At 41.1% G+C, this 72,089-nt stretch overlaps 2 protein-coding genes across 2 annotated transcripts; one reads left to right on the top strand and one right to left on the bottom strand.

Annotated features, from left to right (window-relative positions):
- Positions 1-58,561: 58,561 nt before the first annotated feature.
- LOC118716960 (heat shock transcription factor, X-linked member 3-like) lies at positions 58,562-59,948 on the top strand. Its single transcript, XM_036434471.2, has 2 exons — positions 58,562-59,029; positions 59,305-59,948. The coding sequence occupies exons 1-2, from the start codon at positions 58,562-58,564 to the stop codon at positions 59,872-59,874; spliced, it is 1,038 nt and encodes a 345-aa protein (XP_036290364.1). The 3' UTR covers positions 59,875-59,948.
- A 4,309-nt stretch (positions 59,949-64,257) lies between these two features.
- Positions 64,258-65,350, bottom strand: LOC118716958 (melanoma-associated antigen 10-like). Its single transcript, XM_036434470.2, has one exon. The coding sequence runs from the start codon at positions 65,299-65,301 to the stop codon at positions 64,258-64,260; it is 1,044 nt and encodes a 347-aa protein (XP_036290363.1). The 5' UTR covers positions 65,302-65,350.
- Positions 65,351-72,089: the final 6,739 nt, after the last annotated feature.

The following is a 72,089-nucleotide window of genomic DNA, read 5'->3' as shown; positions in this document are numbered from 1 at the left end:
TCCTTCTCTCCATGTTTTTACTTTAATGTCACTTTCTAAGAGATGCTTTCCCTGGCCAGCTTGTTTAAAATTGTAATCCCATCCTTTCCCAAATTTACTATTTTTCTTCTCTGGATTATTCTTCCAAGTAGCACTTTTCACTAACATACTATGTAATGACTTATTTACTACATTCATTGTCTGCTCAAGCCCTCGCTGGAAAATAAATTTCCACGAGGCAAGGATCTTTATTTTGATTATTACTCTATTCTCAGTATCTATCACAATGCCAGATATTTAGTAGATGTTTGAAAAAATAAATGTTGAATCATCAATATACGGATTATTTTATTACTCCTTGATGCCTCAGAAAAATAATAGTTATCACTAATAAAAACAATTATTTATTGAGGATATTCCATTCAGATACTATATGTTCTTTATCTCATTTAAACAACCATGCAAGACAAGCTGTGTTATCTATATTTTACAGAGGAAGAAGACTGCTAATAGATTAGGAATACAAGATTGGGAGGAGAATAAAAACATTGTCCATTTATTGAATATGTACTTTTAAGTGCCGATTTTATCCCATGAGCTTACTATGCTCTATCTCATCTAATCCTCCTAAGACTGTAAAATTAGGTGTTATTATTATTATTGTCATTTGCAAATGAGAAAAGAGTTATAGAGAATTTAAATGACTTGTCCAGGGTTACACAACTGGTTGAAAGTAGCGCTAGGATTCAGTCCCAAGCAATGGACTTCAGGGCCCAGGCTCTTCTCCTCTATGCCTTAATGTGATATCAAGAAGCAGGAATCAATGGTGATGACTCCCATATTTCTGTCTTGAGCAGTTGGGGAGATATTGATGCCATTTGCTAAGTTATACAAGACTGAGAGAGAAGTAAATTTGGAGAAAGAAAATATTGAATTTAGTTTGGACCATGTAAGATTCAAGATACTTATGAGAAATCAAAGGAGTGATATAAAGAGAACAGTTGATTATTCAAATCTGCAGCTCAAGGAATAGATCTAGACTGGAGTTATCAATTTGAAAGCCATGAGCATAGATGTGATTATGGCTCTTGGGTGTCTGTGGTATGCACAGATGTACTATAGCTAAATGCTGATTAGAAAAGAGAAAATACATCCCAAGTGTATGAATGAAGCTGCCCTTTGAGACAAGCAGTCTGCAGGTGATACTCTGGCTATTTCCATGCTGAGTTGGATATGGATCCTATTTCTGTCAACTTTAAAGAGCACCTCCCCTTCTTTTCAACCACCTCTTGAGACTTCTAGTTTGAATTATCTGCATTATAGTTCCTGTCAAAAGCCCAGAGGAAGCCATTGATATTCAAAAGTGCCAGTTTTAGGGAATTCCTCCAAATTTTCAAGGCTTAATCCTTATAACATACCAGAGCTCCAAGAAGCTACAGACCTGGTATCTATCACTGTTCCCCAGTGGAATTGACTTTACAGAACTATAGCTTAACATTATACATTTGGATTTTCCTGAGGGTCCACTTAATAGATACCATATGTGAAATATCAGTGCATTTCTAGGGTAAAACTTCTGTTAAGCATACCATCCATTATGTTGTGATAGTTCCTTTAGGCAAAGACCTAGGCAACAGATTTTTTTCTGAGCATTCTGAAATAAGAAACAGGTTATCATTCTATTTTTGGGTGTTATTTTTAAAAATAAAAATCTTTGTTGTTGAAAGTATTGCATGTGGTCACATCTACCCCCCCTCCCCCCCATTGACCTCCTCAAGCCCACCCTCACCTCCCACCACAGGCTTCGCCACTCTATTGTCTGTGTTCATGGGTTATGCATAAATGCATACAAGTTTTTTTCTTGATCTCTTCCCACCCAACAACCCTCTCTCCTGCCTTTCCTCTCCATGCTTCTATGTCTATGGATCTATTTTGTTCATCAGTTTATTTTGTTCATTAGATTCCACATATGAGTGAGATCATGTGATACTTATGTTTCTCTGACTTCACCCTTATTTTGCTTAGCATAATATTCTCTAGGTCCATCCATGCTGTGGCAAATGATAGGAGTTCTTCCCTTATTTATAGCTGCATAATATTCCACTATGTAAATGTACCACATATTTTTTTATCCACTCATCTGTTGATGGGCACTTGGGCTGTTTCTAAATCTTAGCTGCTATGAGCATAGTGTAAATTGTCCTGCTATGAGCATAGTGGTGCATATATTCTTTCTGATTGGTGTTTCTAAATTCTTAGGATATATTCCTTCCTAGAAGTGAGATCCTTGGGTCAAGTGGGAGCTCCATTTTTAATTTTTCAAAGAAACTCCATTCTGTTCTCCATAGTGGCTGCACCAGTCTGCATTCCCACCAGCAGTGCACTAGGGTTCTCTTTTCTCCACATCCTTGCCAGAACTTGTCATTTGTTGATTTGTTGATGTTAGCCATTCTGACAGGTGTGAGGTGATACCTCATTGTTGTTTTGATTTGCATCTCTCAGATTATTAGTGACTTTGAGTATGTTTTATGTGTCTCTTGGCTTTCTGCTTGTCCATTTTGGAGAAGTGTCTATTTTGGAGAAGTGTTCTTTACCATTTTGTTAATTGGATTGTTTATCTTCCTTTTGTTAAGTTGTATGAGTTCCCTGTATATTTTGGAGATTAAACCCTTATTGGATGTATATCATTGGCAAATATGTTCTCCCATGCAGAGGCCTCTCTTGTCATTTTGTTGATGATTTCTTTTGCCATGAAGAAGCTTTTTATTTTGATGTAGTCCAATTTGTTTATTTTCTCCTTAGTTTCATTTATCTTAGGAGATGTAATGATAACCATATTGCTATGACAGATGTCTGAGATTTTGCTGCCTATGGTTTCTTCTAAGATTTTTATGGTTTCAGGACTAACATTTAAGTCCTTTATCCATTTTGATTTTATTCTTGTGTATGGTGTAAGTTGGTGGTCTAATTTCATTTTTTTTCCATGTACCTTTCCAATTTTCCCAACACCATCTATAGAAGAGACTGTCTTGAATCCATTGTACTCTTGTCTCCTTTGTCAAATATCAATTGAGCATAATGGCTTGGGTCAATTTCTAGGTTCTCTGTTTGGCTCAATTGATTTATATGCCTGTTCTTATCACAGTACCATGCTGTTTTGGGTACAGTGGCTTTTTAGTATAACTTAACATCTGGTATTGAGATTCCTCCAACTTGTTGTTCTTTCTCAAGATTTCTGTGGCTATACAGGTTCTTTTTTAGTTCTATATAAATTTTTGGCATGTTTTTTTCTACATCTGTGAAATATGCTGTTGGTATTTTAATAGGGATTGCTTTGAATCCATAGATTCCTTTGGTAGTATGGACATTTTAATGATGCTGATTTACTAAACCATGAACACAGTATATTCTTCCACTTGTTTATATCTTCCTCTATCTCTTTTTAAAACATCCTGTAGTTTTCCAAGTATATGTCTTCTACCTTCTCGGTTATTACCAGATGAGTAGATAAAAAAGCTGCAATACATTTACACAATTTTTTTCTCTCCTCTACTCATTCTTATTACTTGACCTTTTTAATTTTTTGCTCTTGTTTATATAATTTGGTTTCATTGTATTGCCACTAAAATATTGTATTTTGAATGGCTAAAATCTTTCTGGAGTAGATGGTGTATAAATATATAAAAACATTGCTTATACCTCCATAAGCATTTATATCTCTAAGGTTAATTATTTAGATATATCTGCTTGTATCACATTACAAAATGGAATTGTGTTGAAATTCACATTAATGCTCAGCCAGAAAGTATATTCCAAGCTCATATGTTATAGGTTGCCCAGAGATCATATGAAAATGTTGAAGCCCAATTTCTTGGGAGGATGGTAACAAGATGTGCTGGAGCAATTTAGAGGAAAGAACATTCTTCTTAAGGATCCGATGTGAAGATGAAGGGTAGAAGTTAACATTTATTAGCTAGAGTATGACCCTGTGCCTTCTGGAAAATGGTCAACTGGTAAAAATATTCCTATGTCAAGATGGGTCATATCAGTTTACCCCCTGGACCTTTTACAACTTCTCAATGCTAAGCTGCATATGCAGGCTGGACCATCTGTCCCTCTTTTCCTCTATGGATATTTTTCTACCATTAATGGCAAGAAAACAGAAGGCTGCTGTCAAATTAGTAAACTTTGTGAAGTGGGCAGTAAATAGTATCTGGATTAGGAGACTAGAAAAGGATTTAGAATGATTTGTGAGTCATTGATGTCTTCTCTTTCTAGTTACTATGGATCAATCAGAGGCTTAGTTATAACATGTGCCCCTGTTATAAATAAATAACACTTATTTATAACAGTGTGTTTTCATGTATATTATTCACATGTGCTTTTGAAGTGGCTTGATCCAAACAGCTCACTGTTGGTATGGGCATTAGAGGTTATGTGGTCCAACCCATACCTAATGCCTGAATACCTGGCAATTTTTATTCAGCGTCTGTTTGACTGTCTCAAATAATAGAGAGTCACTGCCTCAATTAGCATAGATTTCATTGTTGCATGTCTCTAAATGTTGAGTGTTTCTTATAATGAGTTGAGATCTGTGAGATATAATGGAAAGAGCATTGGCCTTGGGACAGGTCTGATCGTACTTCATGGGATGATCCTGAAGGTTAAATGAGACTATATATGCAAAGTGTGTGTCCATGGTGTGGCATGGGAAATGAGGTCAAGATATTTGGTTTAAAATACTTTCAATGTAGTTTTAACTCTTCCTCTGGGATTCTAGTGACGACCTATAATCCCTTATTATTTTGGTATCCCTATTACTTTGAGTTCAGACCCTTTATTTCTCTGATTGTCCCTTTCTGTACTTGCTTTAATTTTTCAGAGCAACCATAAAAGCATGGGGTCCAGCCAGAATCCCTTTGTGTCTTGCATGAAAGCTTCTCCATTTGCCATTGTCCCTCAACCAGAGTCCCAGACATAGCTTATGAAACAATCCTTCTACGGAGCCCAAATTGCCTTGTTGAAAACTTTTTAGTTGTATCATGTCCTGATAGCAAAGAAGATGGTTTGGATTCTCAAGGGATAGACCACTTTACAGCATATCTTTAATTTGAATATTTTAATTATGCTCTAGTGCCTCTTTATAGTTTCCATCACTTTCTGCTAATTTCTTGATTATTCTGCCTGGGCAGTAGTAAGAGAAGCCAATTTTCTTCTGAGTTCCAAATTTTCATATTCCTTAACTGTAATTAGCCTTTATAAGCTCCAAATACTTCTAATCAGAATCCAGTCTTCAAATTGAAGACTTGATGAAAAATGAGGAGCCATAGTCCCAAGAAGCCCAGGATCTGGAGACCTTGTGGAAATGAGCAATTCACCAGTAGAAACCTCACTGATTTTGTGCCAGTCAACCCTTAAAAGAAACATGAATCTGTTGGAAAAAAAAAAAAAACCCAAAAAACAAACACGTAATACTACGGACTAGACACTTTTCTCTGTCTTTGGCTGATTGGATAATCATAGGTAAGAAACTTCTCTCTCTATGCAAGTGAAGATAGCACCTGCCTTACTTGCATAAGATTTTCTATAAAGGCAAACAATTAAGTGATGAAGAAATGCTTTGAAAAGTACAAATACTGTATTTATGGCAGGCTTGTATTACCATTAATAATCATTCTAACATTTTATGAGCTGGTTGTGAGTGTGACAAGAATCTGCATGTAAAAATGGGCCACTAGCCATGTGGCTGGGACATCAGGTTCTCAGTTGTTCTAGATCTTCCAGTGTTGCAATGTATCTAGGCTTCCATGTATAGATTCCTTGGCAAGAACCTTCCCATTCAGCCTTCACCTTATCAGACCTCTCTCACTGGTATGCTTGTGACAGTGACCTAAGCTCTAATATTTCCTGTTTACATTGTTGTTAATCTGCCACCTCAGCTCTGGATGTACTACTCCCAATGCCAAGATGCTATTTCTCTGGCTGCTCCAGTGGTCAGCACCTTCTCTCTGATTGTCATATGTCCTCATTCTGCATTGAATGCACCTCTCCAGCATGGTGATACAGCCAAATACAGCCATAAATAATATTTAAAAAGATACCTCTTGGCCCAGTCTAGTTGACAAAAAATAGTAGTCATTATAACCTACCCCTTGTCAAGTTGGCACCCATACTCTTCTTTATAAATCATACTTATTTTACAAATAAAGATAATAACAAGGCCATAAATCCATCTAACATGATATAATTATTCTGTGTACAAGCTAAAACACATTAACCCCTTCTCCAGAAGGAAAGTCCTTGAATTATGTTTACTATTCTCCTTTATATCTTATAACTTAAAAGGTATAAAATAAAATTATAATTGAGGTAACCTGTGCAATTTTAGAGCTTCCACATTACATCTGTATGCTCTACAGTAATTTTTGGTCCAACAGTGTGTTTTCATGTACAGCATTTTCAACTGTAAAGATCTATTGTAGCACTCCTCAGAACTAGCCAGAATGTCAACTTCTAGAGAAGCTTTTTAGTAATGCAAATGTCAAATTCTCCTTGTCTTTTGATGATAAGTTGGATTCCATGTTTCCCTGAAAATAAGACATCCTCCGAAAATAAGACCTAGCGCAACTTTGGGAGAAAAAATTAATATAAGACACCGTCTTATTTTCGGGGAAACAGGGTAGATCCCATTAAAAGGTTCCCACAGGACCAACAAGTGCTGTGCTAAAGATTCCACAAAGCAGAAACAAGATGTACCCCAGAGATGTTTGTTATACTAGTACCCATATCAAATCAGACTGATAACAAATGGGATGGATTGAATGACCATCTCAAGGTTTGGGTTTCAGGAGGGCGTATGTAGCTGTTTATAGATGGGAGACAGGGTGCTATACTAACAAATGAACCAATAACATTCAGGCCTGTGATATACTTTCATTTTCTAACTCTTTGTTTCAATATTATCTGTGACTAGTTTTGCTGTCTTCATGTCTCTGTTTAGTTTGTTACAAAACTAGCTATTGTAAAATTCTCTGAGGTGAAAAAAATAGTGAAAGGTAAGAACCTTAGGGGGAAAATGGGTCATTGGCTCAGAGAATGGGTGTGTGAAGGGCATTCTATATCCTTAACTACTTTGAGTCACACAAATTGGCCTTTAATGCAGTTTTTGTGAGTGGGAAGGTATCATAATATGCATAGGTCCCTACTGGGAATGTGGCTTATTTCTTAATTCAGAGTCTGGTTAGGGGAAGATTATGGGCCTGGGTTATCCATATCTCAATTGAGAAGGTTGAGGCTTGTGTCAATTTATGGCAGCGCCTTGAGTTGGCAGAGCTTGTAAACCAGGTCTGCAATGGCAATGCCTTTGCCCAGAAGAGTTTTCAGATTGTTACAGAAAACTGGAGAAGAACCAAGCAATGCTTAGAGAGATAGAGTTACATTTATTATTAGTTTTATTATTACCCACGGGCCCAGAGGAATATGTCTCTCAAATTCTGAGTGAAGTCACACAGGAAGTTTCCTGTATTTATACCTTTTTATCTTTTTGTCTTTCAAATATGGGGTTTTCCGATCCCCTTTGCAAGTTCTTAAAGAGCCGCTATGTGCTAGGGCTTTGAGACCTCAACCAAAAGCTTGGCCTGGTGCCAGCACTGATAACTTCATCTGGGAAAGGTTTAATGCCCTCTCTGCAATGGGAGTAGTCTTATTTTCCTTATTATTTAAGCAGGCATTTACAGAAGCTATAATAGCAGGGTTAAAATTTCAAACAGCAGTTTTTATATAAGATAGATGCTTCAAGATCTCCAGGTAATGTTGAACATTCTCTGATACTGAAAAAGAATGAATGTTACATATTCTTTCCCAGAGCCCATTATTTGTGCAAAGTGCAATTCTTGGTACAGCAGAGGGAACATGATCATACAATATGATTTTTCTTTGGCCTTTTGATGACTGGCAACATAAAATTTTTCTCTTAGCTCGGATTCAAACTCTAAATTAATTTGCACATTACTGAAAGCATTACAAAGCATAAATCAGTTCATTTTTTTAAAGTTACTATATGATATTTTGAGAACAGCCAAATTCTCTTGCTTATCTGGACTCTTTCCTACTGCCTGCCACATCTTGTGGCAGGGTAAATAACTATAGAGAAAAAGCAGGTTTTCAGTTGAAGCTCAGATTACTCTGTCACCCTTTCTACGTGGCAGGCAGATCTTGCTGACATGGAGAATGAAGACAAGAAGATTACTTCATTATAGCGTGTCCTGATCAATTACAAACATCTAGGTCTTAGGTATGTCCATCTGCTTTTCTGGTATGGCCCTGGACATAGCTGTAGGTTATGAAAACAAGGATTGTGTTGCCTTAGCCCTCAGGAATTAGCAAGGGAGAGGTTTTCAAACCCTCAGGGTTGTTCTTCTGCAGTATGTTTCTGTTTAAGTCAATGTGTTCAAGTTGGACATTCTTAGGAAATAATCTAATTTATCCCTTCTTGTTTCAAAGGTCCAGAGAGGGCAAGTGGTTTGTACAAGGACACAACATAAATTGACTGTAGAGTCAAGTCTAGGTCCCGGAGAACCTGTTAGGTCTCAAACAGTGAAGCCCCATTTGATAGCACTAATGTTTAGTTTTACCAGCAAATGCTTTTCTCCACTCTCTTCCAGTATTCAGGGTTGCCCTATCCTATTGAATTCACCTCTTTGTTAATGGTTGATCACTCTGAGAGTATAGTAAACTGGCCTCCGGAGGAATCCAGGTTTATGCCAGTTGTCCCTAGGCCATTCTTTGTAACTTCAAGGACCTTCTAAGAAATTTTTGTTTATTTGGTCACTTAATTTTCACAATACCCCAATGAAGTAAGGGCCATTGTTTTCTTTGGGGCTTAGAGAGGCAACATAACATACTAAAGGTCAGACAGATATTAAATGGTATAGTTGGGATTAGAATTAGGCAGTCTGGCTTCCAAGCCCACCTTTTTACTATGCTATACATATCTACCTGAGATCCATGGAACAAGGTGTGCTTCAGAGAATTAAATTTTTCAAAATTTAAAAAGATGATATATTACAATATCATATATCACATAAAACAGGGCAGCACACACAATCAAATCATTTTATACAGTGAAATATATGAATATACACATTATGTAGGATAAATATAAATCTCCTCCTACCCCCAATTGAAGTCAGTTTTGCCACAAAATGAGTTAAGGAGAAATGCTCCATGATCAGCTGTACTTTAATTTTGACAATACAGACAGGCAGCTGAGGATTTATATTACTATTGACAACATAGCTTTCATACTGTTCCTGTCTTGTTTGACCCTACAGCTGGCTGCCCAAGTTAGGGCCAGCATCACTCTTCACCTGAGCATTAAAATAGCCTGTCTTTGGACAACAAAAGTGACAATGAAAAGGATTCTTGAAGATAGGAGAGATTGGTTAGCATTACAAGGGTCTCTCAGGTCTTTGACTATGTTGTCAGTCACATGCAGATTTTACCAGATCCTAAACTTTAAAGAATCATTTTTTCTGTGTTCTGGAGTGTTAGTTGCTATGCATGTGTTTCATCACTGGGTAAAATGAGACTATCATCTTTTTAAAAATATATCTTTATTGATTTTAGAGAGGAAGGGAAAGGGAAAGAGAGATAAAAACATCAATAATGAGAGAGAATCTTTGACTGGCTGCCTCCTCCACAGCCCCTACAGGGGATCAAGTGTGCAACCCAGGCATGTGCCCTTGACCAGAATCAAACCTGGGACCCTTCAGTCCACAGGCCAATGCTCTTTCCACTGAGCCAAATCAACTAGGGCGAGATTATCATCTTATCCACTTTCTAAATCAGTGTGCTTTAAAGCTATTGAATTGTCATTCCCCTGCTTTAGTTAGCTTTAGAGCTATCAAATTGCCATTCCCTTGCTTCAGGTCAGAAGGGAGTGTACCACAAGTGGCTACAGAGCAAAGGAAGCTGGGTTATATTCATAAGTTATTAAAACATCAAAAGTCCCTGGCTCTGTATAAGAGAAAACTTTGTAGAACTCAGAATCTGTGATCTGAGAAGGACATCCCCCATTCTGTATTTAATGGTATGGTGGTAACTTCTTTGAAGCTACTATCTTGGTCTTTTGAAGTTGAAAATTTGGTTCCTCTTGCTGATAGCATGAGTGGCATGGGTAAAAATGATTGTCCACATGTGAGTAGCACTGTCCATAATACAAAGACTGACCTTTCATGGATGTGTATAAATCTCAAAGCAGCTTTCAGATGGACAGAGGCACCAGCAACCTCTTGACAGCCTGACACAATAGCTCTGAGATGAACTCAGAAATATTTTATTATCCATAGAACAAAAAATTAAACTGTTAGAGCTAAATTCTTATATTCTTCAGTGTGTACTTAAATTTTCCCCAAATAGGATTTACTAAATTCAAAAATTTAATCAGTGGTTGAACAATTTATTAACGATAGATGAAACAATGTGGATATCAAAAGATTAAAATATTATTATAGAGATGATAAAAACATAAACATCTGTAAACTGATGAAGAAAAAATGTATGTAAAATGCTTCTTTTTTACCCAAACCAGAGTTAAAACTAATGAAAAGCTAAATGCAAAGTGGACAACTACAAAGAGCAAAGTATCCTCGAGCAGGCTACACATGAAGAAATATAAATCTATGAAGAAATATACAATATAAAGGTAGGTCAACAGGTGAAGCAGACATAATATGAAGTATTGCAATATTTAAAGCATTTTTATATATTCAAAAATAAGACTACACTTTAAATAAATGCAGTTCATTGTATATCAATTATGTTCACTGTCGACACTTTGGTAAAAGGAAGACCCCATGAGTAGGAGCAGGTAACACATGACAGAATAGGCTTTAAGACAACATAGGCAATTTTTATACATTGGCCACTACAATATATAAATGACATCTGTAACCATGGAATTTTAGTTCCAAGAAAAATTTTTCTGAGGATGTAGTAATTCAAGACTGAAATCACTATTTTTATAGGGGCCATCGCCCATGTATTGCACATATTTACAACTTAAAAGTAGCCAAAGTAGGCCCTGTTGTTCTCTCCCAACTTAGAAAGTCCTGGAAGTGAAGAAACTTCACCTCCAAAGGTATGAGTGCAGCCCATGCAGCATTGATACATACCTTAATGTCTTCCTCAGTACCAGTCTAATTACTACAGCACCAGGCATTTATGCTATAATTTTACTTTTGTCAATACTTTCACCTCTATTAATTGTAATTTTAACATAGTGATGGCCCTGTATGGGATAAAACAGGCATTATTATTTCCATATCAATAAGTTAAGAAATTAAGCCCTGGAAAATATAAGGCACTTAAATCACTAATATGAATATTAGGCTAGGCTTTAATTTTCAGTTTAAGACACATCTCTGATCTCTGAGGGCAGGGCAAGACTGTGACAGTCTCATAGGAGCGTAAGTCTGCCACAGTGTCCTCCTTATCCTATCTAATAAAGAGGGAATATGCTAATGGATCCTCATGTCATAGCAAAGATGGTGGTGCCCACAGCCAATAAGGAGGGAATATGCTAACTCACTGCCCCACCCTAGAAGATAGTGGATCCCACAGCCACAAGATGGTGGTGCCCAGTCCCCTCAGCCCCAACTGGTTGGCAGGCATGCAACAAGGCCAGGCTGGCCCCTGGAGGCAGCCTGGCCTCTCTGCACACCTGCCCCTAGAGTCCCCAAGTCCCCTCAGCCTCCCAGCCTCCCAGGGCCAGCTCAAGGTGCAGGCAAGCCTTGGATGGCTGCTTCCCAGCTGATGACTGAGGTTCAAGCAAGCCTCAGATGTCAGCTGCCCAGCCACCCAGAGCCAGCCCAAGGCACAGGCAAGCCTCAGATGTCAGTTGCCCAGCCTACCAGGGCCTCGCGAGGCTCAGGTAACCAGGGCCGGCCAAGGCTTGCGCTGCAGGCAGTGGCAGCAGAGGTGTGACGGGAGTCACCTTCCCCTGATCGCCTGGTCTCCTCCCACCCCTGAGGGCTCTGGACTGTGAGAGGGAGCCGGCCAGGCAGAGGGAACCTTCTCCAGTGTGTGAATTTTCTTTCTTTCTTTTCTTAAAAGATGTGAACCTCTTTATTAGATTTCTTTAGATAAATCAGAGTCCTCTCTATTTCTTGTATTTGGGCTTTGTCTTGCTCTCTCATTTTTTAAAAAATAAATCTTTATTATTCAGATTATTACAGTTGTTCTTCTTTTTCCCCCATTACTCCCCTCCACCCAGTTTTCACCCCACCCTCTGCCCTTACTCCCCTCCCCCGCATTGTCCTCATCCATAAGTGTACGATTTTTGTCCAGTCTCTTCCTGCACCCTCCACACCCCTTTCTCCCTAAGAATTGTCAGTCTACTTCCTTTCTTTTCTTTTTTTTTAATTTCTTTATTGGTTATGGTATCACATAATTGTCCTCATCCCCCTATTCCCATCCCAAACCCCTCCCCACGTATGCCCCCACCCCTCTCCATTCTCTTTCTATGCCCCTGATTCTATTATATTCACCAGTTTATTCTATTCATTAGATTTTTATTCACTTGATTTTTAGATTCACTTGTTGATAGATATGTATTTGTTGTTCATAGTTTTTATCTTTACCCTTCTTCTTCTTCTTCTTCTTAAAGATACCTTTCAACATTTCATATAATACTGGTTTGGCAGTGCTGAACTCCTTTAGCTTTTTCTTATCTGTGAAGCTTTTTATATGACCTTCAATTCTGAATGATAGCTTTTCTGGGTAGAGTAATCTTGGTTGTAGGTTCTTGCTATTCATCACTTTGAATATTTCTTGCCACTCCCTATTGGCCTGCATAGTTTCTGTTGAGAAATCAGTTGACAGTCCTATGGATACTCCCTTGTAGATAACTGTTTTTCTCTTGCTGCTTTTAAGATTCTCTCTTTGTCTTTTGCTCTTGGCATTTTACTTATGATGTGTCTTGATGTGGTCCTCTTTGGATTCCTTTTGATTGAGGTTCTCTGTGCTTCATGGACTTGTAAGTCTATTTCTTTCACGAGGTGGGGGAAGTTTTCAGTCATTATTTCTTCAAATAAGTTTTCAATATCATGCTATTTCTCTTCTTTTGGAATCCCCATAATTCGGATGTTGGTATGCTTGAATTTGTCCCAGAGACTCCTTACACTATCTTCATATTTTTGGATTCTTTTTTCTTTTATCTTTTCTGGTTGGGTATTTTTTTTTATCTTCATATTTCAAATCTTTGACTTGATTCTTGTGTTCCTTTAGTTTGTTGTTGGATCTCTGTATATTATTCTGTATTTCAGTCAGTGTATGCTTAATTTCTAGTTGGTCCTTTTTCATATACTTGATGGTCTCACTAAATTTATTGGCGGTTTCTAGAAAATTTTTAAAAACCTTATAACTGTGGTTTTGAACTCTATATCCAGGAGTTTGCTTTCTTCCATTTCTGTCATTTGTGACCTGTTTTTTTGTCTCTACATTTTGTCTGCTTCCTTGTGTTGATAGAGTGGCTTTGTGTGCTAGGTGTCCTATAGGGCCCAGTGGCTCAGCCTCCTCAATTACCTGAGGTGGACACTCTTGGTGCACCCCTTTGTGGGCTGCATGCACAGTCTTGTTGTAGTGAAGCTCTTTTTAAATTAAATATATTTTATTGATTTTTCCACAGAGAGGAAGGAAGAGGGATAGAGAGCTAGAAATGGCGATGAGAGAGAAATATCGACCAGCTGCCTCCTGCACACCTCCTGCCGGGGATGTGCCCACAACCAATGTAGATGCCCTTCACCAAAATTGAACCTGGGACCTTTCAGTCCACAGAATGACACTCTATCCACTGATCCAAACCGGTTTTGGCTGTAGTTACGCTTTGATTGATGTTGGTGTCACTGGGAGGAATTGACCTCCAAGCCAATTGGCTGTGAGGATCAGCTGGGTCTATGCTGGGAGAACTCCTGTGCTGGGGACACCCTTATAGGGCAAGACTTGCTTCAGTGGAGCTTTGGTGCTCACTGAGTCTGCCCCTTGAGTGAGTCCCTATGGATCTGAGGAGTTGTAATCTGGATGGTCCCATTCTGACTACTGGGTACACTGTCTCTTGGATCTCCAAGAAAGTGCTAATTTAGCCTCTGCCTGAGGTCACCCAGCAGGATCTATGGAGAGATCTGAAGATTCCTCTTCTTTGTTTAGGGTTTGGAGGTGCCCAGATGAGGCCCAGCTGTGAAGCAATGCAAGCTGCTTTGGGGTCTAGGGCCTTCTTTTGGAAGTTCTGGCACTCTCTGACCCAGCTTCAGTTTGTTAGGTAATTTTAGATTGCAAAGGGCCAAACCATTCATGTGCAAAAGCCTCTGAGCACAGCTTGGGTGGGCGGGGTCTCAGGAAATCAACAGAGTGGAGCAAACAGTTAAGGCTGATCTTCAGCCCTGCCCTAATAGGCCCCTGGGTCTCAGTGTACCTCAGTAATTGCTGCAAGCATCTCTGATAGAAAGCCGCCCTGGAGTTCCACCCAAAGCCAGACAGTCCAGTATCTTCCCATATGAGTCTGGGTCCCCAGAGTCTCACCCAGAACTGGAGTTCAGAGCAGTGAGTCAGGAGCTTGTGTTTCCTTCTAGATTGAAAAAGACACCTGCATCCTCAGTTGCCAGTCCTTTCTGCATGCACACCATAGTACCTGTGCGTGCACTTTACTTCCACAGCTCCTGTAGTCTCAGTGTGCTTTTCTCTTTTCTTCTAGTTGTAGAATTTCCATTCAGCCAGCCTTCCTGTGGTTCTGGATGATGTCCATTTTGTCTTTTACATGTAATTTTGAAGTGGTTGTGTAAGGCAGCAAGTTCAGGTGTTTACCTATGCCGTCATCTTGGTTTCTACCAGTGCATGGATACTATATATTCTAGTATACTATACCTCTAGTATACTATAGGTACTTAATACCCATCTTCTTTTTTTTCTTGTTCATTTTACTTGGGAGGAGAATTGGAATGTTTCAATTCATCTTTTACTTCATAAAATAACAAACCATCTCAACAAGGTTGCATCTTTCCTGCTTTTAGGGCTAATAATATAACCAGATTTTTTTTTCAAAATGTTTATTTTTCTGATTAATTTGAGTAGTGTTAACCCTTCAAAATTCCAAACTTATAATTTATCCCATCCAGTTGTCATTTGCTTTTGATGAAATGACATGACTACAAAAATAAAATAAAATAAATTAAGAATATTTTTATACATTTTGATTGAAACCAATCATTGATATCACTATTTTTATAGGGCCTTAGCCTATGTATTTCAGATGGAATATTGGGGGAGGCAAATTAATTTCTTTGGTGAGCAGAATACTACTTTTACTGATGCATTCATTCATTTATACTTTATACCCCTAGAGGTTCACTGGGGACCTTAGATTCTGTATAGATTTCTTCTCCCTGCTAATGACTAGCTCCAGAATTTTTTTTAGCAGTTTCACCATGACAGAAAATACCACAATTCAACCAAGAAGACAAACATGTATTTCCTGCTCTTCTGTGGGAGTCTGTTATGGCTTCCTTCTTGCTCTCTCTCTGAGTGGCAGTATGGAAAAGGTGAAAAAACACAAACTTTAGAGTAAAACTGATTTGAATTCAAATTCCTGCTCCTCCAGTTACTAACTGTAGAATTCAAAGTGAGTAATTAAATCTCCTCAAGCCTCAGTTTTCACATGAATATAATAGGGTTAATATCAGTATTGACTTTATGGGATTAAATAACATAAACATGAGCCAAGAACTAGGCTTAGTGCCTGGTTCAAATGTTAGGTGCTCTTATTTCTGGTATGAGCAAGATTGAGTTGAATTTGTCCAGTCAAGCCTTAGGGCCATTGGATAGGGCTGAACTGTGTAAGCTTGTGCTTGGGTGGCATTATGGCCAAGTTAATTTCCAGCAATGTAACATTTCTGGGTCAAAGGACATGTGAGTCTTAAATTGCTGTGGATAATGCAAAATTGATTTCTTAAAAGATGGTATCTATACTCTCACCAACACTATATGACAGGCCTATTTCCCTCATCATCAGCAGCACAGGGTATAATATTGCTTTGTGTTTTGTTGATCTGATAAGCAGAAAATGTTAGTACATTGCTTTGATGTACATTTATTTGTAAGTGATACATAATATTTTCTTATGCTTACTTTAAAAAAACCATCCATTTGGGTACTGTGGTTTTAGGATTAGTTGCATTCAGATGGTGCTCTACAGGGTAAAGTGTGGGAGATACCAGTCAAAGATGCTCTTTGGATCATTGCATTCCTCTGTTTCTAGGGACCTCAAAGGCCTAAAAGAACTATTTCCCATCTCAGTTGGACTGAGCATGCTGCTATCCTGTCACAGCAACTTTAAGATCCCTTGCCTCTGGCTCCAGGTAAAAGGTAGGGGAAAGCAAAGGAGTGTTTACGATCATTCAGCTAAGAAGTCAAAGAAATGACTTGCATTTCCAACTCTGCCATTTACTTACCATGGGAATGTGGTAAAATCACCCACACTTTCTTAACCAACCCATACATTTCTTTTTTTGTCAGGGTCAATAAAGGGTTAGGATTTCCCATTTTAGAGCCTCACTATACTTAGGGTTGTCAGACAAAATATAGGATAAACAAATTAGTTAAATTTGAATTTAAATAAACAGTGAATATTTTTAGTATAAGTATGTCCTATGTAATATAAAATTTTCCCCCTAAATTTGAATACCCTAGCTTCCGTGCAGGTTTTCTATATTCTTTTTGCATCATCATATCAGACTTTCTGAGCCTCAGTATCCTCTTCTGGAAAATGGAGCCAATAACATCAGACCTAAAACCCTCACAGGGCTCTTGTGGTTGTGAAATGAGATAGTGCACATGACATTGGCAAATTATGATATGCTCTTCAAATATTAGATTATAATATCAATATTTAGATGTAGTATGTGTAAAATTGGCATTATAAAGGGGCTCTTCAAATGAGAACTCCTCTTCCTCTCTTTGCCCACAATAAAAAATAGGTTGGGACTGTTGTGTCATAGAATGAGTCATCATTATCCTTTCCTACACAACAGTGTTTCATATTTTACAATAAATAAGCACTTGATTTTAAATATAACTTTCTGTTAAATCAATATTTAAAAAAAACACGTCTGCATAGGGTAATTATTTTCCCTGAAGAGCACCAGGAATACATTGCAGCCTCCTTCCTGCTTAACAGTGTGTAGTGATAAAAGGTCTATCACCCTCAGAATGCTTATTATGGTGACAAATCACTTGGAGAAGAAGGAAATGATTTAGTACCTGCTCAATTCCATTTATTCAGATCCCGTGCATTCCAAATATGAGACATGCAGCCTGTTTGGAGAGCAAGTGGAAAGCAATGTTTTGGGGAATGGTACTGGCTTGCTTTTCCACCTGGATATCGTTTTCAAATTGTAGCGGAGCAATTAAATTTTTTATTACTGAAGTTTGATTGCCTCCTTCCCGCTACCACCGCTCCCCAAATAGCAATTCTCTTGTCTTCTCATAGAAGTGACTCCTGCTATAACTTTAAGAGCATGAAAGCAAATGTGGAGAGGAGGTCAGTGTGGAGGGCACCCAGCAGGTTTGATGTGTCAGTGGATAAATGATGGGATCACATCTGGAACAGTTTGGTGAATAAATAAAATGTGAAACCTCATATATCACTGCCCACCTTCCAATCTGTAAGGGAAAGAGCAAATAAATTCTTTAATGACCTTGTAAAGCACATAAAAGATATTGAATAAACTCTAGAAATTTTGTGGCTAAAAGTGTTCATATAAAATAACAAATTTAAGAGTGGGAAAATGCTTGAAATATATGATTAGACTTCCTCATAAAGTGCTGTTTTATTTTATGTGTTATTTATTAGTCCACACTTATATAGCTTTGAATAATGTAATTTAGATTTTAACTGTGTTATAGAAGCATTCTTCCTTCAGATAAGGTCCCAGAGGAGTTTTATATTTACAACGAGTGAAGTTTGTTCTTGATTTTTATGGTTTTGCCTGCTACAAGATTCTGACATCTATAGCCATAATTAATTTATGCCTATTTCCATTGGCATTAACTTTAGGAAATATTTGAGACAACATTGGTATAAGAAATTCTATTTGCCAAATATTCATTAGAATTGAGGTGCAATTCTGGGCTCCTTAAGACAGGTTTGGAAGTGGGAGGCGGTAAAAGTGATATGTCACGACTCTGTCAAGGATCCATCACATATAACATTTACTTAAAGGTGTCATCGATGTGTATTTCATATTAAATGGCAATTGGCAAGCAGGTGGTCTCCTGTACCAGGAGACCTGAATTCTAGTTTCTGTCTTTTCCCTGTCTGTATAACCTCATATAAGCTTGTTCTCTCTCTACCTCTATTTCTTCATCTGCAAAATAAAAGAAGGTGGCCCTATATGCTTGCCAAGGGCCCTTCCGGTTCTGACACTTCTAAATTCTCGTATTTGTCATTTTGTATAGGCAGCAATTCTCTGACCGACAGATAAGTCTGATCATAATGATGAGAGACATGAGCAAATAAAACCCTTCCACAATTCATTTTATGATCATAAAAGGAAAAAAAAGAGATTACTTGAGCCAAATTTGAGGCTTTGCCATTTTAAACAGGCCAGCACTTCTTTGACCTTTGCTCTAGGTTGCCAGGTGTTATTTTGGTTACAAAGAGCAAAACTGAGGAGAGTGGGCACTCCAGAGATGCCAACTCTGGTGCTCCATATTCATGACCCACAGCAAACCAGCAGCATCAGCCTCTCAGACTCACAAGGCATATGTCCAAGACTCTCTGAACTGTGAATTTGGAAATATAGTTTATCCTTGAACAATGCGGATTTGAACTGCATGGTTCCACTTATATTCAGATTTTTTTCAATAAATATGTCCAGTTATATAAATGTACAATTAATAATTTAAAAATAAGATAAAATAAAATATTACATGCTCCCAGGCAGCTCTGTTGGTAGATTCAGCAATTCAGAACAATGACCACATTTCAATCACTGTGGTTCCTTGTTAATGAAGGCTGGATGTTCTGGAGGATATGACTGAACTTTACATATGTTGAACAAGTATTGTCTCATATTAGGTCTGAGGACATGGGAAGCCAGCTGCTCTCCTTCTCTCTTTCCCCAGTCAATATCTTGAGGCTCTTTTCTTGAAGTAAGTGAGCTTGGTTAATGATATTCACTCCAGAAGACTGGTTTAGGCCCTTGGAGAAGGACTTGGCTTGCTCTCCTCTTTCTCACTCTGTACTTCCCTGTCCCAGATTGGCCAATCTGGGAGAAAGTTTCTGACTTGCTGGTCTCTTCTTGGTTGTAGAAGGATTTGATAATGTGGTAATAAGGCCCCTGGTCATGTCTCTAAGTGGCCTTCTCTTTTGCATGTATGGAACACATATGCAAATACTCAAGTAAGGATGCCATTAGGCAGTTGTTTCCCCCAAATGACAGATGGTCAACTAATTCCCATAATTGCACCATCAGTTGAGCATGTACAGGTGTATTCTGGACATCTCTAGTATCAGGTTGGGAACCACAGTTAAATTCAGAGAGGAAGTTTGGCAGAGACCTTCAAACAGCATGTCCCTTAATTACTCTGACGTTAATTTTCTGTACTTCCAAATGGGAAATTCTTAGAATCCTGTCTAATTGACTTTGTCCCTTTGAGGTCCTAGTGATTGTGTGTCCCAGGAGTCTTGGAATGGAAATGAGCACTCTGTTGCCGGTTAGTGAAATTAGGTCCAAAGAGGAAAATCCAACTCTCTGCCTTCTGAAAGGATTTGCAGCTGGAGCAAGATCTCTCCTCATCTTTCAGCCTTCATTGGTTCATTAATATCCTCCATCTGTGTTTGATTGGGAAAGGGAAGAGAGGTAAAGTTGAAATCCAAGAAGAGAAGAATTAATTTCTAGGTCTTTCTTTGGGTATATCACTAAACAAACATTTGGGGATTTGGAAGAGAATGTCATCCATTGGTGAGACAGGACCATTGTAACTGTCCTCTCACTGTGCACTCTCTTAAGAATTAAAATAATCTGGAGCTGTTGGGCAGTATGAAGAGCCTTGATGAATGAAGATACAAATGCCACCTTTGTTTCTGGCTGCCTTTGTGACCTTGGGCAAGGATTTGACCTTGTCTATATAAAGTGGAGATATTGCTACCTCCCAGACAGAGTTGTGGAGGTTAATTAAAATGATGTTTGTGAAGTGCTATGTAAACTGTGAATTACTGTTCCAGTACTTTGCAAATGGCCAGTCCTTTACTTTAAGGGACTATTGCTACATTCTGACACTGCGGATATTTCTCTCATATGAAAATTATAGTGTTTTAAATACAGATGAGGCAATAGTGTATCCTGGTACAATTGTGCACATAGAAATCTATGTGTTGAAAAAAAAATGCATGAACAAAGCATTATTTCTTGGATTAAAATGAATAGTTGAACATAAGTTGAACACATTTTTTTTCAGTTTTAAGTTCATCCCAGGGCAATGCCACATATGTGTGGTATCTCTATCAGTGTGACCAATTGCAATGTATAGAAAGTCAGCAAATGAGCAGGGAAGGAACTGTAAGAGATAGGGTGATGGTGCAAGTGAGAAATGTTCCAGAGTATCTAGAGTTAGCTGCATTCTCCAAACCACCTTCAATGTCCAACATTGATGGAAAGATTTTACAGGGCATGGATTGATTATATATATATATATATATATATATATATATATATATATATATATATATTTGACAAGTTATTTTTATATCATGTTCTTTGTACAAATCCAGACCCAATCATTTCTTGCTAGAATGAAGAATAAGGACTTGCTTTGTCCTTGCTCACTGAGAGGCAGAAATCAGTCTACTTGGCCAATGATGCTATTGCCCAGGAGATCATATAGGAAACAGACTATAAGGTTACTAAGAAGGGACTGAACTTTGGCTGAGGTTTGGTGTTGACCAATGATATGATTATAGTTTTTTCAGCATTGCTATTGTTCCTTCTTGAGCCAAACCCGTGAGTAGCTTGCTATTTCAGAATGATTTTAAATTATACAGTTATTATGATGAGTTTGTGTTGAACTATTCACCCTTGGAGGTTATCCTTGCCTTGAGTGAGAGTGTCATTGATTTCAGGGCAGGAGGTCTTAATCTGGTTTGTGCCCTGGCCTCCTTGGTGGTCTGCTGAAGCCTATAGGCCCATATCAGAAAAGTATTTAAATCCATAAAATACACTGAGTGGCCAGATCATTATGATCTCTGAATGCATAATAATTTGGCCACTCAATATAATATATATATATATATATATATATATATATATATATATATATATATATATATCCCAGTGCATGAATATGAATTCATGCATGGGTGGGGTCTGACCAGCCTGGCCAGGGGGAGGGGACATAGGCTGTTGGCCAGCCTGCCTGCTCTTGGTTGAGGGGACAATTTTAATATTAGCCTTTTATTATATTGGATATACACTGAGTTGCCAGATTATCATGCATTCAGAGATCATAATAATCTGGCAACTCAGTGTATATGAGATTACAAAAGGAACCCACAATACTGACTATAGTTATAAAATGTTTTACCAAACAAATTTGTGATACAATAGCATATATACTTCTTAACAAGGTCTTTTGAACAACTACTGTAATTTTAGAGTATTAAGTATAAATAGCATTTTGAAATATCTTTAACAACTCTAATGTAATTTGCAAATATTTCTAGTTTCTTTTGGTTACATGCTACAAATACCAACTCTTAATAATACCATTGTGGGTGATTATTACCTACATTCATTAATTGGGGGAAATTCTATATTCTACTCACAAGTTAGTGAAATCAAACAGTGCAACTTTTATCTAATCCCTGTTCCCAGTTGTAGGTCAAGGACCCCTGCTAGAGGAGGTCCAGCCCTGGGCCACATGGCAGGAGCCGATGCTGTCCAAACTTTGGTAGAAAAAATGATATGGTGCTCATGGATTGTCAACACAAGGGGAGAGTGCTTTAATCACACTCACATTTCTCACAACAGCAGGGGAATTGATAGAAATAAAGCATTCAAATCAAGTCTCTTTGGCTCTGTTAAAATATGTGGCTGGGGAAGAAGAAAAATTATGCTCATGAGAATAATTCCTGTTATGTCCTAAAACAGTAGAAACATTGTCCTGATCAGGGGGCAGTTTCTGAAATATTCCCAGAATTTTAAACTTTGAAATAAAATTAAAAAAGCAAAATAAAGTTTCCTATTGTAGTCTGCCAAGGCAAACACATGGCCAGTTCCCTAGAAACTAGAAATCACAGGATCATGAAGACAGTCTCAAGGGGATCATCACAGGCCCTATATGGAAAAGGATTGCTCATGCAGAATGTGAGAATATGGAAAGCAAATGTGGTACCTTCCCCCAAACTTCCTTGATTGTGATGACTTATTAAAGCATCAAGCATAAAAGAACAAATTGTCTTTAGGGGCCAACTAATTTCATGTTTTACTTGCTGGTAAATAAGTTAGTCCCAGATAAATGTAACCATCATGTGCTATAAAGGTTTCATTTGTGGGGGAATAAATATCAGGAGACTTCCATGACAAGTCCACTACTGCTATCTGTGTCTGGGCATCTAAGGTATCTGAGGAAGTTTTCAAAATGTATGGCCCCTTTAAAATGACTTTGAGAAAATCTTGCCTGAGAAGACCTACTCAAGTACTACACAAAGGGGCCATTACAGAAAGGCATCTGTTTTCTACCACCTGTAGCAATTGGCCCATTCAATTAATCCTGTTCCCAATCACACATCCAACTTTGGTCTCTGACTAGAGTCATCCTGGAAAATTTTGCTGGGCACATGAAGGAGAGATAGCTTTAGGACTGCCACCATCACTGTTGATGGGAGCCATTCTGGTAGATTAGAATAGCAGGCTCTTCTAATCTACTTTGCTCATCTCACAAGCCATTTCTTCCTCACTGATCCTGGACCATAATATTTGCCTCACTGGGCCAGACTGATGGCCTCCCAAGCCCCTGTTTTATTTTAATGAATTAAGTATTTGTTTTTTTCTTTTTGATTGATTGATTGATTGAATTCCTCCCACCCCCATTTATCCCTTCTATGCACTCTTTCCCCTTTTCTACTGAATGGGATAACATTCCCAAATTATACATCTGATAAGGGTTTAATATCCAAAATTATATTATAAAGAATTTATAATCCTATATAATAAATGCCTAATATGCAAATTGCCCCCTTGACCAACTGCTCCCTATAATGTGTGCTGACCACCAGGGGGTGACACAGAACATGGATGCAGTGCTGGCAGCAGGCAGCAGTGGAGGTGCTCTACCCCAATGGGCCCTGATGAGAGGGGAACCAGGGTGAGATGGTGGAGTAGGTGATCCAGAGGCACCAGGTGGTCCTGATTGCCCCACAGACAGAGACCAGCAGTGGCAGTAGGGGTTGGGCTGCTGCCCAGCTTCCAGACACTGAGGGAGCCGGGGGGGGGGGGGGGCTGGGGGGAAGGGGGCGGGCAGGGGGTCTCGGTCCCAGACCAATCGCCCTACAGATGGCAACCAGTGGCAGCAGGCTCTGATTGCCTGATCAGGGCTGGCCCTGGGCTGGGACTGGGAACTGGGGGTGGGTAGCAATGAACAACCTCCCTCGGCTCCCTGGCAGGGGCCTGCAACCTCTTGCCAGCTACCTGGGGGTGGGATGACAGGGATAGATTTACAGTGAGAATGCGGGATGTCTGCTAAGCTCACTCTCACTCCCCGTGCTACTCTCCCCCAGGATGATAGGGCTCACATGCCTGGAAAGTTCCCACACTCAGGTGCCAGGTGCTGACAAGGAGCCTACCCCACACCTGCGCAGCCACTTTTGAGTGATCCTGGCTGCAGCTACTGGGACTGCTAGGGCTGGTTGGGCTCCCTGTGGGTTGGTGCAGGATCTGTTCTGCAAGGCTGGTTGGAAGAGAGCGTGCTGCCTATCCAACTTCCATGTGGTCCCGCTGGGCAGCCCAGAGACCCATGCTGTGCCCCGTGCCAAGGCATCTGACATCTGACTGTGTTCATCGCATCTCCCTGTGGGGACTTGGGCTCTGTAACTCAGGTGGAGGGGGTGTGTGAGGTGTTTCCCAGGGCCCAGAGGTCAGCTGGGACCTGCCCTTTCATACCAGATGCTCATGCTTCAATCACTGGCCAGGCCTAGGGACTGCACCCATGCATGAATTTGTGCACCAGGCCTCTTGTATAATTATAAGTTATTTTGTTACAAAAACAAACAAACAAAAAGAGCCCAATTAAAAAATGGGCAAAGTACCTGAATAGACACTTCTCAAAAGTCCATTTTCTGACATGAGTAATATGTGGGTTTAAGGTTGCTGGAAAATTATGTAAGTTGTACACTACACCACTCTACGGGATGCTCTTCCCTTGGCAGAAAGCAAAGAATTCTATATTTCTTTGAACAGTTTTCCAACTTTTGTAAGTTAAGGCTTGAAAGTGAGAAAGAGCACCAATCATTTCAGGACATGAGAGGAGGTGCTCTGAGTCCTCACACTGAGGAATGGAAAGACATGAAGCTGATAAGGTGGGCCAGGGTCAAAGCATTCAGGGCCTTTTAAGCCATGTGATTGAGTCAGAATTTGTCCTAAGTGCAAAGGGGAAGCTTTTAAGTGTTTTATGCATGAAGGTAGCATTCAGATTCACCTGTGATTGCTTCTGCCCTCATCACATCTTCCATGTGGCACAGATAATAGTGCCAGGACCAGACTGAAACCCCCTGGGTTAGTTTGATAGTCAGCACTTGTGTCCTCTTGGACCACTTTATGCTTCACAACTGCTACCTGATTTAAAAATTTTTTTTTTCCCATTACCAGGAGAGGCCACTTTTCTTCACTTTACCTGGTCTCTCTTATTGAGACAGCTTAGAAAAACCACTTCCCCTATGGTAGGTTTTTAATTCCTCTTGCTGAACCTTACTAACTCTGCTCTCCTAATTTTTCCTTCCTCTGAATGGCTCTTGTTGCTGGCTTCCTTTCATTATGACTGCTCCCCTGACTCTAGCCTGCCCCAGACCTGCCTCTTGGCAAAATCTCCTATGGCGCCAATTCCATCTTCAGACTCCTTGTGACTGTCAGCCTGGGCCACTTTCCTCTTTGTTCCAATATCCAATTAGAATGTTTTGAATTGTAACCTCTTTCAGCAAGGACTTTGGCTTTTGGTACTTGAAAGTTGAATATAAATCTATTCCAATCTCTACATAAGTGCTCCCAGCAATATGCATAGCAATTCCCACAGTTACATTTGAAAAATTAATGCCCAAACCCTTCTCTGTCTTTGTTTCCTGTCTTTGCAGGGGTTCAAAGTACAATTTATGGGTCCTGAGGCACTGTCTTTGTGGTGGGACTACTCTGGCTCATGAAAGCCTTACTGGCAGCAAGCCTGACTGTCCAATTATGCTCTCAGAAGAATAACTTATTTAGCCCTTATAGACCTTGAGTTTGAAGTTCCCTGTTAATGGTAAAAAAAATTATAAGCCATTAAAATTACTCATTGTTATTCATGTAGCAAAGCTTCAGGGACAGATATACCACCCAATAGTGGAGAAATGGTTTGATGCATTTTGGCATAGTCACTTAAGATAGGACACTGTCCTAAAAGATGATGATAATGATGATATAGAAACAGGAAAGCACCTCCATGATAACAGAGGCAAGCAATGAACTTGTGTGTACAACTATCATAGCTGGGAAAGGTTACATGCTTGTGAACAAAAGCTGGAAAAGAATATAAAAGAAAAAAATAGTTATAACCAAAGTACCCAGTAAATTACAGTTATGAGGTACTTTCATGCACATTATTTCATTTAATGCTCACAACTCCCTGGGAGGTCTGCACTGTTATCATTCTCTTTCTGCCAATGAGCACAGCTGAAGCTCAGTGAAACTGAGTAGTTGCAGACCACATTTCTAGGGAGTGGCAGATTCAGGACTCAAAAACAGGGTAGAGAGGTCAATGGAGGTAAAAGGGGGAACATTTATAATACTTTCAACAATAAAGATAAATTTAAAAAACTAGTCCTAGCTAGTTTGGCTCAGTGGATAGAGCATTGGCCCGTGGCCTGAAGGGTTCCAGGTTCATTTCCAGTCAAGGGCACATATCTTGGTTGCAGGTTTGATCTTTGGCCTTGTCAGGGCACATGCAGGAGGCAACCAATCAATATGTCTGTCTTTCCCCCTCCCTTCTACTCTCCCTAAAAATCAATGGAAAAATATCCTCAGGTGAGGATTAATAAAACAAACAAACAAACAAACAAACAAACAAAAGAACTAATTGCCTTTTGACTATGACATCTTGTTTGATTTGTTTAGCTGGTGGAATCACAAGTGAATTATTTTGCTTTTGATTTCTATATGTTATTGTCACAGAAATAATAACAAATGATAAGTTTAAACAAATAACTGGAAAATGAGATTTAGGACATCTTTGTTTTAAACTTTATTTTTAAATATGTTCTTTTTAGTTGACTTTAGAGAGAGAGGAAGGGAGAGGGACAGATAGAGAGAAACATCAATGTGAGAAAGAAACATCTATCTCCCGCATCCTGACCAGAGACCGTGACTGAACCTGAAATCTGGGCATATACCTTCAACATGAATCACACCTGAGCCACATTAGCCAGGGCTATTTAATTATATTTTAAATATTTACCCTGAGATGAAGATATGTTTACATTTATTTTAGAGAGAGAGTAAGGGGAGAGAGAGAGATCAGTGTAAGAGAGAAACATCCATCAGTTGCCTCTGCATGTGCCTGGATCAGAGATTGAATCCACAACCTAGGAATGTGCCCTGACCTGGAATCAAACCCACAATCTTTTGACTTATGAGATGATACTCCAACCAACTGAGCCACTCTCCAGAGCTAATTTTATTTTTATTGTTTATTTACAAATGTCCCAAAATTCACCTCCTTTGCCCACTTCCACCCTGCCACTGCCCCACCTTCTGCCTGGCACTATACTATTGTCTGTGTCTACGGATTATAATACATATATAGGTCTTTTCGCTATTTTTTTTTTCATCTTCTTTCAACTAAGCCATCCCATATCTATGCCTTCTGAAAGTTGTCAATATGTTCCATGCATCCATGCCTCTGGATCTATTTTATTCTTCAGTTTATTTTGTTCATGAGATGATACATATGAGTGAGATCATGTGATATTTGTCTTTCTCTGACTGGTTTGTTTCACTTGGCATAATAATCTCCAGGTCCATTCATGCTATCACAATGGATAAGAGATTTTTTTATAGCCAAATAGTATTTCATTGTGTAAATGTACCACAGCTTTTTAAAAAATCTTTATTGTTGAAAGTATTACATATGCCCCCCCCCCTTATTTTTCTCTCATCGACCCCTTATACCCTGCTCCTGCCCTCTACTCTAGGCCTCCTCCAACCTATTGTCTGTGTCCATGGGTGATGCATATATGCATACAAGTTCTTTGGTTGATCTCTTCCCACCTACCCACCCCTCTGAGATTCAACTGTCTGTTCCATGCTTCTATATCTCTGGATATATTTTGTTCCTTTAGTTTATTCTGTTCATTAGATTCCACATGTGATACTTGTCTTTCTGTGACTGGCTTATTTTGCTTAGCATAATACTCTCAAGGTGCCTCCATGCTGTCTCAAAGGGTAGCAGATTCTTCTGTTTTACTACTGCATAGTTTCCATGGTGTAAATGCACCAGAGCCTTTCTATCCATTTATATACTGACTAGAGGCCCAGTGCACGAATTCATGCATGGATGCAGTCCCTCGGCCTGGCTGGCGAAGGAGGCCAGCCAGCTGAGCAGGAGGTTGGCTGTGGGAGTGCACTGACCACCAGGAGTAGCTCCTGCATTGAGCATCTATCCCTTGGTGGTCAGTGCACATCATAGCAACTAGTCGACTGATCAGTCAGGCCATTTGGTCATAATGGTCACTTAGGCCTTTATATATGTAGATGATTTTTCTGGGTCTCTTGATATGATCAGGTGATTCCTATCTCTTATTTTGCTTATTTGATGCATCACATTAATTGATTTGTGAATATTGTACCAACCTTGAAACACTGAAATAAAGTTCTCTTGATCGTGGTGTATGATCTCTTTAATGTATTGCTGGCTCCCATTTGCTAATATTTTTTGAGGATTTTAGCATTTATGTTCATCAAGGCTATTGGGCTATAATTTTCTTTTTGTGTAGTAATCTTATCTGGTTTGGGAATTAGGATATTGCTGGATTTGTTAAAAGACATTGGAAGTATTCCTCCTTTTTGAATTTTTTGGAATAGTTTGAGGGTGATGGGTATTGGTTCTTTGAATTTGTGGTAAAATTTGCCTATAAAGCCATCAAGTCTAGGACTTGTTTTGTTTTTGTTTTTGTTTTTGTTTTCACTTTTTTGCTTACTGTTTAAATTTCATTAGTTGTTAACTGACTATTCAGTTTTTTAAAAAAAAAAATCTTCCTGGTTCAGTTTTAGAATATTGTATGTTTCTAAAAATTTGTCCATTTTGCTCAGGTTGTCTTCTTTGTTAGTATATTTGTTTGTTCATTGTATTTTCCTACAATCCTTTGTATTTATGTGGTGTCAGTTGTTACTTCTGCACTTTCATTTCTGATTTTATTTATTTGGGTCCCCTCTCTTTTATATTGCTGAATCTGGTAAAAGGTTCATCAATCTTGTTTATCTTGTCGAAGAACCAGCTTTCAGTTTCATTGGTCTTTTGTATTGTTTATTTTAGTCTCTGTGTCATTTATTTCCCTTCTAATCTTTATTATTTCCTTCCTTCTACTTATTTTGAACTCAGTTTGTTTCTATTTTTCCATTTCTTTTAAGTGTAATGTTATATTATTTATTTGACTTTTTTGATACTATGAAAGTGATGCTATGTATGAACTTTCCTTTCAGGACTGCTTTTGCTGTTTCCCATAGATTTTGGACTGTTGTATGTTCATTTTCATTTGTTTTCAAGTAATTTTTATTTCTTCCTTGATTTCCTTGGTAACACATTCATTGTTTAATAAAATGCCTCAATGTATTTGAATATTTTTTTTTAAATTGTAGCTGATATCTAGTTTTATGCCATTGTGATCTTAGCAGATGTTTGATATGATTTCAATTCTTGAAATTATCAAGAATCATTTTGTGTCTTAACTTATGGTCTGTCTTTCTGCTGGACTTGAACTTGATAGGGTGGTGTCACCAGTATTTGGAGGACCAGATTAGTGCACTTCCATATAGTGCTATAAGTATATAAGAGTATCTGACACTGGAAGATGGAGCCTGAGGGTGGAGTGGAATGTTGTCTCAGAACTGGGACCTCAGTAGCCAACCCTACAAATCTCCCCAGAGCCACTCAACCCAGCTCCTCTCTTTTTTTTCTTTTATTATTTTAAAAATATATATTTTATTGCTTTTTTTACAGAAAGGAAGGGAGAGGGATAGAAAGCCAGAAACATTAATGAGAGAGAAACATCGACCAGCTGCCTCTTGCACATCCCCTACCAGGGATGTGCCCACAACCAATGTACATGGCCTTGACCAGAATCAAACCTGGGACCTTTCAGTCTGTAGACCGACGTTCTATCCACTGAGCTAAACTGGTTTCAGCTAGCTCTTCTCTTTATTGCTTCCATAATCCTTGTGTCTCCTTCCATCTACCAGAGCCCTGGGTGAGTGCCCAAGAGTGATCTCCTGTGTGATGAGCCTTTAGGGGACTATCTATGATTCCAACAGACTCCCTTCTCTTTCTATTTGACAGAATCCCCGCTGATTTTTGCGGCCAGATTCTTTTAAGGCTCCTCTTTCCAGTTCTGATGCTCTTGCTTAGGGGTTTCTGGTGTGAGATTGAGACCTCACTCTCCTCAGGGGGTACTTTTGCAGCTGAAATATTCTTCCATATTCTCATCCACTCTACTTGGGTGCAGGGACCAGTCCTCTCTGAAGGCACATACAAAAGCCTTTCCAGTTTCCAAAGGAGAGTAAACATACTGTACCTTTAATAGGGAAAAACTAATGTTCAATAAGAAGATATAGTCCAAATATATCACTAAGCTATCTTGAAATCACTCTTCATGGCACCAATCTCTGGAAGCTTCTTCCTATTTAGGGATTTGGAGGCTACTTGTCTAATTTTTCAGAGTTATAAAAAAAGCTGTGTGGTGTTACTATTATTTATTTATTTTCCACCATAAGCTCTAACAATATGCCTATTAGAATGTCAAGGAGTGGCTTTTAAATACTCTTTCTGCTTAAGCAATTATATTTTCTAAAGACCTATATCCAAATCTACTGTCAGTGCCCATGGATTTTATACCAATACTAGAAGCCTGGTGCATAAAATTCATGCACTAGGGGTGGGGGGTCCTTCAGCCCAGCCTCTACCTCTCTAATCTGGGACCCCTTGGGGGATATCTGACCTCCCTGTAGGATTGGGCCTAAACCAGCAGTCGGATATCCCTCTCACAATCCGGACTGCTGGCTCCTAACCACTCTCCTGCTTGCCTGATTGCCCCTAACTGCTTCTGCCTGCCGGCCTGATCACCCCCTAACCACTCCATTTCCAGCCTAATCACCCCAACTGCTCTCCCCTGCCAGCCTGGTTCCCCCAAACTGCCTTCCCTCCCCTGCAGGCCTGGTTGCCTTCAACTGCCCTCTCCTGTAGGCCTCGTTGCCCCCAACTGCCCTCCTCTGCAAGAAAGGAGAGGGAGAAAGATAGAAACATCAATGAGAGAGAAGCATTGATCATGCACTGGGCCCAGCTCTAATATACACTGAGTGGCCAGATTATTATGATCTCTGAACACATAAATACCTGGACATTCAGTATATAAATATTAGAGGCCTGGTGCATGAATTTGTGCATGGGTGGGATCTAGCCAGCCTGGCCAGGGGAAGGGGGCATGGGTAGTTGGGTGGCCTGGCTGCTGGTTGAACTCCTGATTGAGGGGACAATTTGCATGTTAGCCTTTTATTATATAGGATATACATTGAGAGGTCAGATAATTATGCGTTCAGAGATCATAATAATCTGGCCACTCAGTGTGTGTGTGTGTGTGTGTGTGTGTGTGTGTGCGCATATATATATATATATATATATATATATATATATATATATATATATATATAATCTTACCAACACTTTCTAAATGTGGAGAAAGCAACAACTAAATAGCAAAGGTGATTTTATAATATACTACACAACTGACTCTAATTTTCAGATATTAAAATATCTGTTAATCAAATTTTATTTAAATTCGAATTCAATAATATTGATTCTATGTCTCTCTTGTCCCTAACCTCCTGCTACATCCCTACCCCCAATCCAAATAGGAGCATACACCCTACTGCCTTGAGTCTTTATGCTGGCTGTAATACCAGACTGAAATTTATTGGTTGGATCCTGCAAATGAATATACAAACCACACCAGGTCAACTTAAATTTTAAGAAAGCATCTTTCAAAGTGCAGGCTTTAGACTATTAACAGATCCCTGCAGGATTATCAAGTAATTTCAAGAGATTTCCATAGCTTTAATAGAAAAGGCAATGTAATTAATTCACATTCTCTGTAGATTTGAAATGTAAGATCAATTATGACTATAACAGAACTTCTTTAATGTTGCTAATAATTATTACAATGTTAAAGGACAGAACTTGTCACTTGTCTTATCTAATAATCCTATCTAATAAAAGAGTAATATGCAAATTAACCATCACCCAGCTATACCCACAAGCCACCCTCACAAGTCACCCCACCAGCCAATCATGAGCGAATATGCAAATAAACCCAACCAAGATGACTATGACCACAGAGAGCAGGAGGGAGGCTTGTGTTTCCCTGGCAATGGAGGAAGCCAAGCTTTCTGCACACCCTGGCCAGCCCAGGCCTCCACTTAAGGCTACACAGTTTCAATTATAGAAGATACATAAATTCCAACAGAAATGGCTGCCACCACAGAGCAAGCAGAAGGTTTGGCTTCGCTCCAGGCTACAAAGTTTCAATTGTAGAAGATAAATGAACCCCAGATACCAGAGCCTCCTCTTATGTCTCCAGAGGGCCTGGCCAGCCTGAAAACCACCACAGACCCATCACCCAGGCCTCCCCATTCCCCAAGGGAACCCCCACCCTGATCTGGAACATTCTTCAGGGCAAACCACCCACCCCCCACCCATGCATCAGGCCTCCATCCTATCTAATAAAAAGGTAATATGCAGATTGACCATCACTCCAACACACAAGATTGCTGCCCCCATGTAGTCAAAGATCCTGTCCCCATGTGGACACAAGATGGCCACCACAAGATGGCCAGCAGGGGAGGGAAGTTGGGAGGGACCAGGCCTGCAAGCGAGGTCAGTTGTGGGTGATCAGGCCAACAGTGGAGGGCAGTTGGGAGGGACCAGGCCTGTAAGGGAGGGCAGTTGGGTATGATCAAGCCTGCAGAGGAGGGAAGTTGGGGGCGACCAGCCCTGCAAGGGTGGGCAGTTAGGGGTGACTAGGCCTGCAGGGGAGGGAAGTTAGGGGTAAACAGGCTGGCAGGGGAGCACTTAGGCATCAATCAGGCTGGCCATGGTGTGGTTAAGGGGTGATCAGGCTGGCAGGCAAAAGCGGTTAGGGCAATCAAGAAGGCAGGCAGGCAAGCAGTTGGGAGCCAGCAGTCCTGGATTGTGAGAGGGGTGTCCATACTGCCCATTTAGGCTGGTAGGATTGGCCTTAATGAGCAGTAGGACATCCTTGGAGGGGTCTCAGATTGGAGAGGGTAGAGGTTGGGCTGAGTGTACATTAATTTTGTGCACTGGGTCTCTAGTTCATTTATAATATTGCTTTTCACTTTCTCATTTTCATGTTATTTGTATCTTATTATTTGTAGGTATTATATTTTTGTTGTTCATATTTATTGTGCTTGATTATATCCTCAATTCAAATAAATAATTCAAAATGATTCAATGAGGTATAAAATAACTTAAGAAAACAGTAATATAAATGCTCAGAAATTTGTAAATTTAAATAGTGAATAAGACTCAAATACCAATATAGACTGTGTATTTGTATCTTCTAGGACAAGTGAAAATGTGGTTGTGATAATTTAACATAAATAGTCAAAAAATAAAAGAAGAAAACTTTGACTAGGAAATATGGTGATATCTGTATTAAAAATAAAATGTTGGTTAAAGTTTGCATAAAAACTATCACAGCTTTCATGTCCCTTTTTAATAAGGCACACGACATTGAATATTTCCAAAGCACTTGCACAATGATGCTCTCCAGTAATGATATTTTTCTCACTGAAAACAAAGAACAGGCCAAACTACAGGTGAATTAGTAAAGTATTTGCTTTTTGTCGCAAAACCAGATGTTAGAGAGGTTGTTAGAAGTCACCCAAGTCCATATTACACTATTTTTTCAAAAACAGAAACTGATGTGTTAGTTAGAAACTGATGGCCACTCAAAATAAATATTCAATTGCTCAGCTTCTTTATAACTCTGTGGGAATATGTGACTGAATTTAACCATCCAGATATGTTCAACTTTTGGTGTATGTCTTTAAAGGGAAGAGACATGTATCTTCACCCATCATCTGCTACCTGCAATTATAGATGTGGTGGTGAGCCATCTTGGACTATACAGGTGAGGGCAATGCTTGAGAGAAGGCAGAGTGATAAGCTAGAAGGAGCCTAGATCTCAAGATGACTTCTGGAAAAGCCTCCATGCCAATTCTGAACCTTCCTATCCCAGAATATTATGTGAGATAAAAATCAACTTCTAGTCTGTTGAGTCTCTGATAAGTTTGGTTTCTAGCTAAATACATACTCAGTCTTAATATCCATGTAAAAGCTACTTGACTTCAAGACGACTGTGATCACAGGCTACAAATTTAATGACAAATATTCTGCTCAGAGAGAAAGAATAAAAATGTGTTAAATGACCCTGTTGGATGTTACAAAACATCAATGACAAACAAAAGGAAGAGCAATTACTTTCTATCATATGTGCATGAAAGCAGATATTTCACACTATAGTTAAACAAAACCACTGATGTGCAGAGTATAAATTGGCTCTTAGCATATGTGTGGGCCTATATTATCGTTGCATTCAATTACTTTTATTATTGTTCCGTTTATCACTGACAGCCTAGAATACAGAAGTAGAAGAATTGTTCTTCATTTGGTTAATGATTTACTTTGTGAATGATGATTTTAACTGCAGGAAATAGGGCATATGGATTATTACTGAGAGATAATCTACAATGTATACAGTGCTGTAAAACAAAAAATTAAGGTTGTGTGAATATCTGAATAGATTAATTCATAGAAATCAACTGGTGATCAAGAACTTGCCGCCTAAACACATCTCAGTTTTGAAAGAAATGTGACAATGATGAATATGATCAAAATATGGTCTCTAATTTCACTTCTTCTGGCTAACAGAGGAAGAATCAAGCAGTGAATCCAAGACTGCTTTTTTTGTGTGAAGTATGTTGGCTGTGAAGGGACAAGATGCTACATGAGTTTTTGTAAATAAGAATGAAATCTCCTTAAGATTCTGAAAGAATGTCAGTAAAGATTATTCTGACTGAGAGACTTGCTCAAGTGGACCATTTCAGTAATGGGTTTTTTAACTAGAAGAGTCCGAATTGACCCCTTTAGGGTGAAGCTGACACAATGTTTTATGTGAAGGCTAAGATATAGAGATTTCTTAAAAACAACCCTGTTCAAGTTGCTTGAGCTCCAAGATTTGAACTCTTTCCCACCACTTGCTACTAATTTTCATTTGTGGAATAAGGCAACTGATGGAATATTATTAGATTTGGTGGGATTATGAGTAAAGTAATGATATTTCACATATTTTCCGTCCCTACAATCCCTTTATTTGCCACGACCCAAGGAGACATATGTACTACTATTTGTAATCCTTCAAACAATAAAAACAATGGGGAAAAAAGATCTGTAGTATAGATTGTAGTCAGATATACACTTTAAACTCATAAAGTGTTATGTATTAAATATGACTTTTAAAAGTCAACATCTGAAGTTGATACTAAAAACAATAATAGTTGATATTTATTGAGCACTAGACACTGTTCCAATTGCTATACAAATATTGACTAATTACAGCTTCATAACACTTCCATGAATTATTAGTTATAATTTCCCAAAGTCATACAGTGAGCAAATAGCAGAGATTAGGATTTGACTGAGCCAATCTAATTCTACATTCCAGGTTCTAGGCCACTGCTACTGTTCTGCATTTCTGTATTGATAGAGTCAGTGTTGGTGACCTTTGGACCATAACAAGAACTTTAGCATGTGTTCATTGATTGCCATTTCCCTCTTTCATTTTTAGAGCATTTTATTTAATACTCACAAGAGGATATGTTTTTATTGATTTTAGAGAGAGGAAGAGAGAAAGAAAGAATATAGATGTGTGAGAGAAACATCACATCCATCATTTGTCTCTTGTACACCCCGACTATGAATCAAATGCATAATCTAGGTATGTGCCATGATCTGGAATCAAACACGCAACATTTTTATGCATGGGACCGCACTCCAATCAACTGATCCTGAACTAAAGCATTTGATACTTAATTTCTTACTGTTATTTTTCTTTTTACTTCTAAAAATATTATTCATTAACTATTCCTTGGACTTAACTATAAGTTTCACAGATTTCTTTGTTCAATCTGGTTCTTGTATGATATATTTTGTTATTGTATTTATTATTTATTTTGCTGAAATAAAACATCAAGAAATGAAAAAGTGGCTGAAATTTATAAGCTTTTTGTCTCCATGTGTTAAGAAAGTTATTTTATTTCACCTCTTTTTGCATGAAAACTTGTTTAGTTAGAATTAAGATTCAAGGTTCAAAATAATTTTCATGTTCACTAATTCATGTTCTAACATCTAGTATTATTGATGAGAACTCTTTTTTATGTAATATCTGACAGCTTTTGTTTTCTTTTCCCTTATCTTTGGGATTATAAAATTTACCCAGGATATACCGTGTTTCCCTGAAAATAAGACATCCTCTGAAAATAAAACCTAGCGCATGGAAAGATAAGACATCCCCTGAAAATAAGACCTAAAACAACTTTGAGAAAAAAAGTTAATATAAGACACTGTCTTATTTTTGAGGAAACAGGGTAGATAGGTGAGTATCTTTTTTATTCATTCTCTTTGGCATGAGATAGTCCCTTGTATTTCTAAAGGTGTGTCTTTCTTTAGCTCTGGGAACTTTTTCTTTTATTATTTCGTTTATTTTTTTTTATCATCTCAATCATCTCTTTTTCTATAACACTTATGGAAAAACAGTTCCCCAGTTAAATACCCTGACAGTTATCCTGGAGCCATTCCAGCTACTTGCATCTATTGCTTGTGAGCTTAAAGTGATCTCCCATATATGTTTACCTTAGTTTTAGTACAATCTCTTTTTTCATATTTTAGGGATTCCCTAAGATGTATGGCAATTTTCTTCTTTATCAGTATTGATTTCCATTTATTACTTTCCTATAAAACATATTTTTATGTATTTTATAAAGATGTGGAACAGAAAAAGTTGAAGATGCATGTCTTTAATCTGCTCTCTTGAGGAAAAACTTCACATTTATTTTTATCTTATTGTAGAGTATATGATTTATGTTGACTCATGACCTCCTGAGAATTGGGCAGGATAAAAATGCATAAACATAAATAAACATTATAGAAGTTATCAAAATGTTATGTTCAGTTTCATACAAGTATTTACCACAAACCCCTGAAACCATGAAAGCAGCTACTATTGTTATTTTTCAGACCATTTGGGGGCTTCTTTCCTAAATCATAGGGGTTTCAAAGGCAAAAATATGGTGGTCTCTGCATGGTCAAAATTTATTTCAGTTTCCTCAGACCCACAAGTGGAAAAAAGGTAGGCTGTAAAACTAATCTATCATGAGACTATGAGTATTTGTTTCATTGCTCTATTATTTGGGCCTGAATAAGTAAAAGAGCAATGTTTCTCAATATATGAATAAAAAAATACTTGATGTCCAATGAATTGGTGTCAGTTATGCCCTCAGGCTTCTCCTTTTCTACTCTTATATGAATGCCAGAATGAGATTTTGACCAGTGGAATCCTATGAATACAGTCTCAAAGACAGCCATGTTTGAAATCTCCTAACAGACCTTTATCCAAAGAGGACATACAGAAGGGCAATGCAATAGACATATGAAAAGGTGCTCAATGTCACTAATTGTCAGAAAAATGCACATTAAAACCACAATGAGTTATTACCTCACACCTGTAAGAATGGCTATCCTATCTAATAAAAGAGTAATATGCAAATTAACCACCACTCCATGACAAAAGGGCGGCACCCATAGCCACAAGATGCTGATGCCCAGTTCTCTCAGCCCTGCCGGAGTCTCCCAGTCTCAGCAAAGGCTACAGTTAAGAGCCAGCTGGCAGAGTAAGCAGCCTGGTGGAATGCTGCCCTGAGGCCCTCCTGACCCTTTATAAAAAGCAAAAACAAATTCACTCCCCACTGGGTATGTGATCCTTTAACAGGGGCAGCACCTTGGGCTGGGGTCTCACCCTGGGAGGCGAGTGCACCCCCACAGTGCTATCCCCCTCCCAGCGGCAGCAGCCTGGGATCTCAACTACTGAGTCATACCAGCCAGGCAGATATGGAGGAATCTTAAATGTTTCCTTTTTTTAAAAAAATATTTTATTTATTTATTTTTTTTACAGAGAGGAAGGGAAAGGGATAGAGAGCTAGAAGCATCTATGAGAGAGAAACATTGATCAGCTGCCTACTGCACACTCCCCACTGGGTATGTGTCCCAACAAGGTACATGCCCTTGACCAGTATTGAACCTGGGGTCTTTGAGTCTACAGGTGAAGCTCCATCCACTGAGCCAAACCAGTTAGGTCTGTCCAATATGTCAAAGAAAAAAACCCTATCTAATAAAGAGGGAATATGCAGGGGAGGGCATTTGGTGGTGACTGAGTTGTAAGGGGAAGGCAGTTGGGGACGATTGGGCTGGCAGGGGAACAATTAGGCATTGATCGGGCTGGCAGGGGAGTGATTAGGGGGTGATCAGGCTGGCAGGCAGAAGCAGTTAGGGGCAATCAGACAGGCAGGCAAAAGAGAGGTTGGGAGCCAGCAGTCCCGTATTGTGAAAGGGATGTCTGACTATCTGTTTCGGTCGTTCCATTGTAATTGTTGCTTAGGCTTTTATATATATATATAGATTGTCTATGGCCACTCTGTCTTACCATCTTTTTGCAAACTTTGCATTTTTAAACCCTTTCCAAACCACACAAAGATTGCATGTATACAGCACTTACTAGTACTGCCATGCAAATAAAAACAACAATACTCGCACGAGGAGTTTCCTGAAGGACACTATTGGCTACCTCCTGACTGCTCCCCTGACACATACAACAGACATCATGGTTACCACCTAATGTTGTCAGCATCTGGAAGGCATAAGAATATTATTCAAGATGAAAGAAACCTTGGAGGTTTGATGTGAAAACTGAATTGCTAAGTGAATTTGCCTATTCAATTCAAGTGACTAAAATTTGCAATAAACATACAAGGGTGGGCAAAAATAAGTTTACAGTTGTTTGTATAGAAAAAGACATGCAGGTTATAATTATTACAATAGCTTTATTAACTCAAAAGAATGCCACTCAAACTGTAAACCAACTTTTGCCCACTCCTGTATTTGTCTGCTGAGTCAGACTCTGATCTCTGACTCACACTGCTCTTGATGATTTCAGCATGGCTATGTGTGTTCTTGAGAACAGAAATCTGTTCTTGTTTCTGATTTTTATTAATCTGCCTTCAAAAGCTTGAATTTCATATTCAGGGCCTAGAAGTCTTAACAAGAGAAGTACAAAAGGCAGTAGAAATATAAATGCATGATTTTACTATACAGAACAAAAAGATTCATGTTGAAAACGAGCAAAAATTGGATTCCATTTGGAAGTAAATTTACAACATTATGTAGCAGCTGCCTGCGAATGTCTACAGGGATTTTTTTTTCCAATTTCCAAATTAAAAGGGGTTGTTTGGATAAAGAAATATTTGAAGGAAAACAAACTTGAACTGCCATAAATCTGAGACAAAAATATTCAGTGTGATAATGAGAGACATTTGGAAGTAATAGCATTGCATGCCTCCTGAATGATTGCTTGATTTTAAGGAAGCAATCTTTTATTTTCTTTTTCTCAATGAAAACCCTTTTGAACTTTCAGAACTTCATTCATTTGTGTTGATCTAATTTTTTAAGGCTAAAAAGGCCATCTGGGTGAAATTGGCTTGTGTTTCTAGGCATATATTAACATCATAACCAGATTATTGTTTTCCTGATCCTTCTTCACTGTTTCTTCCTCACTATTGAGCCATTACATTTGTGGATTCACCTTGGGTCACCCAAGAAGGCCTCCATCTATCAGCATGGCAGGAATCTGTTATTTTGACTGGCCTTTGTTTTGAAGCTCATGATATGGTGTTAGGAAAGTTGGTGTAATTCCTGTTATAGACGACTTCTTGTTTAGTTTTAAGAGCCTTTAGGTTGATTAGACAGAGTAATTAAATTTCCCGGATATGTTCACTTACATTTAATGATCTTGGACATTAATTTTAATGCTCTTTAAATGACTTGGCCTGATAAGGTGGTAAGTGAACTAAATGGATAGAAAACAGCTCAAGGACCTCAAATAAGCTTTCCTCCCTCCACTTGGGTGGGGAGTTTCTAAACCAGAGACCTTGAGGGGAGAAGTCATCAATATATTCTCTATCTCATCTTACTGCTAGGAGTCTTCTGTTAGTTTATGACAAGGTTATGAATGAGTGATGGCATAATGTAAAAGGACAAACAGATTGCCAAATGTGCAAGCTTCAATTACAGTGAATTCGTAAAAATTACCCAGAGAGACATTTAATTTCTGAAGATAAATCTGGTTTAACTATTAAAAAACAAAAGAAATTCCTCCAAAGCAAAGGAATTCCACACATAGTTATTTCTATTCATGTCCAACCCCAAAGAAAGCAACAGAGTGTTTAATATACAAAAATGGCACAGTTTTTGTGACTTGCCTTTAAGAATCAAGTATTTCACAATCAGTTCAAATTTCTTAGCTCTTGTACCTGAAAATCCCATCTCAAGGTAAAAATATCAATTGACTCTTCATATATGGCATAAGGGAAAATGATTTCTAATATCTGTGGTAGCTCTGATGCCAATAGTTCTCATTAGAGTGCCATCAATAGATATAAAAATGCATGTTAAAAATCAAGATAATCAGAAAAATATTTTAATTCTAATTTAATGAGTTGAATCATTGTCACATATGATCAAGTAATGAGGTTTGTGTGATTCAGCTAATGACATCTTTGATAATCTGAAAAATATTACAAAGGAATTCCTAGCTAATTATGATGGACTAGCATTCACTTGATAAGAAAAACTGTTTTCAGAAAAGTTAATAGAGATAAATACTGTTTTAAAATTATAATTTGTTTGATTTTATATAAGCACATTTTAAGGTTCCTAAAAAGTAGATGTCAAATAAAATTACACTTATTTTTCTATCTTTAAAATATACTTTTATTTATTTCACTTTTTCCTTTTTATTTAATTTATTGGGGTGACATTGGTTAATAAAATTATATAGTTTTCAGCTGTACAATTCTATACATCATCTGTATTGTGTTTTCATCACCCCAAGTCAAATCCCCTTCCATCACCATTTATCCTCTCTATAACCTCCTCTACCTGCTCCTCCCCCCTCCTTTTGTCAAATACCACACTGTTGTATGTGTCCATGAGGTTTTTCTCTTTTTTGCTCAATCCCCCATCCCCCTGCAAACTTTCCCCCACTGCTACCTGACAGCAGTCAGCACACACTCTATCTATGAGTCTGTATTTTGCTTGTTAGTTAATTTTGTTCATTAGATTCCACACATGACTGAAATCATATAGTATTAGTCTCTCTCTGAATGGTTTATTTCACTTAGTGTAATGCTCTCTGGGTCCATTGATGCTGTCCAAAGGGTAAGATTTCCTCCTTTGTTTTTTTATAGCTGAGTAGTATTCCATTGTGTAAATGTACCATAGCTTTATTATCCACTCTACTTATAGACACTGGGGCTGCTTCCAAATTTTGGCTATTCTATCTAATAAAAGAGTAATATGCAAATTGACCATCACTCCAACACACAAGATGGCTGCCTCCATGTGGTCAAAGATGGCTGCCCCTATGTGGACACAAGATGGCCACCACAAGATGGCCATCAGGAGAGGGCAGTTATGGGTGATCAGGCCAACAGGAGAGGGCAGTTGGGGATGACTGGGCCTGCAGGAAAGGGCAGTTGGGGGGGCGGGACCAGGCCTGCAGGGGAGGGCAGTTAGGGGCAATTAGGCTGGCAGGCAGGTGAGCAGTTGGGAGCCAGCAGTCCATGATTGTGATAGGGATGTCTGACTGCCTGTTTAGGATTGGGCCTAAATGGGCAGTTGGATATCCCTCAGGGGGTCCCATGTTGGAGAGGGTGCAGGCTGGGCTGAGGGACACCTCTCCGGGCATGAATTTCATGCACCAGGCCTCTAGTTATAAATAATGCTGAAATAAAAATAAGGGTGCATATATTCTGTTGAATTAGTGTTTTGGGTTTCTTCAGATAATTACCAGAAGTGGAATCTCTGGGTAATAGACAGTTCCATTTTTATTTTGAGGAAACTCCATACTGTTTTCCACAATGACAGCACCAATCTTCATTCCCACCAAAAGTGCACTAGGTTTCCCTTTTCTCCCATCCTCAACAACACTTGCTATTTTGGATTTATTGTTGATAGCCATTCTGACAGGTGTGAGGTGATAACTCATTGTGGTTTTAATGTGTATTTCTCTGACAATTAGTGACGTCGAGCATATTTTCATATGTCTAATGACCTCCTGTTTATTGTCTTTGGAAAAAGTCTTTCAGATCCTCTGCCATTTTTTAAATTAGATTGTTTGTTTGTTTGGTGTTGAGTGGTATAAGTTTTTTAAGATAAATTTTGAATATTAACCCTTATTAGATGTATCATAAGTAAATGTATTCTCCCAATTAGGTTGTTTTTCTCTTTGTATGTTTTATGGGTTTCTTTGCTATGCAAAATCTATTTAGTTTGAGGTAATCAAACCATGAGAAATATCAGAACATTTAATGCCTATATTTTCTTCTAGGATTCTTATAGTTTTGAGTTTAAAATTTAAGACTTTAGTTCATTTTGAGTTATTCTTATATATGATATAAGAAGGTGTTCTAGCTTTATTTTATTTTTGCATGTTTCTGTTCAATTTTTTTTCAGCACCACTTATTGAATAGAGTATATTTACCCCATGTATATTTTGGCCTCCTTTATCACATATAAATAGGCTATAAATGTGTGAGTTTATTTCTTGGCTCTCTATTCTATCTCATTGATATGTATGACTTTTTATGCCAGTACCATGCTGATTTGATTACTATGGTCTTAAAGTATAGTTTGATATGACGTAGTGTGATTCCTCCAACTTTGTTCTTCTTTCTCATGCTTGCTGTGGATATTCAGGGTCTTTTGTGGTTCCATTTGTGTTTTTGGAATATTTGTTCTAGTTCTGTGAAATATGCTATTGGTGTCTTGATAGGAATAGGGTTGAATACACACATTACTTTAAGTGCTATGTTCATTTTAATGATGTTAATTCTTCCTATCCATAAACATGGTATATAATTCCAGTTATTTGTATCTTCTTTGATTTATTTCTCCAGTGTCTTCTAATTTTTTGAGTATAGACCTTTTACATCTTTTGAATCAATTGTGAATGGATTTTTTTTTAGTTTCCCTTTCCCTTTCTATAATGCATTACTGGTATATAAAAATGCAACTGATTTCTGAATATTAATTTTGTATCCTGCTATTAATGAATTCTCTTTTCAGTTCTTAATGCCATGGTGGTTTTGGTAGAGTTCTTATGGTTCTCTATATACAGCATCATGTCATCTGCAAATGATCAGAGCTTTACTTCTTCCATTCCAACTTTGATGCTTTTTATTTCTTCCTCTTTTCTGATTGTTGTGGCTAGGACTTTCAATACTATCCTATATAATAAAAGCCTAATAATGCTAAGTGTCTGGTTGTCTGGTCATCCGTTCAACCAATCAAAGTGTAATATGCTAGTGATATGATAAGGTTGCTCAACCACTTGGTACGATGTGCACTGATCACCAGGGGGCAGATGTTCCAACTGGTAGGTTTGCTTGCTGGTGGATTCCAGCCAATTGGGACTGAGCAAGCTGTGCCAGACATTCCCTAGAGACCTTCTGCATCCCTTCCCAGCCCTGATTGTGCACCAGTGGGGTCCCTTGACCTGGCCTGTGACTTCTTGCAATCCAGGACCCCTCAAGGGATGTTGGAGATCCAGTTTTGGCCCGATCCCACAGGCCAGGCCAAGGGACCCCACTGGTGCATAAATTTGTGCACTGGGCCTCTAGTCTATATATATATATAAGACTAAGTGACCAACCATCCATCCATGTGACCATTTGACCTGCTCACTGGCCAGTACATATGACACACACTGGCAATTTAAAAATAAATGTTGGCTCACACATGTGTGATATATATAAAGCTCTCACTGGTGCCAATCACACAAGTGTGTTTCTATCTGTCATTGTTAATCATGAATTTGGTTGACACTTCTATTATAGAGAAAGGGAGAATAGTGATATTAAAATATTTCTTCTAATTTCCTTTCAGTGTACATGAATTTGTGCACCAGGCCACTAGTGTTGAATAAGAGTAGTGAAAGCAGACATACCTGTCTTCTTCCTGATCTTAAGGGAAACACTTTTAATGTTTTCCCATTGAACAAAATGTTAGCTGTGGGTTTCTCATATATGGCCTTTATTTTGTTGAGGTATGTTCTCTCTACTTCCACTTTGTTGAGAGTTTTTATCATAAATGGGTACTAGATTTTATCAAATGCCTTTTTTTATCTATTGATATGATCATGTGATTTTTATATTCCTCATTTTGTTTATGTGGTATATCACATTGATTGATTTGTGACTATTGTACCAGGCTTGCACCCCAGGATTAAATCCCACTTTATCATGGTATATGATCTTTTTAATGTGTTGCTGGGGCCATATTGCTAATATTTTTTGAGGATTTTAGTATCTATGTTCACCCAGGATACTGGCCTACCATTTTCTTTCTTTGTAAAGTCTATCTGATTTTGGAATTAACATAATGCTGGCTTATAAAATGAGCATGAAAATGGTCTCTCCTCTTTAATTTTTTTGAATAGTTTGAGAAGGCTAAGTGTAAGTTCTTTGAATGTTTGTTAAAATTCACCTGTGAAGCCATTCTGTCCAAGACTTTTGTTTGTTGGGAGTATAAAGTCACCAATAATAAAAATGACAAAATAGCAGTTCCTATTCATTGAGAACTTAATAAGTTTCTATAATAAAATAGAAATGCATCTTTTCACTTAATTGTCACAAGAGCCATTCAAGGTAGGACATGACAATTGATGAGAAACAGAGACTAAGGGATAGTAAGGAATCAAAGATGGCTAAAAGCCTAGAGCCTGAGGAACAGACATGGTGGTGATGGGACAGCAGTCTTTAATACACAAGAGATTTCAGACCCACTGCTAGTGTCTGGAGCACTGAATCTGCTTTTAAGGACAAAAAAAGAAAAAGATCACTTAAGGGTGGGTTGAATAAAACCACTTGTAAAGATAGCTGCTTCATTTTATTTTTATTTATATAATAAATAATTTTTATGTATATAGAGAGTTTCAATAACATATTTATTATACCATTCCCTGAATCCTAAGTACCAGCACCAGTAAAATTGTAGCACACACATAGCCTACTGCTCTCTGGAGTTTAATATGCTGTGAACACATTTCTGCATCTTTAAATGAATATAATGCATTTACTCAGACCTCTGGCCTTGTCTTGGTTCTGTTGTTAATATGATAGGCCTTGTCAAATGTTATCAGATAAGTATGATTTATACATGAAAGTTATCAGAAATGGTTGGGTGGAAACTGCATGAAAGAAAGGGGCATTTCATTTGTCTTCATGGAACTCTTTAAAACCAGTGAGAGTAGCAAGATGACTGTATTCTTCAATAAACCTTTGATAAGGCATTTAGGCACCTGGCATGAAATGTCTTGATGGGCATTACTACCTCGTTTGGATAGCAAGTACTTTCATCTACTCCGGAGGTATTTTAATGTGGCAGGAAAGACATAGCTGGGGGGGGGAAATCATCATTTAAGCATGGCTTTTCTTCTTTGTTAATCACCCTTTCATTTCTTTTTTTCTTTTTTTTCCATTTCAAAAGTTGGTTTTGGCAGAGTGAAGCCTTCTGGAGTTTCAGAAATAAGAAACATGGGCTAATGGCTTCCACTGGGTTTCCATATTTTTTTTAAAGCACATGCAGGGTGCAGGCATTTTGATGTTTGTTCTTGGGAAGCTTTTTCAAGGTGCTTTCCTCCCTCCAACTTCCCCTTTTTGCTTGTCTTTAAAGGGGAAAATGAGGAATCATCAGCTATATTTATCAGTTGAAATAGAAACAATGGCTTTTCAAAGCAGTGCCACAGGGGTGGAGATTTGGAAGGCTGCTCTAGTGGCATTTCTGAGAGAAAGGAAATTTCAGCAGTGCATAACAAGTTTCTTTGTTCAACAGAGCTTTGTTAGTATTCAGTAGACTTTCAACTCCAAGCTTTTGCATTTATTTTATCTTAAAGGTGGCAAGAAAATAAATCAGGAACATTCTTCTGATGCAAGTCACTAGGCATCTGGCCTATCTTCTGCACATAAGCCTGTGTTAATCTGTAAAAAAAATTATTTATGTCACTGACAGTTATGTGCTCCTGTGGAGAAGGGATCGGGCCCCATCAAGATGAAGGGTTGTTCCTTACTCTGCATTCATATGAAGAACTTAGCAAAAGAATTGCTCTGGTCTTCTCCCCTGCTCCCTTCCTCTGGGCAAGACAGATTTGTGGTGTGTTAAAGGATAGTGTTTGCTTATTGATGCATTTAATGAAAGTCCTTGATCAATGATAATTTGTGGGTTTCCAGTAGGAGAGACTTGAAAAATACAATCATTTAGTTAGTAACTATTTTTTCAGGCAACGGAAGGAGGGGGGGAGGGATCAATGTTTCAGGTCTAGCAATCCACAAGAATATGACAGAAGGGTATGATTGGATAAATGCTAGATGGACAAAAGCCATGGAAGAACCTGGAAGAAGAAGCGTAAACCAATCTGATAATTGTCAACATGGAGATGAAAAATGTCAGGAGTGAGTGATGGGCAAGAGTGTAAGCAGATGGGTTAAATGAAATGAGAGATGAAATTTTAAAAAAAGTGCATTGATCATCAAGGGCATACCTGCTGAAATCAACAAATTGGGAGACCAAAAAGGAAAAAAAAAAGTACAAAATGGAGATGGAACCAGAGGTATGGATAAATGGAACAGATTGGTGGATGCCAGAGGGGATGATGGTAGGGGTAACTGGATAAATAAGTTAAAGAGTTTAGCTAAAGAACAAATATGCGTGTGCCATGGACATGGACAAGTGTGGTGAAAGTCAAGGGAGGGGAAGCTGAGTTGGTGGAGGTGGACAAAGGTGGTTGGAAATGGGGTATGTTTGCAATAATGTCAACATTAAAATTTTTAATAAAGAAGTTCTCATCACAAGAAATAAATTGTCTATATGGGAAGACATTGAAACAAGGTAAATGGTTAAGTAACCAGTTACTTGGCATGCAAAAGGCAGTGATTCAATCAGTAATTCTATCAGGGAGGAGAACTGATGTAGCAAGGAGAGAGCACTACAGTAGAAATCCCTCCTCTCTACCCCTAGAAGAAGGAGGAGGGGGAGTAAAAGTGTGACCAAATGGTCACTGGAGTTTGACCCTGCCCTTCCTGCCACTCCTACAAGCCAAATAGAGCATCCTCTACTTAAATTTCACAGACCATTTAGCTCAACAGATAATTGCTACTCCTTTCCCCATATCACCTCTAAAATTGAGTACATGTTCTTCTCAGTTTAGAATACTACATTAACTTTGTATTCTGCAGTTTAAAATAAAAAAAATCAGTAGGCTTTTTCCCCTTTTAAAATATTCAGTTATAATATTAAGAGTACACTTTCAAATTGGATGTACCCCAAGAATCTGACAAAACCCCATGTTGGTGAATGTAGCCCCCACTTCCTAGAGTGAGTCAAAGACCTAATATATCTTTTAATAGATAGAGCCAATTAACATGAAACTTTACAGGCATATTCATAGAGCTATTGATACTCTAGTGTCTTTTTAAAGATGAAAAAACTGAGAGCAAGAGAGGTGAACTGATTTGTTTCAAGTCATACTTACAAAAGGCTGAGTCAAACTTGGTATATAATAGCTTTTGAGCCCCGATTTGCTTTGTCTGCCTTATTTCATTACTTTATATTTCAACTTGGACAGACCTGAAATATGCCTGAGCTTGCTCTGGAAATAAAAATTCAGTTTTAGTTAAACAAAAATAATGTTGTTGCCCTAATTCTAAAGGAAACTGTCTCATCTGTGCAGTGCCTAGCACCTAGCACAGAAACTTACACATCTTGAGAATGCAGAAGACATTTGTCAAATAACTAAATGAATAAAAAAGCAATCATGGAAAGCTACCTAGTTTAATACATAGCTCATAGCGCCCCCATTTTTGTGTGAGCATTAATTTCCTAATCTATTCAAGAAAAGCAATGATGCTGCCTGTCTCAAGTGGTTCTTGTGAGAATCAAACACATAAAAATGATTTGTAAGCAGAGAAATACAAATATTATTTAGAAGAGCTCTATGAATTGGTTTGACAAGAATCCCAGAGAACAGAAATAAATAAATCTTCCCATAAAAAACATGGAATTATATAAAATCTTTTCCCCACTGTGAGTTACTCTCAAGCCAAATCCTAGTGTATTTGGACTTATCTCTGCATACCTGACCAGAAACAAATCTCAGTGTGAGTGTATGTGAGTCATTCCTGATAGAGGTGAGAAATAGAAAGGAGAGGAGAGTGTATGATCAAGCAGGAGTGGCAACTTTGGGGTGGTAAAATGAAGCTGAAGAAGGAAACTCTGCAACATGACAGAACTACAACAAATATAAAATGTAAAGCAAATTTTAAAGACACATTTAAAAGTCACAAAGTCTCACATCTTGATTACACCATGCATTGCATTTAATAATTTTAAACAAAGTCTGTCCTCTTTAAAATAAAAGGCAAACAGAGGAGAAAAGAGCCTTTGAGGAATTAGGCAACTAAGGAGAACAGACAAGTACAATTACTTATAAATAAATTGGAGTGTTTTGAATGGGTTATATTTCTTCCTTTAGCTCAGACATATTTATGTAATTACACACATACCTATATTAAGACACTCATGTGTGGCATTTACAACTCAAGCATGCAATAATTACCGTTTGGGTGTCTATAAAACAGGTGATGGATTTGCATACATAAAAACAAGGAACATTGGTTTGATGAAGAACTGAACAGAAGTTAAGAGGTGATTTGTGGTGGGTGTCTGCAAGCTTAGGAGAGACCCAGGAGGAGTTAATCGTATGACTCTAATACAGGAAAATTCTTGAATGGGGAATTAGACATAAAAAAATAAATACGTCTTTTTTCCATATCATGTGTAACAAATGTAGAAAATTCTCTTTGGCAAATGCCTGGAGGTTAAGATCCAGGGGACTTTTTAGTTAGCACATTTTTATTGATTCAGAGAGAAAGAGAGAGGGAGAGGGAGAGAAACATCAATGATAAGAGAGAATCATTGATCAGCTGCCTCCTGCACATCCCCTATAAGGGATTGAGCCTGCAAGCCAGGCATGTGCCCTTGACCAGAATCAAACCTGCGACTCTTCAGTCCGCAGTCCAGTAATCTATCCACTGAATCAAACCAGCTAGAGCTCAAATTATATATTTTTTATTGATTTGAGAGAGAAAGGGAAAAAGAAAGAGAGAGATAGAAATATCAGTGATGAAAGAGAATCATTAATTGGCTACCTCTTGCACTCCCCATATAGGACCCAAATATAAATTAGATACATACATTAAATTTACATTAAATATAATTATGTTGTTAGATGAAAAATAAAAGTATATAAAAAGATATACCATTAATCATTAGCCCAATAAAAGCTGGAATGAATAAATGAATTTCACACAAATTAGAATTCAGAACAAGGAAGATTATCACAGGTGAAGAAGACCGTTATATAACGGTAAAAGGGTTAATTCACAAAAAAGAAATAACAATACGAAATGTGTATGCACCAGCAACAGAGATTTATCTTATATAATAAAAGACTAATATGCAAGTTGACTGAATAGTAGAAAACCGGTTGCTATGATGCACAATGACCACCAGAGGGCAGGTGTTCAATGCAGGAGCTGCCCCCTGGTGCTCAGTGCACTTCCACAGGAGGAGCACTGCTCAGCCAGAAACAGCTGGCAAGTGCAGGGGTGGTGGCATGGCAGGAGCCACTCCTGCCTCTGCTGCAGCACTAAGGATGTCTGACTAACAGCTTAGGCCACCAACTGGACATCCCCCAAGGGCTTCTGGACTGCAAGAGGGCACAGGCCAGGCTAAGTGGATCCTTCCCCCCCACCAAGAGTGCATGAATTTTGTGCACTGGGACTCTAGTAATATATAAGACAGAAACTAACAGAACTGAAAATAAAAATAGATAAATCCACAAGTGTAACTATGGACTTCAACACGCCTCTCTGTTAGTGGTAGAATTAGTAGACAAAAATAATCCAGGATATAGAATAACTGAACAACACCATCCACCAAGAGGAATTCATTGACATTTATGGAATAATCCAGCCAACAACAGCAGACATAGATAATATATAAACAACATGCAAACCAATGGGCATATCTTATCTCTGTTCCAATAAAACTGTATTTATAAAAATAGGTGGTGGTTCAGTTTCAGTTTGTGTGCCATAGTTTGCTAATCCCTGGTCTGGGCAAGAGATCATGGCACCACATTATTTTTGACAAAGGTGAAAAAACAATTCAATGGAAGCAGGATAGACTTTCCAACAAATGGTACCAGTGCAATTAGACATACACTGTCAAAACAATAACATTTGACCTAAACTTCATACTTTATACAAAATAACTGAAAATGTATAATAAATCTAAATGTAAAAGCTAAAATAGCAAGACTTGAAAAAAATTGACCTGAATTTAGGCAAAGCCATGACATGACACCAAAAACATGAGCTATAAAAGAAAAAAAAAAGAAATTAGACTTCTTTAAAATTAAACATTTTTGCTCTGTCAATGGCACTATCAAGATAATAAAAAAAGTTGGATTGGAAGAAAATATTTGTAAACCAGGTATCTCACAAAAGATTTGTACACAGAATATATATATTGAATTCTCAAAATTCAACATTAAGGAAATAACACAATTTTTAAAAAGTAGGCAAAATACTTTAACAGACTTATTAATGAAGATATACAAATGGAAAATCATGACATGAAAATATATTTAACATCATTAAACATTAGTGAAATGTAAATAAAAAATAATAATGAGATACAATTAAAAACCCATTAGATGTCAAAAATAAAAAAATATTGACAATATGAAGTGCTGACAAAAGTACAGAAAAACTGGAACTCTTATACATTGCTAGTGAGTATGAAAAATGATAGAGCAATTGTCTGAAAAACAGGCAATTTCTTATTTACAAAGCAAAACATATACTTACCATATGATTCAGCAATCACCTTTCTGTGGTGAAATGAAGTTATGTTCACACAAAATCCTGCATATAAATGTTTATAGATCTATTCATAATCACCTGACTAATCAACTATAAACAGAATCAAAGTAGAAACAACCCAAATCTTCTTCAATGGATGATTACTTAACAAATTGTAGTAAATCTATACATTCATCCAATTGTGGATGAATCTCAAAGGCATTGCTGACTGAGAGAAGCCTGTCTCAAAAGGTTATATACTGTATGGTTTCATTTATAAGACAATCTTGAAAAGAAAAATCAGTAATGATAGAGAAGAGATCAGTGATTGCCAGGGGTTAGGGTGTGGGGAGAGTGTCATTATAAAGGGGTGGCAGTGGTGGTGGGAGTTAGGGGTAACAGAATTGTTGTATAACCTGATCGTGGTTGATAGTTACACAAATTTTGCATGTGTTAAAATTAATAGAATTATACAAAATTTGATTTTACTTTTTGTTCATTTAAAAAATAAAATAGCCCTAACCGGTTTGGCTCAGTGGATAGAGTGTCGGCCTGGGGACTGAAGGGTCCCAGGTTCAAGGGCATGTACCTTGGTTGTGGGCACATCAACAGTGGGGCGGTGCAGGAGGCAGCTGATCAATGTTTCTAACTTTCTATCCTTCTCCCTTCCTCTCTGTAGAAAATCAATAAAATACATTTAAAAAAATAAAATAAAATAAAACAAAGTTTCTGAATAAGCAGTGATAATTAGTTCTTACAATTCAACCTATAAAACAATTTAGTGTTTATATGATAAACTTTGCCAAATATATGATCTTTTTTTTAAAAAATATATTTTATTGATTTTTTTACAGAGAGGAAAGGAGAGAGATAGAAAGCTAGAAACGTCGATGAGAGAGAAACATCGACCAGTTGCCTCTTGCACACTGCCTACCGGGGATATGCCCGCAACCAATGTACATGCCCTTGACCAGAATCGAACCTGGGACCTTTCAGTCCGCAGGCCAACGCTCTACCACTGAGCCAAACCGGTTTCGGCCAAATATATGATCTTAACTGTTTTTATATGTTAGTAAGAAGTTTCCACATTCTTAATTTTTAAAATAAAATAACCAGCCGAAACCAGTTTGGCTCAGTGGATAGAGCTTCGGCCTGTGTACTGAAAGGTCCAGGGTTTGATTTCGGTCAAGGGCATGTACCTTGGTTGCGGGCACATCCCCAGTTGGGGGTGTGCAAGAGGCAGCGGGTCGATGTGATGTATCTCTCTCATCGATGTTTCTAACTCTCCCTCTCAATTCCTCTCTTTGTAAAATCAATAAAATATATTTAAAAAATAAATAAAAATAATTTCCCTGAAGATCTCTTCTAAAAAATAAAATAACCATAATCTTTGGGAAAGTTTTAATAAAATTTGAAAAGATTTTGCAAAAAAACAAAACTAATTGCATCTGAGGAAGGTTAAGTGACTTGTCCAGGGTCACATGCTCAAGAAAATGTCGCTGTCATAAACTGTGACTCCAGATCCCAGTGCCCCTATAGAGCCTTGACAATGTAATCCACTGAACTACCCTGTTAAAGCACTTTCATGGTAGTGATTGCTTGCTGCTTAGAGGAGAAAAAATCATCTCTTAAAGTTAATTTTAAAACAAATTAACAATATCAACAATAATAGTTACTAATATGCATTGCTAATTTTTTAAAAATATATTTTATTGATTTTTTACAGAGAGGAAGGGAGATAGAGAGCTAGAAACGTCGATGAGAGAGAAACATTGACCAGCTGCCTCTTGCACACCCCCCACTGGGGATGTGCTCGCAACCAAGGTACATACCCTTGACCGGAATCAAACCCGGGACCTTTCAGTCCGCAGACCGACGCTCTACCACTGAGCCAAACCGGTTTCGGCTGCATTGCTAATTTTTAAGAAAAACTATATGTTGCTGTAAACCAAACCTAAAATATAAATTTCTCTACTAGTGAAAAAAAAATCTTAATTAAAATGATGCATTTTAATATACTATTGCTATATGATATACATTATTTCTTAGTATCTTCATTTTTTTGTATTCTTCCATTTAATAATTATTGCTGTGCAGTGTTAAGGAAGTAAATTGGTGGTTAATAAAGGTTTGACCAGGTGATTGTACTGCTTCTAAAATATCAGTAGTGTAGTAATTTCTTAATTGCTAGAGGCTCAGTAAACCAATTCATACTCAGGTGGAGTCCCTCAGGGTGGCCTGTGGGGAATAGGTCCCAGTTCACATCCCCAGTCTCACAGCCCTGCAACCCTGCCTGGCACCCCATCTTGGCCTGGCACTGCCCCTTCACCTGCTCCATCATCCCACCTCCTGCGGGGCGATCTATCTGGGCCAGACCCCTCACCCCCCAGCCCGGCTCCCTCAGTGCTGTGCCCCCCACTGCTGCCACTGGTCAAAGTCTAAGGGGCAATCGGCAGGGCTATTGGGCTTGCTTGCACCTGCCTTGGCCTGGTGCTGCCTACTCACCTGCTCCACAATCCTGTAGCGGTCCCATTAGGGCTGGCTGCACCTCCACTGCCACACACTGCCAGCACTGTGTCTCTGATGCCCTGCATGTTCTGTGCCACCCCCTTGTTGTCAGCACACATCATAGTGAGCAGTCGAACTCCTGGTTCGGACAAATGATCGCCAGAGTGGACATTTTGCATATTAGGCTTTTATTTATAGGATTATTATACACTGTAAAAGTTTTTATTTTTTATTTTTTAAAGAGAGATAATGACCTTCTTTTTGAAAGTATATTTTTATGATTTCAGAGAGGAAAGGAGAGAAAGAGATAGAAACATCAATGATGAGAATCATTGATTAGCTGTCTCCTCCAAGCCCAGAACTGGGGATCAAGTCTGCAACTGGAGTTGTGCCCTGACTGGGAATCCAACCTTGACTTCAACCACTGAGCCACATAGGCTTGGCTATAAGGGTTTTTAAATACATGATGATTTTCTTTTTCTAATTCTGGCACTTTATAGCTCCTGACACTAGATTTCATTTCAAATAATAATTAATAAGATGAAGTATCTCTGTACATAATATTCCTCTTGTTTTAATCCTATCCTGTCACATTTTCTATGCAAATGCGGCAGTGCTGCATGTAGTTTCAAAAATGGGGGTTGAGGGCGCCTCTCAGAATGCCTTGAAGTATTTTTTGAATTAACATCCTGGTCCTGAAAGCAGAATTTTCCATATGTCTTTCAAGGAAGCAGATGAAAGCCGTGTAATTGCTCTGTTTTCATGAAGGTAAATGAACCAATGAAAACATTGGACATGTCAGACAATAGAAGGAAAAAAATAAGCTTGTCTTCCTTGGGAGTGCTAGTGTCTATGAGAGGATATTAAATGCACACTTAGATACAGAGTAACTGCCATATCCTTAACAACCACACACTTATGGGGATAAGTGTCCACTCTGTCCCTATAAGGCATGTGTTTGATTAAGGGAAATCATTCAATGTAAATACTGGCCTATGTAGCCAGTCAAAGGCAGAGTCAGCTTGTCTAGTATAGATTTGTCAGTCTTGTCTGTTTGCTTATTCAGGTTTCTTTGGCAAATCCACTGGCCTCTCTTTGCTATGCTAAGTAGTCCTAAACTTTGCTGACATCTTGGAATGAAGTCACAGGCTTTGAATGACTCTGTGAAAGTCTATAAGCGTTACCCAATTTATCATGCATTTTATTCCAAAAGTGTGTTTGTGAGTTTGGAACTTGAGAAGCATTTTTCCCATGGAAGCAATGTTTCAAATGGTGAGAAGGTTCCCAGGCCAGTCCACAAAAGCCTCTTTAACAGAATATGGCTGGACTATAGGGCCCATAGCACTAGGCAGCTCACTGCTATTAATATCATTGTTTCTATGGGAAAATGTGTTCCAAGGGCTAATTGTGGATGCCAGGAGAAATTCCCCAGCCATCTCTAGACTCTGGCAGCTGGAGCTCAGACTCCCAGGACCCTCTTTTATTTAGTCTTGTGAGGTGGAAAGGTGGAAATTAAAGTCCTGGAGAAATCAAAGAAAGGAGCATGGGAGGTCCAATGGATTGGTAGGAAAATTATGTTAGGGATAAGGTGGCCAGATGAGCAAATAAAGACATTGTATAACTACTTAAAGTTGACTTTCAGGTAGACAATTAATACTTTTTATAAAATTACTAGGGGCCCAGTGCATGCATTTGCGCACCTTGAAAGGAACTGTGGGCAGAGAGGCTGTGGTGCGCACAGGGGGTGTCTTGGCCCATCCTCCACACCTCAGCCCAGCCCCTCCTGCCACAGCCCCTGTCTGTTGGCAGTTACTGCTGCTCCCATGCACTGACAGTGCCTGCTGATGATGATACAGAGTCATTAGGGCCAGTACCAGCAGTGGGCATAAGTAAGTCTGGTGCTATCAGCTGGTGCTAGTGGCAGCTACTGCCCTGATCACCCCTAAGCAGCAGGGGGAGGTGGAGAAGCCCTGAGGGGTTATTGAGGCCAGCAGCCATCGTTTGCGCCCACTGACAGTGCCGAGTAATTGGGTCTAGCACCGGGCACTGGCAGTGGGTGCGAGTGGTGGCTCTGGTGCCAGCAGCAGGTGTGAGTGCTGGGCAGAACCACAGCATGTGGGAGCAAATCATTTTCAGTAATTACCAGAGACTCACCCCAATGACAGCTACAGGTGCCTTGCTTTGGTCTGGTGTCCCCGCTCACCTGCTCCATCATCCTGCCATGGCCAATCCCCACCCTGTTCTATTCCCAGCCACCTGCTACTGATACCCACCATGTTCCACACATGCCCCCTGGTGGTCATCGTAAGTCAATAGCAACTGGTTGTTCAGTTGTTTCGTTGTTTCGCCGTTCAGTCTATTTGCAAATTAGGGTGTCATATATATTATTGATTTAAGAGAGAAAGGGAGAGGAAAGGGGAAATATCAGTAATAAGAGAGAATCATGGATCGGCTGGCTCCTGCATGCCCCCTACTGGGGATCAAGACTGAAACCCATGTGCCCTGACTGGGAATCAAACCATGACCTCATGGTTCATAGGTTGATGCTCAACCACTGAGCCACGCTGGCTGGGAAATATAAATATAAATATATAAATATAATATGTATATCCTATGCAATAATAGGGACATACAAACACAAAAATATTTGTTGTTTATCTGAAATTCCAATTTAAACTCAGCCCTATACTTTTTACATGTGGCAGGAGTGGGGCAAGATCTGAGAGGTAGAAAAGACAAAACACCAGTGTGGACCCCATATGATTTGGAGATTTTGTTTGTATTTGGAACAGATTTGTGTTTGCTTTTCTGCCTTCTCAGTTAGGAGCATATTTATTTGTAATAGGAAATATGTTTACTTATTCTTGATTAGAATTTGTTGAATTCCAGAAATTCATGTACTTATGGGAACTGGTCTCTCCAATGAGAGAAAGCTGGGATAAAGGCTGGGAACAGCTACTGATTTGGCCTGCCTCAGATTGTTGTCTGACAACTGGTATTTGGCACTCCTTATATGGCCCTGCTCCAGTTGTTGAGAAATGGATATTAGTAATTCACAAATCAGTTAACAGATGAGTCATATCACAAGGGACCTAAAGGGGAAAACACCCCCAAATAAGCTCTTCCATTTTTTCTATCCCAGTAATATATATCAGGTCACCTCTTTATTTGTATTTCAGGTTTCTCCAACTTTAAGTTCACAGTTCCTACAGACAACTTCAATCCCTGGTTGGTAGCATCCCATTCTGTCTGATGCCTTGCTTGAGTGCCAAGACAGGGAATGTTCCCAATATATAGAATGCACTCAGAAAGACCTAGGAGTGAAATATAATGAATAACATAAACTGATGAACAAAAGTAGATCCAGAGACAGGGAAACACCTAACAGACCATCATACCTCAGAGGGAAGGCAGGGAAGAGTGGGAGGGTTGGATAAGAGATCAACCAAATGACTTGTATGCATGCATATTAGTATAATCAATGGACACAGACACAGGAGTGGTGGGGGCTTGTCCTGGGGGATGGGAATGGCTGGGAAGAGTCAATGGGAGAAAAAAGAGACATATGAAATACTTTAAGCGATAAAAAAAGAAAAAATGAATAATGGAATGAATAGTGCTTTATAACATCCTTTCACAAAGTCTCTTCCATTTTTTGTGTGATAGATCAACTGTATTTCATTAGCAAAATATGCTTAGTTCTTGGTTCCTTGTGAATAAGGCTCTCTGACAATATGTCATATATGAAGGACTAGGAAGGCTGATTCATATAGTGCTCCCAGTACCTAATCCATAGGTTAGTACCTAACTCACCACTCCCAAGTCTACTGTCATGATGCTACAGCTATAAATACTTACAGAGGACAAAATCCATTCCTTTCCAAATTTTACAAATTCCTGTTCAACCCACTAAAAATACCATGCTAAAATGTGAGCAAACATGGATGTTCTTGTATGCTTTGGATTTGTTGTGTCAGAAGCCACTTAGGAAGAAGAACCCACATGCTCATCCTCATCCTTAAATGAGTTTTAGCAGAGGATACAGTACAGAAAAGAACTCCTCCTGTTTAAATTCCTGGCAGGTGCAAAATGCTCATTTTAGTGGTTGGGTCACTTTTGACTTGGAGTGACTATAAAAGAAATACATAGTATGGATTATGTTCTACATGGCAGGCAAAAGCTTATATTCACAGCTAGCAAGTTAGATAAAGAAGGTATGAAAAAAGCAGTTTGTGGTGCCCTGAATATAGCATCCTCCAGTGTATGTGGTCAAAAGTGTTTGACATTTGCTTTCTCAGGTCTCCATAGTTGTTGGAATAGATGGTGAGAGACAAGATTTTCAATAGAGTATTTAATTGGGCTTCAACTCTACATTGGCAAGACAAGTGAGATTTCATTTGGGGTCCCCCACATCCTCTGCTGCTTTTGGAGTCTGACCAACATATTTTGTTCATCACCTTTTGCCATGTTAGAATTTGTGAGTGCATGAGAGAAAATTTCATCCAGATGTTGCTGAATCATTTATAACTATAAAAAGGTCATAAGGATGTTTTGATCTCCTGACAACTTTCAAAACCTTTGACAACCTCTTCTGACTCAGAAGCATAATATCCTACAAGGCTCCAGCAGGTTATGGTATCATTTCAGAACTTAGAAATCAAGAGTATTCATAGATTCAAGTATTTGCTTCTCACTTAGATTTCAATTCTGGCAGGCACCCATATTACCTACTTGCAAACAAAGGGGCCATCAACAGGCCTCCCCTATCTGTAGAGGTGGGAGTGGAGATAGGAACATGATTTTTCAACACACCCAGTGTATAACAAGAAGAAACAATCTTCCTGGAAGCATTTTTATTAACTAGGCACCTTTTCTATTAACTTGTCCCCTATTTTTCTGTACCTTTTGAAAAGAAAGAAAATGGAGTCCCTAAAGATGTCCACTTCCTCATACTTGGCCAGGGCCCACACTCCAGAGCAGCCATGTCACCTTTGTTACATCACATGACTTAAGCAGCTGGTTGCCCCACGACCAAGACTCTAGAATTTTAAGGACAGTATATATAGGGCATCGCTGCTGTAACCACAGGCATTTCTGACCCCATTTTTGAAGAGATAGGATCTAGGGTACCAAATGCTTGTTGATGTAGACAGAGCATCAACATGACTAGTCAGAGTACCAATGAGATGCAGGAAGCCAGGCTGGCCCCATCAGAGGATGGGCAGCCACCAATACTGGTCCAATATGATACATCCCCAGGCCCCCATGTGGGTCCCAGAGATGCTTTGGAGAGGCATGGTAGCCAAGAAGAGAGCCAAGATCCAAGCCCACAATACAACCCTCAACCGCAGGCCCCAAACCAAAGCGCCGACAATGTGGAAGGAAACAACATTCTTTATGGACTGTCCTTCCCAAGAAAGCTTTGGAGGATAGTGGAGGATGATGCCTTCCAGTCTGTGTGCTGGAATGAAGACGGACACACCATGATCATAAAGGAAAACCTTTTCCAAAGGGAGGTTCTCTGCCGAAGGGGCGATGAACGAATCTTTGAATCGAACAGCCTGAAGAATTTCATCCGCTTGATGAACCTCCATGGTTTTAGCAAAATACACCCTGATGATTCTTCAGTTTGCTCTCCAAGGAATAAGATAATGGTAAAGTACAAAGTCCTCCCATTTCCCATATTCCCTGTTACTCAAACATCTTCCTAGTGGACCCAGAAGAATGACAACTGAAAAGGCTTCATTTCAGGGCCTAAACCTTTTTCACTTGATACAGTATTTATCAAAAAATTAGAAACTATAGATTTTTATTTGAAACTATAACCCCCTTAGAGATAACCTGCAGGGATGAGTAAAGACTCTGAGAGGACAGTTAATGTCAAATAGATACCTTTTCTCCAAAAATGACTAAATTAATTTTGTTTCAGATCTACCAAAACAGCAATTTCCAGAGAGACAAGCCTTGGCTCCTCCAAAACATTAACGCAAAAGGCAATCAAGTGGCCCGAGTTTGTCCAGGGACCAGTGCCACCCCTGCAAAGAGAAAGAAGAAGATGGCCCCCACAAGACGCTCTCCAAGACTACACCAGGAGGACAGCAAAAAAGAAGCCGAACAAAAGGCTCAGGAGACAGATAAGAATGAATGGGGATCCAGTGCCACCCAGGCATTCGAGTTCTCTGCTCCTCAGCCCCTGAGCAGTGCCAGAGAGGTCCAGTGTCCTATTGCAGCCAGTGGTTCAAGTGGGGAGGACACTTCTGGTAATTTCATGTTTGTGCCCACAGCTACTGCCGGAACCGCTGGCACAGGAGACCTGTCCCCCAACCCCCCATATGAACCGTTACAAGGTTCAGTGATGTCTTTATGCAACATATGCTATTCTACTCTTATATCTGGCCTTTTAGACGTGGCTCCATCTCAGGACTCTCACCAGTCTGAGGAGGACCACGAGGGCCTCTTGGATAACAAGTGTTCCCTCAAAAACAATGCCGGCCCATAGTATCACAGGCTTTGTAACCATGAATCCATTTCAGCTTTAGTAAAGGCAAAATTCCAGTTTGTTAATTCCACAAAATAAACAATCCAATAAGAATTGTGAGTCCATGTTCTTCTGTTTCTGTGCCACATACCTCATTAGATGAGCCTGAGGAGGCTAGAAATCCTGGCCCCAGAAAGACGTGCATCCCGGTTGTCCTCTTTCAAGTTCACCCACTCAGCCAAGGATCTGGCTTGGGCATCCTGAGGCAAGCCCAGGAAGACCTGGTACCCTGAGCCTTGCCTACTGAACAGGAGACAGAACTGCCTGGCTCCTAACCTTGGGGGAATCACCTTACATTAGTCATGCATCCTGAAACAGGAGGGTCTTTGCTCACAGGTCCCCCTATGATGCCAGGAAGTTTCTGATCAGCATCTGAGTGTGTCTAGCCCAAGTTTCAGGCACCTTGCAGAGAGGCCCACCTAGAACCTGAGCCACCCCATCTGCTAAGTGGTGTATGTACCCCAGAGCCAGTCTGGCCATTCCAGATAACACCCAGGAGAAAGCCCATCGTCCTCACAGCTAACAACCATTAGTAACCCTGCTAGAAGGGACACAAATAAATTAAAGAGTGCCCACATGGAAAACAAAAAACTCTACCCATCACTTTTCCATCAGAGCTGTATTTCAGATCTGTCCTTGGGTCCCGAGGTAGCTATGTGACATGTGTAACACAAGCCCTCGTGAGCCAAGGGACACTTACAGCAGACCAGTCACTTGCCAGGAGAGGCAGGTGCTTTCTTTCAAAGTCTGATGTCCCTTTCACAGTGAATGAAGCCATGCATGGCTGGTTACCCTCCGGCAATCATTCAGTGCCCGCTCCCAGACTTCCCACAGGGTCCCTGGGTGCTGCTGAAGTGTTCTGTGAGTTTGACCAGAACCAAGAGATGGGAGTCCCAAACCATAATCAGTTCTGCTAAAACAGGTTTTTTTTCTCTATAAAACCTAGGAATGAGCAGGACCAAAAAGAGTGATAGCACCAAGATATGTCCTGGCAGCTTCCCCATTTCCCTAAAGTCAGACGGAGTTCTTGAGACAGTCAATGAGCCCAAAGAGGCATTAAACAAGGACAGTCTCCTACATCAGGGCACAGAAATCTGTTTACGTGAACAGCAGGTGGTGTGTGGTCCTCTCCATCGCAGCGCCAATTCAGTTCCACATCTGTGGCATGATGGCCCTTTGATGGTGATGATTCATCTGGATTCTCAGTAACCTTCCTGTGGAGTCCTCCTGTCCCTAGGGGATCAGGTGCTGTGGGATGCCTACGTGGAAGATAGCCTTTCCCCTTTCCTGGGTATGAGCGTCAGTAACCACATGGGGTTTGAAAGTGCAGTCTGGTACTTCTGCTTCAGCCTGGTATTCCAGTTCCACATCTTCCTCAGGAGCCATGTTTTTGGGGCACTGCAGAGTCGCCCCAATGTCAGGGAGCCCCGTGCACCATGAGAGAAGCACTGAGATGTTTTTCCTTCCATCAACCAAAGGAAAGGGTTCTTTAAAGTTATGCCCTCCAGAGCAACGCTGATTTCACCAAAGGGACACCGAGTGAGCAGAGTCCCTCTGAGAACTTCCCATGTGTCAAATGCTGTTCAGGGAATTCTGGGTGAGGCCAGGGAAGAGAGGGAAAAGAAGAGGACAGAGCCTGGTCCAATAAAGGGCAGGTCCCAGCCTGACTGCTGTGGGCAGCACACACAGGTCAGAGGAGCCCTGACTGCTGTGGGGAACCCACTGGCATTCAGCTCCCAAGCGCTTCCCCAGGTTAAAGGAGCTGGTGTGGGACTTCGACCACTGAGGGATGAGCTAATGATCCCAGGATGCCATGGGCAGTGGAGGTGGGGCAGCTGTGTGAGATCAGCAGAGAGCCTGAGTCTGGAGGCCACCTGACATTCTCTGTGTGCTGTGCAGCCTCCCCTGGTCTTTCACACAAACACACACGTGTGTGTGCACTTACATAAACACACACGTGTGAACACGACAACAGCACATGAAGACTCAGACCTGTCCCTGCCCCTCACGTCACCCATTGGACTGAGAACCAGTGTGGACAGAAGGTTTGACCCAGGTCATAGAAATTCTGCCCACAGAACCCCAGCCTGGGCCCCTTGGCGCCCCTTTGAAGGTGTGCTGCTTACAGAAACCACAGCCTCACCACCACAGGTTTAAAGAAAAAAAACCCAAACTCCTGAGCAAGGTCCTGGGGGTACTCTTGGAGGGGGGTGAGCTGCGCTCAGGGTGTCACATCTTGCCTAGGATCACTCCTCAGCCATACTTCTCCCTTCCCAGAGCAGGGCCTGAACATGCTTGGGTTCCACCCCAGCCTCTCCAGCAGCAGGTCCCGCCTGAGGATGTCTTCTCAGTCCCTGTGGGCCATGTGGGTGGTGATGGTACAGTTGCCCTGGCTGCTCACTAGGGTTGCCGGTAAATCTCCAGAGTGTTCACCGCATTTAAGACCAAGCCTGCATAAAGCTGCAGGAAGGAGGAGCAGGAGAACTCCATCTCCCTAGACATCCTTGGGCCTCATGTGGCCTGGGGAAACCACAAGTGTGACTGTCAATAAGCATCATGCATCAGCCCTCCATGTTCATAGTCTGTGGGCTGACCTCTCCCCAGTGTCCCCTAGGGCCCTGGAACCCCACTGACGGGTGGTGGGAGAGCAGAGTGGTTGGCTCCTTCTTCCAATCCCCAAGCAATCAGGGGCCAGGCCCAATGGAAAGGGGTGAAAATGCAGATGCCTCTTCCATCAGATGGAGTCTTTGGGAGGCTCAAGGAAGAAGGTGGAGACAGGTAAAGAGAGGCACTCAGCACAGGATGTGGCCAGTTCCACAAAGGAGGTCACTGAGGCCAGGGGAGCACAGAGGGGGGAGAAAGGGCCTTTTTGCCTTCACACCTGGGGAGTGGCTTCTAGTCCTCTCCCAGCACAGACCCTCCTAGGCTTTGATTCTTCTCTTCACCTCACCCCCACCCACCCCAGCACAGTCAGCTACCTCCTCTTTTCACCCCAAGGCACTGCAGGATCCCAAGCACCCTGGTCCTTCTTCCAGGGCCGCTGGTTGCAAATACTTGGGATGCAACCTCAGCTGGGGCCTGGGACACCACGTTTTCAGCTCAGATCCTATCAAGTGTTTCCCTCTGTCCTCTTTGGGAGCCACCCTCCTCCATCCCCTGGCTGCACCACTGCCATCTGCTGTCAGCAGGCACTCTGGCCCCACTGCAGCCCAGAGAAAGGAATAACTGGAGCAGGAAAAATTGGCACCAGTACACACACACCATGCCCATTTCAGGCCCTGAGATGGGCATGATCCACAAATCCTAGAATTCAATCCTCAAATAACGGTGGTGGGGAAGGTGGCACAGAGGGAAGAATAGATGGCCCTGGATCATGGGGGCCCTGACTACATCACCCACTGTCCTTGCCTTTTCCCTGGGGAAGGGGGTCCTAGTACCTGATGGAGCTTGGATTCCAAGGGGATGAGGACCTGGCCTGTAATGTAATAGGACAGTCATAACCGGTGGCTCCACATCAACATCATAGGGCCTAAGCCTCAGTACCACACTCCACATGAACAACACCCCACTCTGGGTAACTCTCCCCTCCTGTCTTAAAGGACATAAACTTCACTTCAGCAATTATGTCCTCCTGTGTATGGAAACATGCCCATTCTCAAAGACAAGGCTTGTGGAACAAAAGTTGCCTGTGTTTACTCCCTTGCCAAACAGTGTCCTTCCAGTCCTGGCTCCAGGCTCCTGCTCTGCGTCCCCTCCCTTTCTCTGGCTGGGTTGCCTTTCCCTGTGAGGACAGAGGCTCAATGAATGTTTAGGGTGCACATGAACCAGTGAGAAGAGTCTTTTACTGTTTATTTTTCTACATTCTTGAATAAGCTAAGAAAATCCAGGTATATATATTTTGTTTTTACAGAATGACAGACTAAATATGATATAGACATTCAAAAATTAACTATTTTATCTGTTTTTACAGCTATGCTCTTTCACACTAAAATTTTTTTTAAAAAAAAGCCTATTCCAAGTCCACATTATCTGATTACAGAGTACAAATACAATGAAGGATTCCCATATTTTTCTTTTTACCAAATAGCAAAGTTCTTTGTCTTAAGTTAAATTACAATCAACGTGTGATTCATGTCATTTGTAGACTTAGACTGAAGCTAAAAAACATTCTACTTAAAGTAACATTATAAAATACCAAAAATAAAAGAAGATACATTTCTAAGTCAACCCAATGGAACAGAGACACACCGATGTTATTCACTATAATCCCCTAGCCTAGCCCTCCACCACTTGGATCATTGACTTCCCTCTTAAAACACAAAGGAAAGAAATCTGCCTTGGACTTCACTGAGGGCAGAAGCGACTGGACTTGGCAGAAGAGCTTGCACTGGCTATGGCACTAGGATCATCTGTGGTGCTAATTCTGGCCCGGGCTCTCTGCTCCTCCTCTCTCAAAGCCTCCTCATACCAGTGTGGGAAGGATCTGGGGTCACTCCTGTTGATCTGGGCCAGAAACTCCAGGACTTTGAACTTGGTGGTCTCAGCGTGGGCTCTGGGACCCCATAGGAACTCATAGCGAGCAGGTTGGCTATTGGGCACCTGCCGGTACTCCAGGTATTGTTCCTGCACCCAAACTTTGGTCAGGAGCTCTCTAGGCTCCCCATAGATACAATGCTCCTTCCCATCATGCACCCCCCTGACATGCAGGGCTTTCCAGATTACCTCCTCAGAGGCACAGTCACCCTCTGTGGCAATCAGCCACAGAACTGTGACCAGTAGGCCAGTGTTGGGAAACCTGTGCCCATCACCCACCATCCCATCATAGGTGAGACCCAAGGTGGTGACCAGGACATAGGTGTGGGTTCTGGGGTCCACTTCCTTCACATCAATGCCAAAGACCAGCTGCATGCACTCAGAAGCTGCGTCGAAGATCTCAGGGAAGTGGCCCTGGTGCACTTTGATGACCATACTCAGCATTTCTGCCTTTGTGGTTGGCTCTTTTGCGCAATACTTCAGGAGCAGGAATGCCACCAGGTAAGCCTTCTTCAAACATAGGGCGCCTTGGAGAGTGGACTCAGCCTCTTCAGAGCCCAACCTGCTGCTTGGCCCCTCCTTATCTGGGCTGCTGGAGCTCTCATCTTCAGGTTGGCTACATGGAGAGGCTGCCATGGCAGTGGGGGGAAGGCAGGCACCCTGAGGAGGACTTGGTGTTTCAGCAGCAGCTGCCTCCTTTAGGCTCTCTTGGAAAAGGACTGAGAGGGAGGGAGACACAGCCTTTTCCTCCCCCTCAGCGCTGAACAGCTGCACTGCCACCAGTTTCTGGTTCTCCCTTGGGTCCTGATGGTCTTCCTCGGGCTTACAAAGCTCACTCATCTGATGGCGATGCATGGTGACTCGTGCTGGTACAGTGACAGAGTGTGGGAAGGTGGGCAATGGGGACCCACAGGCCTGTGAGAGAAAGGGAGTGTGAGGGGCCTCAGCTGAGAAACGCACCCTAGGCAGATCGGACAAAGGTAACTTACAGGTCTCTTTTTTAGGGGTGTTCTCGGGCCTCACACGGTTCTCTCCTCACTGGCCTGTCCAGTAAGATCCTGAAGGAGGAAGTGAGAAGGTTCCTCAGGGTGTAGCTAGCACAGCCCAAGGCTCTGGGAAAGACATGTGGTGAGGTGGGATTGGGTGTTGTGGGGTCTCCTCTGTCCTGATGATCACCTCTGTGCTCACTGAGGGTTTTCACCAGTCCCCGGGCAGGGCCTTCTTCTCCCCCTCTGCTGGCCTGAGACAAGACTCTCAGAACAAGACACGCACTTCTGAGAGTAACCAGAAGGACTTCGGGTGGCCCCACATCTAATAGGGGCAAGAATTCAGGCAGCAGAGGGGGAACCCCAGGTCCTGTCGATGAAGAGTTGAGGACCCTGAGGGAGATTGGGGGACCCTGGACCCAAGAACAGCGTTTCTCATCTGAGGCCCCTCACACTCCCTTTCTCTCACAGGCCTGTGGGGACCCCAGAGTCTAATAGGTGTCACCAAGGAACAATAATGTGCCACCTTACTCTATTGATTCCATCTGTCCCACTAAGTCTTTTACCCTTTCACTGTACAGGAACTGAAGCAATTGCATCTGCTGACTTGAGGTTACCATCCTAAAGGAAAGGCCTCATCTCCCTAGACAACGGCAGAGGAAGTGAGGGGAGACAGTACATCCACAATACCAGCTCTCCCCATTCCTGACAAAAATGGCTCGGCAGACCTTGAGCTTTATGTATGCTTGTTTCAAGGGTGCCCTCATTCCTCATTGTGACCACCCTGCCAACTCATGGGAACCTGACTCAACTTCTGTCCAGACCCTCAGACCAAGGCTCTCCCCTCACCCAGACCACCAATCTAAAAATCAGGAGGGACTTAGACTGACAGCCTAGCCCAAGGTTTCTAGGGCTGAGATTAGGGGAAGGCTGGATTTCTGTGGTGTCCCGTTTTTGCCTCAAGGCTTGGGGTATACTCCCTCCTCCCTCGAGGTCCTCTCCTTCACTTTAGCCAGACCCAGTACTCTTGTCACTGTTGAGTGTATACCCTTCCTCAGATGACCGGACTTTGTCCACTCAGACCAAGGTCTTCACCTACCTGAGAGCCCCAAGAGACAAATGCGGAGGCACTACATTGCACAAACTCCAGGGGTAGCCTCAGGTGGCTACCATATCCCCTCTCCACCCCCCCTTCTGTCCCCACCCCCAGGATCCCTGCCATCATCACAAAATGCTGAGAGCAGGTTCTGGGCGCTCTGTCCTGGTTGCATTCCCGGTGCCCCTGTAGGTTATTCAGTTTTACTCCTGCCAGTGCAGGCCCTACCTCCATGCCTCCCACCTGGGATACTCTCTCTCTCCCCCTTAGAGAAAGACCCCACCTCACCGAGGACTCCCCACTTTCCCACACATAATAGAAAGGAGTGTGCCACTTAGATCCACTGTTGTTTCCTTTCCGGGTTGAGGGCTGTGGACAGCTGGCCTTTGAATCATCCCTCCTTTTCTGAGAAGGGGGTGTGCATTGAGGCTTCACGGGATTGGGTGTTCACACCGGGCAGATCCTGGGACTTGCCCTGCTGCTGATCTGGGGTTAACTCTCATGCCAAGGTCCTCACATCCCCAAGATCCCCCAATCCACAGGCATGTGGCAATAGTAGGAGTTTGCAACATCCAGCCCTTTCTGCCAGGGTCCCCGACATTGGGGGGTCCAGGGTCACTTTAGTGCTCCCTAAACTGACCTGTGGCTCTGCTCCTTACACTGGACCTGGATGGGGAAGTCAGGAAACTATGTTTGTGGTCACCCCACACACAAGTCCTCCTAGGACAGAGTATTCTGGTGTCCAGTGTCGCCTACTTCTCCCTCGGGGTCCTCAACTTGACAGCAGCAGGACCTGGGGTCTCCCCTCTACTGCCTGAAGCCCAGCTCCTTCTGCCAAACCCCCATTGTCTCTCAGACCTAGATGCAGAACTCACAAAGCTCAATGTGCGAGATCACCCCTCCCTCACTCCCAGGAGGCCTGCGGGACAGACACTGTTCTGGGGTCCAGGGTCCCCCAATCTCCCTCAGGGTCCTCAACTTGACAGCATCAGCATCTGAGATTCCCCTTCCCTGATGCCTGAAGCCCTGCTCCTCCTACAAAACCCCCAATGTCTCTCAGACCCAATGCAGAACTCACAAAGCACAATGTGTGAGGTTACCCTCCCCCACCCCGGGAGGCCTGCCCGATGGACACTGTTCTGGGGTCCAGGGCCCCCAATCTCCCTCAGGGTCCCCACACTAATTCCGGGCAGATCCCTGACACCCTCTGCCGACCTGACAATCCGCCATGACACGGAGCCCCCGAGTGTCTCCACCCGGAAGAGGCGGAAGTCAGTCCTCGAAGCTGGTGGTCACCCCGCACCTTGGGGCTCCCGGGACTGACTGCTCTGGGGCCCAGAGTCACCTTGTCTCCCCCCAGGGGCAGACGGCAGTCCCCATGAGGCCTGCAGGCCCTGGCCCTCCCTCTGTGAACCGGAGCCCGGACCCCACACGGAGGCCTCAACCCCGACACCCGAAGGGCGGTCCGTGAGCCTCAGTGCCCAAGGCTCCCGGGAGGGGCTGAACTGGACCCCAGGGCCCTCCGTGGGGTCCTCACCCGGCTCCAGGCAGAGTCTGGGTCCTGCAGATCTGAGAGTGCTCCCCTCAGCTTGTCCCCTCCGCCGGCCTGAAGCCGGCTTCTCAAGATGGCGCTCAGCTCCCTGGATTCTCAGGTGGACGTCACCATGAGGCCTGCAGGCCCTGGCCCTCCTTCTGTGAACCGGGAGCCTGAGACCCGAGACACGAAGGGTTGTCCATGGGCCTCAGTGCCCAGGGCTTCCGGCAGGGACTGAACTGGACCCCGGGGCCCTCCGTGGGGTCCTCACCGGGCTCCAGGCAGAGTCTGGGTCCTGCAGATCTGATACCGCTCCCCTCACCGCTTGTCTTTGAGACACCCTCCCCCCCCGCCCCACCCCCAGTTCTCTCAGGAGGCGGGCGAGGGGTGAGGAAATCCTGCTCAGACACCACCACCACCCCGGGGTCTCCCTAGGACCTGGGGCCTCAGTCGTCCCTCAGGGTCATACCTGGGCTCCGTCCCTCTAGCGACCCGAAGCCGGCCTCCCAGACATGGCGCTCGCTCTCCTCGCTCTGACCTCCGGGGCGGAAGTCAGGGGTTAGACTTCCGGAAGGGCTTTCTGTGGTCCCCCGGACTGAGAGCAGGTGCAGAGATGGGTCTGGAGGCCTGGGAGTGGTGACTCTGTTCCCCTCCGGCATCTGACAACACCAGGGCCCCTGGCCTCTGGGGACCCGAGTCTGTGTCCCTCAGACCTTGCTCGACTCCCCTAGATTCCTGGGCATGTGGAGGCATGTGCTCAGCCTGACAGCCCCACCCAGGGCCCGTAGAGCTGACAGGAGCACCAGGAGGTGGATTCTGTAGTGCCCTCCGTTCTGAAGCCCGAGGACCCCGAAATCCTCAATCAGGAGGGGCTCACACTTGCAGAGATCACTGCCATACCAGGACCAATGCTGGAGGGGGCACTACTGCGCCCAGGATGTGTCAGGAGCAGAGAAGAAGGATTATTATGAGTGAGGATTAAAAGTGAAATCACCTGCATTGGACAAGGAAAATGTAGACACACAACCACAATGCCACAACACTTCCCCAAATTCCTGCTGCTGCTCAGCATCTTCAATAGTAGCTAACCTTTAGAACCCACAGTTTCCACAGTGTCAACTAAGCTGGTGAAGAAGCCCCATGAGACCCTTTAATCTGGGATCCTTGCTATTGGCCCTGAGCTAATATTTCAGGACTTTCAACTTGCTGGTTTCAGCGTGGGCCCTGGGACTCCTCAGGATCTCCTACGGTGCAGGATCAGTTTTTAACTGGGTAGTACAAATACAGGTTTGGCCAATGTCATTCACACACTTAGATGCTGAAGCTTGTGAAGCCTTCTATGAAAGAAACAACATTTGAAAAATTCCCATACAAAACAAGGATACATTTCAAAATCATCACAGGTACCCAAAGATGCTACAGCACTCCCCCCGCCTCTCCCCAACTTGCCCTGGGCCTCATATAAAGTGAAGAATTAGCCTCACATCATACCCAGCTCTAGAAGCAGCCAGACATGGACCTGAAACGTGCCCGGGTGCAACTTGGCTTAGGACCCCTCTTCCTTGCCACTCATAGCCTCTTCAGACAGGGATAGGATGGAACTAGGACCCATTCTATCATCCCTGAACAAAAATTCAAGGACTTTCAACTTGGTGGTCTCAGCGTGGGCCCTGGGGCCCCAAAGGAACTTGTAGTGTGCCACATCACTGTTGGGTACTTGCGGGTACAAGCAGGTACTGTTCTTGCACCCAAACTTTAGTGAGGAGCCCCCGTGGGATCCTATGTTCCTTTCCATCATGCACCCCAATGACCTGCAGGGCTTCCCAGATTTCATCCTTGGGGGCACAGTTGTCCTTCTTGGCAGTCACCCACAGAAGTGTAACCAGGAGGACATTGTTGGGAAATCTGTGCTCATTGCTCACCATCCTTCTCCTAAGGTACCTTACAAAAGAGGGGATCACAAAGGCAGCAATGTTGAATGGTGTCATCAAAGAGTACCAGGACCACTTCCCTGAGATCTTCATCCAAATCTACAGTGCATACGGCTGGGATTTGGAATTGATGGGAGGGAAGTAGACCCAATGACCAGTGCTATGTCCTGGACACCACTGTGGGCCTCACTTATGATTGGGAGCTGATCCAGAAAGAAGATCTGACCAAGAGAGACATCAATGCACAAAGAGCTTACTTGAATGGGGTCTGAACAGGGCTGAGGAAGAGAAGAATCCTTCACAGCAGGAGACCCTCCACGGGTTTTTGGGTCAGGAGAGCACTGTCCAGAAGGGAGTGCATTGTTTTGACTGTTTGTGTCCCAGTAAAAGGCTGATGTCGCAACCCTAACCCCTAAAGCTGACAGCATTAGGAGGTTGGGCCTTTGGGAGGTGCCTAAGTCACGACGGCTGAGCCCTCAGGGATGGAAATAGCACCTTATAAAGAGTCTCCAGAGAGATCCATGCTCCTTCCACCATGTGAGGACACAGCAAGGAGGGCCCTCACTGAAGCACAATGGTACCTTAATCTTGGACTTCCAGCCTCCAGAATGGTGGGAAGTAAGTTTCTGTTGTTGATAAGCTACTCAGTCTGTGGTATTTTGTTACTCGACTAAGGGAGGAGGTCAAGAGAACAGCTGAAAGACTGGCATTGGAGAGGAGGCTCATGTGTCTAAGTGAGGTTGCTCATGAGCTCTGGGGGCTTGGCTTGAGGTCTTGGAACCACAAGGCTTTCTTTTATCTACACTTGGCAGCCAGACTGGCCTCAAGGGCTCCATAGTCCAGAGCTCAGCTCTTTCTCTATGGCTGCAAGGCTGTACAAAAGCAACAACAGCCAAGTCAAGACTGAAATCACTTTCCCTCGGAGGTGGCTGTCCAGGAAGTCCAGTCAGCTGTCCTGCATGGATTGCAGCCACCTAACTCTGGGGGCTCTGTTCATAAGGCAGCAACACACGTGGGTTATCTCTGGGATCTTTGGAGTTTTGAAGAGCATGGTGCCCAATACACTGTCTGACTGGTGGTTGTGGGCCCAGGGTTAAATTTCTGGGACTGAGCAGGCTTAACAGAGGAATGCCATTTTCATACTGCCTTTCATCATCTCCACTGAAGTCAGCAGTGTGAACATTTCCTCTTCAGAGGAGAAGATGAACTTAATGTCCTATATTCTTCTCCACAGTGGAACTTCAGTGGCTTTTGAATAAAATAATATTAGCTAATGATCCTACAGAATCAGGGGACACTAGCATTGAGTGCCTAAATCATACCAAGTAAACACCTGTTCTTCATGAGATGCCAGACTGTGGTTTCCAGAGCCTTCTCTCCAATTTCCCTCCCATGAAATGGGCAAATTCCATTGAATAAGTAACCCGCAGAGTCATGAGCTGGCAAAGGCCACAAGGAACCCTCCTTTCAGCCTTTAAAGAACTCTCTTAAGAAACAATACTTTGGTAGGCAGGGCAACAGAATGGAGCTGGCTGTTTAACCAGAGACATTAGGAGCCTCCCCCACCCCCCAACCCCTGGCTGTAAAGATGCCCATTCTTAGCCTCTGGGGCATGTCCTCCAAGAATAGACTGATTCTTGAATGAATGCTTTGTAAACTGTTCAGAAGCACAAACACCATGGACTGAGCCTGAGTCTAAACCCAGGGGCTCCATTAAGGATGCACTTATTAGGGTGAGGGGCACCTTGGGGAATTTTCTTCCTAAATGCCTTTGCACTCAACTTTTAGCAACAAAGCACTGTTTATAAATAGGGTAAAAATGAGGCCACTTAGTGGCAGGCTGAGACAAAACCTAGGACCCATGCAGGTGGTGCCCATTTCATGATACCACTCTATCTCCTATACAGAGTGATTATTAAGACCAACTTGTCCACGACAACTACAGAACATGGATCACAAAAAATCACCATACTGTCCTCTCCTCTGTAGTGAAGATGACTGAATTTTGCTTTTGTTGCCATTCCACACCCAAGCTCTTATCTATGTTCAACTACATATTTATGATTATTTTTATATCAGCTTTCCTTCAGTCACAG

The sequence above is a fragment of the Pipistrellus kuhlii genome, unplaced genomic scaffold, assembly GCF_014108245.1.
Source record: "Pipistrellus kuhlii isolate mPipKuh1 unplaced genomic scaffold, mPipKuh1.p scaffold_m20_p_124, whole genome shotgun sequence".
Classification (NCBI taxonomy): domain Eukaryota; kingdom Metazoa; phylum Chordata; class Mammalia; order Chiroptera; family Vespertilionidae; genus Pipistrellus; species Pipistrellus kuhlii.
Note: the sequence above shows the minus strand (reverse complement) of the source record. Positions and strands in the feature narration are given on the sequence as shown.

What these genes read in the sequence shown, in the direction of transcription:
- LOC118716960 (XM_036434471.2), top strand. Translation starts at nt 58,562, where the DNA reads ATGCAGGAAGCCAGGCTGGCCCCATCAGAGGATGGGCAGCCACCAATA. An exon ending in CTCCAAGGAATAAGATAATG is followed by an intron (nt 59,030 to 59,304) that starts GTAAAGTACAAA and finishes ATTTTGTTTCAG; the next exon opens with ATCTACCAAAACAGCAATTT.
- LOC118716958 (XM_036434470.2), bottom strand. Translation starts at nt 65,301, where the DNA reads ATGCATCGCCATCAGATGAGTGAGCTTTGTAAGCCCGAGGAAGACCAT.